The sequence below is a fragment of the Telopea speciosissima genome, chromosome 7 (genome assembly GCF_018873765.1).
Source record: "Telopea speciosissima isolate NSW1024214 ecotype Mountain lineage chromosome 7, Tspe_v1, whole genome shotgun sequence".
Classification (NCBI taxonomy): Eukaryota; Viridiplantae; Streptophyta; class Magnoliopsida; order Proteales; family Proteaceae; genus Telopea; species Telopea speciosissima.
In genome coordinates this window covers 53,170,536-53,232,807 of record NC_057922.1, presented here as the reverse complement: position 1 = coordinate 53,232,807, position 62,272 = coordinate 53,170,536, and the positions used below count along the sequence as shown (strand labels likewise).

Here is a 62,272-nt window from a genome sequence, read left to right as displayed (position 1 = left end):
CCTACATCAGAATCCATTTGGAGTCGCCCGTAGGTGGCTCGTGAAGACTATACGGGTTCCCTTGCTGTCAACCTATATGGCAACCTTACAGCTTTGGAACCATTGTTTCGATTTCTGAGGGATAGATGCATTATCTACCTTAGGCTCCCTCTTATTTTTAGTATTTTCTTTTTCTAGTCTTTTATTTTTCTTTAAATTTTTTTTTATGGGAGACCTCAATTTGGGATAGGTGGTTAATTTAGAATAATGGGAGATACACTTCCAAATAAGACTTTGGGGGAAAGATGGACCTATGCTAAGGCAACCATGATTTTGGAGGAAATGTTTAAACAGGTTAGGGAAGCCAAAAGTAGTGAGAGAGAGAACAATTTTGCACCACCCCAGTACAATTTTGCTCCCCAACCCAACTATGGGCTTTCGAAAAATTTTGATTGGTCACTTCCCCAGACAATCCATGTTATGGAAGGATGCCCTAATCTTTATGGGGGTAACTATGGTGATGAGAATGTGAGTCTTCAATTTCAATACAATTCTTTTGGCACTTACAATCAGGGGTGGAGTGATCATCCCGATTTCTTGTGGGATCAATGGAATAACCAAGCTGGACCACCCAATTTCCAATATCATGGTCAGTTTGGTCCTCCAATGCCCAACCCTCCATTAAATCTTAACGGGCCACCTCTCCTTGAACCATATCACCAACCCCTTGAGTTTCAAAACATGGGTGAGGAGGCCAGACTGAATGAGCTTGAGAAATACATAGACCTTCTCACAACAAGCCAAAATACCATGGAGAAGCAACTCTATCAACTGATAACCATGGTACAAGAGGGGAAAACGGGTACATTACCTAGTCAGCTTGAACCACCCCATCCCCAGTTTAATGATATTGAAAGTCCACCACCCCAGTTTGAGGTTAATGAGAGTCATTCCCAACAAGCTGCTTTTCATGATGATTTATTTGTTGAGATTGAGTCTCCTCAGGAAATTAGTGAAGCGAGATTTGATGAGCTACCTGGGGAAGTCCAACTTTTTTCTAAAATTTCTGATTTTAGTGAGCCTAGTGTTTTTATTGATTTAGAATCAGATTTTCATGATAACATAGAAACCAAGGAAATTCGATCTCCCCCTCTCTCTTTGGAAAACTTAGATAATTGTCATTTTGAGGATTTCATTGTCTCACATGTTGATTTGTCCAAACCTCTTAGATTTGACGATTTTATTGAGGAGGACAATGTTAGTCATGATGCTTTTCATGCATATTTCCATGATCCTTATTTAGCAAACCAAGTTCTGCAAATAGCCGATAGTTGTATTGCTAGGATTGATTTGAGTAAACCTCCAATTTTTGATGATTATTTAGATGAGGTTATTCATAATCCTTTTTATGCTTATTGTGATCCGTTCTTGGTTGATTTTTCAAAGAATGACAGGTATTCTACATTGCAAATGAAAGAAAAGGGAAGGATTTATGGCCTAAGTTTTAGTGCCTTCATTTTCCACTGTCCCATGAGGACAGTTTTTTCTATTGGATATTTCTCGTTGTGTTTAACTTTCATATTATTTCTCGCTTTACTAAAATTCATGGTCGAGTGTTTTCGGTCCAAGCTATTTCTCCATTTATTGGCCATGGATTGAGATTTACTTTGCTACTCTTAGCATTTTTGTAGAGCTCATGACTCTTCATGATCCTCTTTGTTGATTATATCCGGTAAGCCCCTTCATCTCCTCCCTTGTCCTTATTCTTTCTTTTATGCATGCATTGAGGACACTGCATGAATTAAGTGTGGGGGGGATGTTGGGCTTAATTGGTGAATTTTGATTGTGACAATAGTTTGATTTTGTGCATATGTCTCTTTGATTGCAAAACGAGAGAAAGAGGGAATTAGGTGTCCTAGCATGCGAAATAATAAAAAATCCCTTTTCAAGGACGGTAATTGGTTTGTATCCGGTGAGAGGGATTGAATTGGAAAATATAAGCGTTATTTCACTTGATGGCTAGATTCCTCTCTGTGTTTTATGGACCCTTTGATCTTTTGGCTAGTAGTTGAGACCAATTTGTTTGTGGCAAGGCAAGGCATGAAAGTGGAAGTGAATGAAAAAAAGAAAAAGAAAAAAAAAACAAGGAACAGAAAAGAAAGTGGAATTCCTTGGGACTAGACAGGGCACTGTGCCTCATGAAGCAGGGTGACTTGATCAAAATTCCTTGGAAGGAAACTCAAAAAAAAACTCTTGCATCAGTGTCTCAATGTCTTATGGATAAATGCAAAAATCGAAGCTACCAAGTATTTGGGTGTCTGGTGTATGCTCCACCATGTCATTCAGAGAACAGTAGTGGAGTAGAAATAGAGTTTGTGGGTGAGAAAGAAAAAACTTTTGCCTTAATGCCTAAAAAAAAAAAAAAAAAAGTATGGTCAACAATACTCAATGCCTAAGTCTTTGGTTCCATCGATGCTATGGGGGGTTTACTTGAAGGTGAGTAGTGTTCAGAAAATATAAGGAGATCCCTTGAACTTGATGCATACTTGTTACTTGAATTGATGTGGGGTGATAAAATTCAAGTGTGGGAGAACCTTTGGCTCCTTGATCTTTAGTTGAACACTTTTTGGGATTATGTACACTGTCCTACTTATGCTATGATTAAAATTTGCAGCATTCAATTACAATTGAATTTTGGGTGTATATTCACTGCAAACACCCACGAGACACAACTCGTCCACTAGGGGTAACCTAGGGGTTCAAAGGCTTGTTGCACATGCTAAGTGCAACCGTGATTCCTACGAAAGTGAGTTAGGATTTTCTGCATTCTAGATTAGTTTTTCTTTTGCTTTACTTGAGGACAAGTAACGTTCAAGTGTGGGGGAATCTGATGAGCACATTTATGTGTGAAATCTTAGGGCATAAAGCATACATTTTACCATATTGGACAGAGTTACTCGGTGCTTTCTTGTGCTTTTTAGGTTTTAGGTGAATTCTTGTGAAAATGGAGGAGATGATGCTAAGGAAATGTTTTTAAGCTGTTTAGAGGTGTTAATGGCTTGGATGCGTAGCCCATCGAGTCAGCTTCGCAACGGTTCAAACAGCACATGATTCCGAGTTAAAACGAAGAAGTTACGGCCGTTTCCGTAACGAAGCACGAAAATGGTCTATAGGGGTTTATTTGTAATTATTGACAGTCGGCTGGGGACAAAGTGAAGCGAAAGTTCAGATTACAGGGGCCTTAACAGAATTATTAGAAGTTACATTTCTTGTACCCGAAAGATTCCATTTGGAGGGCTCTGGACAGTCCAACTTCAACTTGAGATATCTTGGGCTCCCGAACTCCAAATTGGACGAAATTTGGGTCTATTTTGGGTGATTTTTCGCAAGGAACACAATGGTGAGGCCTATATAAGCACCCCATGCTCCACGTTTTCTGAAGGACAGAGAATGGTTATTTTATTTATTCTTGAAGGAATCCTAGTCATCACCCTTACTCTCTCTCTCCTCCAACTTCTCAAGGGCACTTCGGAATTCTACTTGGGATAGATTTATTTTGAAAGATATTCTCTCACCTATGGAAAGTTGAAAAATCAAAGATGCTTTGATTTTATTGCTTGGAAAAGATATCTACAAAGAAAAGAAAGCACTTGTTAGAATTGGAAGTTTACTTTTAAAATAGAAAGTCTATGTAAACAATCTTCTTCTTCTTCTTTCTATTTTTTTTTTTTCTTAGGATTCAAGGCATTGTAAAAGAGGAAGGAGAAGAGAATATTCTCTTTTCTTAGGGAATATTTCTCCTACACTTCCCTCTTCTCTCTTCTCCTCTTTTCCCCTTATAAATACCCCTTGCCCTCTAGGTTATAAGAAGTTAGTAGTTTTAGTTTAGTTTTTAGTTAGTTTCTAGTTCAATTTTAATTCAGTTTTTTAGTGTAATTTTTATTTCATTCACTTAGTGAAATTTTCTCTTCTTTTCCTATTTTTGGTTTAAGTTCTTAGTTTTGATTTCAAGTTCTTAGTTTTGATTTCATAAGTCTAGTTTAATGGTTGTAATAGTTTTAGTTTAAAGCTTCCTAGTCTAAGTTCCTATGTTGATGACAAGACATGGAGATTTAGAAGAGGGAGCCATGGTGAGTTTATTCAAGTATTCAAGCACATCAAGGTATCTCATTCTCTAAACCCTTAATCTCATTCTCCCTTTCCTCTATCTCTCTCTATCTTCTTCTTCTTCTCCATCTATTTCTTTTATTTTTTTTATATGGTTGTGGTATGTGGATGCACTTTTATTCCCTTATTTCTTTTTATGTGATTATGAAGTGTGGCTGCGTTTTTATTATTCCTTTCAATTCGCTTTAGTTTGATAGGTTAGATGCTCATGCGTATAGGTTAGATGCTCATGCGTTAGGACGCCAATTTAATCCCTTAATTTTGTTAGATGCTTATGAGTTAGGATGCATTAATTTTCATTAGTTTAATTAGTTTAATTTAACATTTTAATTTGGTCCACTTTGCATTACTTTTAAGTTAATTAAATAGAGTGGCGTATATCTCCTCGTGTTCGACCCGTAGCTACGATTGACCCGTACGCTTGCGGTATTATTTTAACTCAAACAAAAACCATTCGATACAAGTACCGAATCAAATTTTTCATGCCACTGTTTTGGAGCTTGTTTGAGTCCATAAAGTGATCTAACCAACTTACATACCTTGTATTCTTGTCCAGGCACAACATAACCTTTAGGTTGCTTAATGTATATTTCTTCCACCAAGTCGCCATTTAGAAACGCTATTTTCACGTCCATTTGGTGTATAACCAAATTATACATAGATGCAACAGCCATCATTACTCGTATAATAGTTATTCTTGCTACTGGAGCAAATGTGTCAAAGTAATCTATATTCTTCTTTTGTCTAAAGCCTTTTACTACTAACCGGGCTTTAAACTTATCTAGTGATCCATCTGGTTTCAATTTCTTTCGAAATATCCACTTAGTGTCCAACACTTTGGAACCTTTAGGTAAGTCAACTAATATCCATGTGTGATTGGCTAAAATAGAATCTAGTTCACTTTTGATGGCCTCTTTCCAAAACACGGCATCTAAAGATGTCACCGCTTCTTTATACGATAAAGGATCATTGTCTAAAAGATAGACAATTCAATCACCATTCGAAAAAGTAGCTTTCTTTTGCCTTTTACTTTTCCGTAATTGACTTGAATCACTAGATATAGGTTCAATATTCTTTGACACTTCTTGGTCAAAAGATGATACACTACTATCAACCTTCCTTTCTAATAGGTTAGACTTAAGAGGAAATACATTCTCAAAGAATTCTGCATCCCTTGACTCAATGATATCATTTTCATCAAACACATCATCTATGGTTTTAATAACCATAAATCGATATGCAGTACTGTGAGCTGCATATCCAACAAAAACACAATCACATGTCTTTGGTCCTAGTTTCCTTTTCTTTGGTTCTGGTATAGCCACTTTGGCTAGACAACCCCATACCCTTAAATGCTTTATGGTAGGTTTTCTTCCATACCATAATTCAAAGGGTAACAATCCGGTTTTCTTGTGCGAAACTCTATTTAAAATATAACATGCCGATAACATGGCATCCCCCCACATGTCTAGGGGTAACCCTGAGCTTATGAGCATTGAATTCATCATTTCCTTCAATGTTCGATTCTTCCTTTCTGCCACCCCATTAGACTCAAGTTGATAAGGGGCGGTGGTCTCATGAATAATACCATGGTCCTCACAAACCGAGAAAGATTAGAGTATTCGAGTACCTCTATCAGTTCTAAGCCTTTTCACTTTCCTCCCTAATTGATTTTCCACCTCTGCCTTATAGGATATAAAAGCATTACTTGCTTCATCCTTGGACTTAAGAAGGTAAACCATGGTAAATCTAGAGTGGTCATCTATGAATGTAACAACATATTTTTTACCTCCTCTAGATTCAAGTGACTTATAGTCACAAAGATCACTATGCACCAAATCAAGAAGGCCACTTTGTCGTTCCATTGACCTATGTGGTCTTTTAGTGAATTTTACCTCCACACATGTGGGGCACTTTATCAATGGTTGCTTAATATGATTGTCTATTAAGCCTTTCTTATGCATATAAGAAATATAAGATGCATTGAAGTGACCTAATCTACCATGCCATAAATCATAATAATCAATAAAGTAAGCAGAAGAAGCACTAGGCTTTTCTTTTATTATCTCAGAAACACTTAGTACAAATAAACCATCTCTAAGATACCCCTTGCCCACAAATACATCATTTTTCAGAACTACAAGCTTGTCAGACTCAAAAAGTAACTTCATTCCTGCCTTGTTGAGAAGCGGCCCTGAAATAAGATTGCGTCTTATTTCTGGCACATACAGCACATTGTCCAAAACAAGTGTCTTTCCTGAAGAGAGCTTCAAAGTAATTTTTCCTTTGCCGATAACCTTGGTTGACTGAGAGTTGCCCATATAGACCTTATCATCTAAAATAGAATAACTCAAAAAAGAGTTTCGGTCCCCACAGATGTGCCTCGTAGCACCTGTGTCTATTATCCAGTCATTTGGTTTTTCAACCAAAAATACTTCGGTTATCATTGCTGCAAAGACTTCCTCTTCAGCAAGATTGACTTTTGCCTTATCTGGCAAAACCTTCTTCTTGTTCCTGCAGTCTTTCTTGAAGTGACCCGGCTTGCCGCACATGAAGCAATTTTCTTTCTTCCTCTTTGAGTTTGAACTTTTCTGAACAGGATTGCCTTTCCTCTTAAGATTTGGTTTCTTCTCTGTTTCCACCAGATGGGCATTGGATCGAATGTATCCAATGGGCTTTTCACCTTTGTCTTTAATGCGGTTCCGTTCCTCTATTTTGATGCGAACTACCACCTGATCAAAAGACCAGTCCTTCCTCTTGTGTTTCATAGTAGTTTTGAAATCCTTCCAAGAGTCAGGTAGTTTATCAATTAAAGAACTCGTGACTAACGAGATCTGGTAAAATCATGTTCTCTTTAGCCAAATTTCCAACCATAACCTGGAATCTGTCTACTTGAGAAGAGATGGTTTCACCTTCATCATCCGGAAGTTCGAGAAAATTTGACACCACATACTTCTTTAAGCCAACATCTTCCAGTATATTTGTTGACCAAAGCATTCCAAATCATGTAGGCATGATCAAAGGAATTGTAAACATTATACAATTCATTCGATAGAGCATTCAGAATCCTGTTCTTGCATTGAAAGTCTGCTTCGATCCAAGCAAGCCTCTTCATATTGAGATCAATATCCTCACTGTCCGGAGGCTTGGGATCAGTCAATGCAAACGCCACCCCTATTTGCGTTAATGCAAATAGCATCATCTACTTCCACCGTTTAAAATTACGCCGGTGAGCTGTGCTATCTTATCAAACTCGAGACTATTCTCGGTTTCTCCATACTCGGTTGTATGGTAGCAGTAGTATTTTGGGCAGCGGCAGCAGTAGGTGGAAGGTCCACAGTAGCAGTAGTATCCACAGTATTATTCCCAGCCATAGTCTTACATAGAAATATAAGCCAAATAAGGTCTAAATCCTTAAGATTGTTATACTAGGCATATACTGTAAGACAAAGCAGATATACAGAAATAGAGAAATACCTGTTATCGCACACCAGTTGCAGAGTGAAACGAACCAGAAAGGAAGAAGCATGGACAATCGAGTTGAGTCGTATCTGAAAGATACTTTCCTTAAGGATTTAGATGCCCCCTCTTCTGCAACGGGGTTGACCTTGCACCTTACCCTCCAAGATAAATACAACTCCTAAACGTATAGGTTGCAGAACCTAATACGAATACCAAGGATACCAAACGGCTATACAACCCTCTTATTACTTAAACGAAAATACAGTATCTGTCTCTGGAACGGACTGTTGCAGGGACAATACTGGAGTACCCTTTCATGAAGGGATACATCCGTATGAATACAGGTGATATACGTACAGGGGTGTAACCCTTACATGGGAGGTGTGACCGTATGTATATCTCCACGTACAGGGAGGGGGTGTAACTATTCATATATATGAACGAATAAACAAGTGTGGTTCAACCGTATAGATGAACCACGGGTGAACCAAATCGAGTTTTAAACAAAACATTAAAACTCCTATAAGGTTTTGTCCACACCCACACCCCGACCCGGCCCGGCTCGGCTAGACGTGCGCGCGCACGATTCAAAAGCACCCCAAGGACCCCCCACACACTAAAGAGTAGGGTGTCTTCCTCTCCAAAAGGCTCACACCTTAAGGAAACAATCCTATATATATACCCCTCAAGTAACTCTCCCACAACCAATGTGGGACTATTCTTGAGCTCAATTCTAGCCTCTTGCACACAAGAGAGTACAATCAATTTCAAACAAAATAGAGGAGGGAAACAAAAAAGGAGGGAATGAAACAAAACACAATTTTGAAACTTTGACACACACTTGAAAAAGTGCTTTTTGAAACAAGTTCTTTGACCCAAAGTGCTTTTATAAAATAATAATACAACAGTTGGAGTTGCTTGGATTTGCTCCCAATTTCCCTGTTGGATTGAGCTTAACATTCTTGCCCCTCTTCTGTCGTTCTATTGTTGATTTCTCTAGTTTCACCGTTGTTTTTCTTCCTTAAATTCTCTTCTTTATGAAAACTGTGTTAAATTGGTTTTTTATCTGGTTATATTTTGTTTCTAAAAGGCATGGAGACGGTGTTGAAGAAATACCAGCAAAAGTTTAGGAAAATTAGGGACGAAATAAATCGATGGGATGAGCTTCAATCCCGTTTGCTTTCTCAGTTCAGAAACGCTTCTGCAATAATCGAGAGATTGCAGGTACTTCATAGTGGAGATAGATATTTCTCTTTAGTTTGAGATTTTGACCCTTTGGGATTCTTAGGTACAACATTCTCTTCTGATCAAAAAAAAAAAAAAAACTAAGAAAGAAATAATAGAGTTCAGGGAACAAAGGAATGGCGGGGAAATTGGCAGGAAGGGTATGGGGTTAGGAGGCGGAAAATGGGGTGAGTGTGGGATTTTGGGGCGAGTTAGCACGGCTAGGTGCGGCGGAGTTGCAGATGCGTTCGGAGAAACCAACGGTGCTCCGTTGCCTTCCACAAAGAAGATGGAGAAGAAGGGTGTGGGTCCCATTTGTTTTTAAAACAAATTTTAAAAAGTAACAATTAGAAACCGTGAGGGAAAGGGTAATTTTGTCATTATAAAAATGTTAACAGCAACTTAATTGCAAAAGACTAACGGATTGGACTTAGTTGAAATAAAATCATAACATAAGGGCAGTCTTTGATATTTTTGCAAAGTATGGGGTGTCGGTGACTTATTGAATACTTATAGGGGGTGTCCGTGAAATTTGCCTAAATTTATTTAACTGACTGACATCATCGCTTAACAGCATAAAACTAATGATAGGCACTAATTTGTCATATTGGATTCTAATATAAGAGGTGATTTGAGTTTTGTTTGAAAATCAGATGGTGACTTGTAATTTATAATAGACTGAGGCTACACGAATTGTACTATACTAAGATTTGAATATCTGTTAACCCTTTGAAACTATCTAAATATTGAACGGATGGTGGTACTGATACACACTAAATCCATCTTCTTTCTTACCCATTAGAAAGTTTGTTGACTTTGAAACTAATGGAGGTATAGAGTTGTGCATCAATCGACCTCAAAGGACATTGTAAGATAGTCAATCTTATATGGCGGGTCTTAGATCCTAATAATCTAGGTGACGATACTAACATTCAATTCATCTCTCTCTTTTCCTCCAAAAAGAAATGAGATGGAGAACATGGGATTCCCATTCATGTCCCCAAACCTCAAAACTGCTTTACCTTTCCTAGAAGGATCGCCCTTCTCCCTCACAGGCGCAGGACTCCATCGACCATGGGGAGGATCAGAAGCATCACTCTCACTACTCGCCCTAGAATTATGCCCGAAATACAACAATCTCGTTGCTGCTCACACCAGAGAATGAAGAACACAAAACGTGGGGATGAAGAAACAAAACGAACATCTAACACAAAGGCATCCCTATATACGTTTCCACTTTGCTTTCGCCTACAAAATCCAATGGTGCGGTTCTTTGAAGATCAACGGCTAGCATTATCAATCCTCCAAATAGCGACACAAGCCAACAAATTCATGCCACGTAGGACAGAGTGGACAATTCGTAAACCTTCTCCTTTAAAAGAAATGAAGTCTATTGCCCCTATTCACAGCCGCCAAATACTCCATCAGCCGGAATTTACACACGTGGAATCATCATAAAACTTCTCTGCCGATTCATCTGAATGCATACCAAACACAACCTTAATTAACATGGTCACTCAATTCACCCACACTTTGAAGCTAGAAGGGGATTGTACCGATCAGTGTATTTGATCAATGTTTGGAAGATCAGGGATCCATTCTGAATGGTAGATGAGATTTCATTCTTCCCCACACCATTACCTAATGACCGGCTCAAGACCCTCTGGAAGGAGCTTCCTTTTCCAAGAAAGGAATGGTTTCCCACGACAAGCATGCAGGAACCTACTCCCAATAAAGGAAATTAAAACACGAAAGAAAAAAAAAAACTAAAACAAACAAAAGAAATTCAGAAATCAAATTAAAAAGATTCCAACTCATTTCCACTAAATTATTTGTATTTAGATATTGTACTTTGTTTTTGGTAAACTGAACATGGCCTCAATAAATATAAAGCAAGACAAAACAAAAAGAAACAATGCCAGAGCAAAAAATTAAGTTCACTAGCTTCAATTACAACTTTGTTGTTAGAATCCTACATTGATATTCCGAGGAGGGAATGAAGAACTACACCCTTGTGGGGGGAAAAATAGGAGGGTAATAAACTGCCTCATGAGAGTACAATTTTAAGGATTAAAGCATTGACTACATCCTTCAGCTGCCCACATCTTGTTGACCTCATCATTGTACAATGGGGAAAATCTTGGAACTCAAAAAAGGAAAATACTCTGAGATTAACCAAGAATTGCTTTGATCTTGGTCTTCTGGTCTTCATTTAGTGAAGTAGGGAACAAAACCTCGAACGTAACATATAAATCCCCCTTTTTTGAACTAAAATGCAATGGCATCCCTTCACCCTTGAACTTTCTCACTTCTTTGGGTTTTGTAATTCCCTGCAAGTATTAATCCCAAGTTAATCCCCCAAGTAATGAGTGTTTAAATAATACAAGCAGCGTCTAAGGTTCGATAAAGCACAATATTAAAACCTCACCTTTGAACTGATGTCTACAAGATGTTCATCCAGGTGTTTGATGGACTTATCAAAACCAACAAGTGCTTGTACCTGGAGAAAATGATAGCAATCAATCAGTTAAAATACGCCCTAGTTCAGAAGATAACAACAGAGGGGAGGAAGAAGGTTAAACATTTAGAATTAGATATACACAGATAATGTCCACTTATAAACTGATTGAACAACTTGAACTCTGCAAAGTATGGACCATTATCAATGCTTTAAATCACAGGCCACAGAGGTCAAATTTGCCAGCCAATGCAATCATCATCTGGCTGGCAAAGTGTTGACATAACATCATCAGCCTACTATCACTTATGAAGCTGAAATGCTAAAAAAAGGGAATAGTGCTTAATATGTTAGCTCTTTTCAGGTCACACATCCACTTTGGTTAGGCACAAGCAGAAGTCTAAAATAAAAGAAAATTTAGAAGGAAAAAAAGCCTAAAGAGTGAATCAAGAACAAGAAACTGAAGAAGAGATAGTTACCAATGTTATGGTAACAGTTGTGTGCAGGTCATTGCCTTCCCTTCTGAAATTTTCATGTGGTGCAGTACGAATACGGACCTGCTCAGAAGGAAGATGATTGTTATCCTAGATCCATAATTTGAACCACGATATAAGCAGCAAGAAGCACATAGAAGGAACAAACCTTGAGATCTCCAGCTTCTCCATCTATTATAGGCTCACCATCCTCATAAAACACGACCTCCTGTACGAAGCCGTGACCATGTAACATTTAGAAACCAAACATATAACCATGCAAGAGATGTGTTTCAGAATAAACTCTTTAACTCCTGCTCAGATGTAGGCTTTGATATGTGAGGCACAAGCCCAAACCAGCAACAAAAGGTGAGAAAGTACAACAACAGAAAGCTGGCAACTCCAACTAATCAGAGGGCATACTAGTGCAACAGACAATATATTGTAACTTCTGAGTGGAAAAGATCAAAACTAATATGCAGAAAGGAGGCAGCACTCCAGCTCATAATATACAAGGCAGTGGAAGAAATCAGAGATTTCAGTTCGAAAATAATTGCAAATAAACCATAGTTGTCACGGAGTCAGCATCTAGGTGACCCAAGGCGTTGGAGGGGGCCTGGATGCAAGGTGACAAAAAGGCACTTGGACACCTTGAAAACTATGAAATAAACTAGAGAAAAACCCACAACACAAGCTGATGGCTAAAACTCAACTTATATTCAAGAAATCCTTTTAGTTAGATAGAGGCATAGAGCTTTCACAAATTTTTAAAACCTTAAATATGCTAAGATTAATGTAAAACAAAGAAGGGGGGGGGGGAGACTCGTATCTTTATCATATCTATTTAAACCAGCCCACACCGGTACCTAAAACCAGTCAACTCCCCATTAGGTCGTCATTTGTGGGTCAGACACTACTTGAGAAATATGTTACAACCTGGATGAAAATAAAATACCAAATTTTAGTTTAAGATGAACAAATAGGGCAAACTTAAGTGAGTTGGTCATTCCTACATACCATCAATAAGAAAATGTGAAAATAACAAATACCAAAATTTGGTTCACACAATTAGAGTTTTTCTTGTGTTTTGAAGGAAAAGGAAGTTCTCAAACTGAAAAGAGATAATATATCTTTTTCCATTTCCCATCGTCCCCTTTATGCTATTTCTTGTTCTTTTTATTTTATAAAAAAGTAGATGAATATGGAAAAACCTACTCCAGGCCCCCAAAGGGAAAAGTAGTTTCAGATGAACAAATAGGGCAAACAATTAGAGAATGAAAATAGGCAGTAAAAAATTACTAATGTAGATGCCAGTTCAACTAAGAACCAACACTACAGCCGGATCAATGTACTGATATTCTCAGGCCTTCATGTAACAATCGAATATCAATTCTAGTGGCTGATTCAGTCTTTCGAATGCTCTTCAGCAGATCAGTAACTTTCATGGCAGAACTCTCACTGAAATCGATTGAAATAGAAGATAGAAGAAGGATAATTTGGATTGAGCCTCTCACCATAGGTATCTCACCATATACCGCTGCATCTCACAGCCAATTGAGTCTCACAGAATAAAATAAAGGCTCAAGCCAATATTTCATTAATCAAATTTGTGTACAAGGCTGTAGTCCCTTACAAACTTATATAGAAGACTCAAACACTAAAAAGGAAAGGCCTAACTAAATCCTTAACTAATAAGGTAACATAAATTGACTAGGAAACTAAACTAATGAAAGAAACTGACTCATAACAGGACTAACTAAACTAATGAAGCAAATCCCCTTTTCCTACTTTCTACCCATATTTTAGGCTCATTAAATTGGCCAATTACAAAGCAAACTTATGGGATCAAAAGCCCAACCCCAACATAACCCAACCCAAAGCTTATTCTCAATAAAATAAGCCTATTAGGTGACTTATCTGTGCATCAATTAGTCACCATAAATCCATAATGCCATGGTCTCACAAAACTCTCTCCCCCCCCCCCCCCCAACGCCAATCCCACATGGGCAAACCTTTGGTGGGTCTTGAGACTTACTAGTGGGGAAGGGAAATAATGCAGATCGATTGAAGAATATTATAATCTGGTGAGTAAATATGAGCAAGATCTGAATCTTGATACAATGGACCAGATTTAAAAGAAAAATTATCAGATCTCAATAGGTATTCATTCCACAGAAATCGATTAAGAAAGAAAGGACAGCTTGCAAGTGAGAGAAAATAGGGGATATGGTCCAATGGGTGGGAGAGAGATAAAAAAGTGAGGGAAAAAGAGATTAAATCCCTCCTATAAAATAGGATCTAATTGATAGAAGGGAGAGAAGAAAAGAAAGGAGAAAACTTCCTACTGTGGGGGATGAGAAAGAGATAAATAAGACGAGAAACAAGAAGAGAAGGAATAGCAAGAGAGTAACTGCGGGGTGAGAAGGAGAGAGAAATCTCTTACCCTTGAGAGAGAAAGAGAGAGAGGGAGAAAGAGACTAAACCACACAAGGCAATTACCAAACAAAACTATTCTAATCCAAGAAACTAATCGTTTGGGGGGTGGCTATATATATATATATATATATATAGAGAGAGAGAGAGAGAGAGAGAGAGATAAACCACTACAGACTCTTAACTTTTCTAATAGCTTTAAAGTTTAAACTAACTTAATAGACTCCAACTACAAAAAATAAATAAATAAACTAAACTACTGAAAGAAGACTCCAAACATCCTACGACCAGCTAAAAAACACTCCAATAAATGGGACCCACACAAGCTTATCCCTATATTTAATCCCGTGTACAAAAACCCCAAATATTGGCTCCATAAAGAAGCCTGTTAAATTAGAGAACCCAAAAATAAAAAAATTCCAAAGCCAATAAAAAACCCATCCATGGCCCAAAATAAAGTCTTCTTAGGCCCAATTGAACAATCTCAACTGCATCAAGAAACACCTAGAATAGAAACATCTTTGGGGGTGTGGACTGGACCAATGACAATTGGCATCAGCCATTGGGGATGTTTGTTTGGGGAGTACTGCAGTGTGGATCTCACGCAGGGAGTGGGTCTCCCATGGCAAGGGTGCCAAGAGTTGAGCGGGGGAGCGATAAAGGTCTCGCAAAACTTCTCCCAATCCTACATAGGACAGTCTTTGGGGGTCTTGCGGCTTATAAGTGGAGAACGGAAACCCCTCCAATGGGTGCATCTTTTGGGGTGTGGACTAGACCCATGACAATAAGTGAGTACCTGACAAGCACGAAAGAGCTAGGCTAAGGGAAACAATACCCAACACGGCCTATTAATTATGTGCTCAGGCTGGGTATTTTTGTGTTTGGGCCAGTTTCAGCTCACATGAAATTGATGCGAAGAGATCATTTTCGTTTTGAACCCGCCAAACCCAAAACTGACCTATATGACCCATTTATTACAATTTTATAACTTCTTATTTTTAGGATCTGGTGTGACACTGTTAAGGGAATTGACTAACAGATGGATGATGTGGAGGGACCTTCTATTTCAATTTTTTAATTCCTCTTTAACTCTACTGCCTCTGTGGGACTATTTGCTGTGGCATGTCAGGATTGGTCCATCAGCTAATCCCCTGAGGGAGGACCATAGGCTTTCAAAACTCATAAAGAGTATCCAAAGCATCAAGAAATCACAAATCGGGCAGAAGGGCAGAGGGGCAGAGAGGAACATATCAAAATTAATCATTATCTCAACACCAAAATCAAATAAGAATGAACTGAAGATTCAGGCTGCAAAATAACTTTTTTTTACTGAATTTCTTTATCATAAATAAAGGAATATGTGTTTGACTATAATATAAATAAATAAAGGTATCTGCTTCAAATAATGCTTACTTGCCCATCTTGCATCCCCTTTTCAATATCAACGGTGATGAAGTACCCCTCTCTTTCATATTTCACATTTGGGCATTGCTCACAGACCTGAAAGAGATGAACAACTAATGTTAATAGTGAAACTCTAGATTAAGGCTGTTGGTGAAAGGAAATGAAGGCAAAAATGAAAATTTGACCTATAGACCAAAAAACTAAAAAGTATGAGGATCAATATGTTCTTTCCAAGCAAGTTTGTGTTTGGTGTTGTTATCTCCCACATTTGAATGGAGCAGAATCTTCATAGATGGAGCTCCAACTCTTCTTCTCTTGATATGATTTGGAAAGCCATCTATTTGACATTAGCTCCAAGCTCCACATGTTACCTCATAGTTCTCTTATTGATTCCCTAAGGAACAGGCATATTGTTGTCTCCTGGGGCTTATCTGTCTCTCTTTTCCAGCCTCCTGCCCCTTGGTTCTCCCTAGGGCTTTAAGCTTTGTATCTTCCACCCCCCCCCCCTTTTTTCGGGATTTTGGTAATGAATTATTTATTCACCCCCCAAAAAAAATGTTCTTTCCAACATACATTCTGAACAAGAGAAGTAGATTGCAATACAGACAAACACGAGAGACATTAAAGATAAGAATCGTGAAGCATGATCTACCTAACAGGAGCAACCTTGCACAAACATTTCTTCTCTAAGCGTATCAAAAGTGGGATTACCTGCTCTGTCATCTGCTGAAACATTCCTGGGCCAATTTGCTTGTGATAGACCTCGTTTCGGCAGTTACAGCGCCTCTTACCAGGGGCTGGCTTTAAAACATTTTTCTCCCTCCATACCTGATAATTGCACAAAATAAATCACATAAATGTAGAAAAAAAACTATCCAACTTATTGCATGAGTATTAGTTGTAGAAAAGCAACAAATTAAAGCTACATATGTAACACTTCTGAAGCACACAGAAGCATTCCAGGTGCAGAACGAAACCATCATGCACTAGTACCAGTTGGTAGAATGCAAAATAGGAGAGTTTTAGCCCAAGTGTTTGCTACAGTGGAAATGATAGACAGTGACCGAAGTATCAGTAAAACCATGCAAACAGTGATGCACCAGGAAACCAGATTTCACACCTAAACGGAGCTAGCTTTATGAGTCTTAACCCTTCCTTTATGCGCTTCTTTATTACCCAACAAATGTATCTCAACTAATAAAATTTGTACAAGGTAATGGTAAGACTTCAGGTTTTAGAGAATCATACTGGATCCATTTAAGTGATTATAAAACAACACCCACAATCAAGTACATGCGATGCAGGATGTATCAAAGTGATCAAAAAACAGTACCCAAAATGAAGTGCATGCAATGCAGGATGTATCAATTCCTGCAGGAAATGAGCTAAAGGGATATAAGGTCAGAGATAAACTTGGTTTTTTGATACGGTTCAAAGTTCTAAAGGACATTCTAGAAGCAAGCCCAGTGATGCAGCACCAAGCGGGAAGAAGAAGTCCTGAAGTTAGGGAGCCATAGCTTAGGTTTACATTCTAGTATTTCCATTCCATACTTAGTTTATTTTTCTGTTATTTAATTGAACCGGTTCAAATTGGTTGCATCCAATTGGTTCAATTGGGTCAATTAAAGTTAATTAGCTAACTTTTTTTAATTTAAGTTATTAGGGGTAGATAGGTCATTTTACTGTTTTAAATTATTAGCTTTGATTTTTATTCCTTCCCTTCCACAATTTAGCAAGGAAGAGATTAGAATGTATTAGGATTTGGCTGTCAGCCTATTTTATAAATATTCAAATCATGGGAGGCTCCCCCATAAGTTTATGAAATTAAAAAATTGATTGCTGCCGATTGTTGCTGCTGCTGCTCCTTGGAGTATTTTGCCTTGTGGTTCTATCAAGGAAGAAGGGCAGGTGGATCTCCTGTGACTCCTTGCGCCGTGACGCCCGGGAGGATCCTTATCTGAAGGTGGTTCTATCCTTCACCCAGTCGAAGCTTGCTGCCAGTGGAATCTCCAGTAAGTTTGACACCCAAATTATTCTTCTAATCCTCTAATCCTTTCCCCCAATCGATCCCCTTTATTTTTTGTTTGAATCTCATAAACCCTAACTCATCTAGAACCTGTCCAGCATCAGTCCCCCCATCAGAATCCTCTCATCTTTTGACCACAGCTTCTCCTTAACACCCCCTACACTCGACCCAAGCTGCTGCCCCTTCTCATCATTCAAACCCTAATTCCCCTCATTCACACATAACCCAAAGAAACCCTAAAATTCAGGAAAATTCAATCCCAAGCCTAGCCCAAAACTCCCATTAGAAACCCTAAATTCAACCTAAGTTCTAAAACCCAAAACCCAAAACCCTAACCCTAAAATTCCAGAATTTAAATTTTTGTTTAAACCTATTTAAAACCTATACCATTAGCTTCCTTTAGACCTGCCCATCATTTTCATATATTACATTCAACCTTCATCCTAGTTTTAACCCTAGTTTTGCCCTAAACAGCCCCAAAACTGCCAATCGGCTATTAGGTTGCATGGTCCTGATTATCTGGCTCCTAGTGGGTCTTCTACCTATCTAGGACTACATTACCCAGGATCTAAGCAAATTCCATAGAGAAGAAGAGAGAATGTAAGAAGAATAGATGGACAGAAATGTAAATGTGTCACCTAATTGCAGTAGAACCAAAATTAGAAGAAGAGCAATCGGCCGGGAGGTGAGCCTTCATGAGTCACCACATATGCTAAACACAGCAGCACAAACTCAAATTCTATAAATCAAATAAACCTGGGAATTTGGGCACTCATCAGAGAAGAGAAGCCGGTACCATAGTGAAAGTCGGAAGAAGGAAATTCTGTAAGCTAGGCGGCTCTATCGGGTAAGGCGCTTGATGAGAGAACACCAACTCCAAGTAAAGCAGTAAGAAAACTGTTCTTTGCAGTAGGGATAGTCAGTAAGCGAGGCAGGTAAACGGTTCCGAGAGGGGCTACGCAAGTTTTATGGTCCAGGAGTAAGCAAAAGACTCGTTTATAATAAGCTGATAATTTGGAGAGTGATTAACAAAACAGAAATCTAATCTGGCTAGTAAGTATCAGAATCTGACTCAAACTCTTGACACTTACTGTCAAGAGTTTGAGTTTTATGTGTCACCCTGTGTAATATCCCCAAAAAAGACTGAAATAACTCCGAACACGTATAAAGCCAGAACAAAGGAAACAACTGTGTCTGAGTGAGATCTTTAAAGAGGTTGTAGACCTACACCTACTTAACATCTTCACTCAATTTTCAGAGAACCAAGTACCAAACGGCAGAGCACAGAAGATAAATAATCAGTTGGCTTGGCTTTCTAATGATTAAGAATTTGAGCTCTCCCTGGATCCTTATGATTTTTCTACTAAGGCCGTTATCGCAGCTTCAAGGAGAATTGCAGTCCATTTATAATGACTGGTGCAATTGCTTTTTAGGCTAATTTTCTGTTTCGACTTCTGGCCAGACCATGGCCACCTTCATCTTTATCGATATACAAATTAACTCAACATTCAACAAAACCTTATCCCAGCTAAATGGGGATGATTATATGAATCATTTCACTCTGATTGTAGGAATCTATTAAGAAGGGAAACTGTAGTAAAACATGGGAGAAAAATCACTGATTTGTTAAGGGAGATTCTGGAGTGATTGGATGATTGATACCTTGAGGCTACTTCAACTCATTATGGAATCCCACTTTTCAACGAATTCAAGGAAAACATCTCTAATTCGATTGGATGCTTAGGTCAGAATATTCTATTCCAAATGAACTAGTCAGAGAGGGTGACTCAGACACCTATGTCTATTTGGAAATAAACTACCATTTAAGGTTTCTCCGTGGCAGCTAAGTTTGTGTTGTATGGTTCAGTTGGAATCGATATCCTTGTACATTCTTGTTAAACAAAGAGAGCCTTAGCAAGCGGTAAGCATCAACCCTTTCTATGGGGTATTTAATCTAGTTCTATGGTTATGTTGACTTTTTTCACATGGAGGGAATAGCTTACAAATTAGCATTATTTTCTATTGACCCCAAATTTCTCCCCTTTCCTTTTGTTTTAAGGGTAGATGACACTTGGGATACCCAATGTTTGCAAAAAATGCATCTAAATTTCATGTTTTGGGTACCACCAGTGTTATTATGTTTGAGATACCTCACATTTCAATAATAATACATTTGAGGTTCCTTATTTTTCATAATTCCAATTCTACCCCTCCATACCCACTCCCTCCCTTGCTCTCCTCCCATTCCCTTCCCTCTATTCCATGTTGCGTCGAGGTGCGGTATTAAAGAAAACAAGATGATGGAGTCTGAGGAAATTAAAATGGGGGGACAGATGTGGATTGAAGAACAAAGGAGAGGGGCAAATGGTTTCACGTCGTGGGGTGGCAGAGGTGCAGACAGCCCGCGGTAGCTGATGAGGTGGATGTTAGGGTCGGAGGGGGAGTTACAGACGGCTCGTCAGAGGTGAGGAGGAAGCGCAAATCACAGTAGGAAGCACGGAGAAAGCAGTGTTGGCAGGTGGGGAGGTGAGTTGCAGTATTCAAGCGCTGGAGGAGAAGAGGAGGGGTGGGGGTGGTCATGCTGGGAAGAGGGGGGGGGTGGGCTGTTCTGGGCGGGGGCTGGGCAAGGGAGGGTGGGACGGGGTTGAAGGTGAGGAGGCCTCTGGTATTGACCTATCTCTGTGAGTTTCTCTTCCAAGATCTTATTTGTATCGAACCCTACTCCATCTATCCACTTCTCCTCAAACCTCTTTTGCTCTGCTGACATCTTCTCAGCCTAGGGCCAAACAAGACTCTATCAAATCCTCCTTTACTCATCCAGCGCAAGAATACCTTCTTCTGCGGATTCGTTGAAATTAGGATTGGAGAAATTTGATGGAGGAAGAACCTTCAGTCTGCTTCACCCACGAAGGACTTCAATACATTAATTTGGCAAATGCATCACTGTCAAAGAATAGAGATTGGGCAGAGTCGATACAGCACTATGATCAGTGGTACTGGGAGTTATCCAAGGCACAGCTGAGGTTGGGTGTCAGCAAATTGAGCTTTTATCTATCTGATGGGAATAAGATTACTTGGAGTTGTTTGAGTGTATGTTTCAGTTGCAGCGAGTAGAAAAGGAAAAGGAAAATGATGCCAATAAGTCACCTAAAGGCTCATTTCTAATGAAATTGCCTTGGGTTGGGTTTTGAAGGTGTTGGGTCTTTGATCCCATGGGTTTCTTTGTAATGGGCCACTATGATGGGCTTAAAAATGGGTAGAAAGTACGAAAATAAGATTTACTTCATTAGTTTAGTTGGAGTCCTGTTTTGAGTCAGTTTCTTTTATTATTTTAGTTTCCTAGTCAGTTTATGTTAATTTATTAGTTAGGATTGGGTTAGGCCTTTCCTTTTAAGTGTTTGAGTCTGTTTTAGAGTTACTTTCAGCCTGGATTGTTTTTGCACCTGAAACACAAATCCTCATCAGTTGGGGCTGAGGTTTGGGGGTATAAAAGGACCAACCAAAAGGGTCCTTCGGTCAGGATATCTCCTGATTCTGCGTTCAATGTTTTGAGTTATTCCAAATCTCCAATTTCAGCCTGTATTCAGTTTCAGACCTGAAGATCTTCAAATTATTTCAAATCTGACCATTCGATTTGAATTTAATTTTGGGCAATGATTGGATATACTGGGATTGAAATTCAGTTCAAGTTTGAGGTTAATCTGACTTGTGGATATGATTTAATTTGTAATCTCCTCTCTGCTGCAGATTAGTTTCAGATTTGAAACTTCTTTAATACTCCCAATCCTATCGTTAGATCTCTCTCATCTTCTGAAAGATATCAATACTCCTTGTTTGTGACTGTTTGCCCAAGTTTGACCTTCATAGTTATGCAGCCCTTCTCTAATAGGGCACTCTTGGGGGGTAGATCAAATAGAATTCTCTTCATCTTTTCGTTCTTGCGGCTCGAACAGATAGTTCACTCCCACCGTTGTTAAAGCAAGCCTTTTCATCCTTCCGGTAGCCGGGCTAGTCAGGTAGGAAAAAAACCTAAGGTTCTGAAAGAAATTGCCAACAAGCTCTTTAAGACGAATAACTCTTTCAGTTTCGGGCACAGGAAAAGGGAGATTGGACTGTCATGTTGTGATCCTGTTGTGAGGCTAGGTCTGGTGGGTAGTTGTAGATCTGGTCGTACTTTAGAAAAAGAAAAAGATTTTTCTTGGAAGTGTTCGATCAGATCGCTTTCCTGGTTTATTGGGAAAAGGGAGTGCAGGGGTGGGGTTGCAGGGGAGAGCAGGGACGAAGGGAGTGGGGTGGGGTCAAGTGGCAGAGAGGGTGGGGCAAGGTTGCAAGGGAGGGAGGGGGTGAGGGAGAGAGTGTTGCAAGAGGTGGTGCTGGCGGCACAGCGGTGGTGTAAAATTATGATGGTGTATTACTGAAAATATAAAAATAGGTACCTCAAACATGATTTCACAAATGTTAGGTACCCCAAGTGTCATTTACTCATTTTTAAATAGATATTTTCCCTTCCCTGCAAATTCTAATAATTACGAAGTTGGGTTTACCAAAAAGGAACACTTATATATAAATAAAAGCAAACATAAATTTGTGTTAAAGTCTACCAGAGTTAGTTTATGTTTAGTTAAGTCTCTCTGTTGCTACAATTTGCATGCTTGAAACAACACTTTAAAACATAACCATATACGTTCTGAATCCTATCGTGGCTCTAGGACTCTCTCCTTATAACTGCGCTAAAGACTGGTTTAGATTCTCTTTGCTACAATTTGCACGCTTGTAACACTTTAAAAGATAAACATATACCTTTTGAATTATATTGATGCATGATTTAGGGGTTCCATCCAGCAGTAATTAAGATGCTAGGTTTGTGTGACAGTACAAGGGACATTAGAGGGCTGGCTCAGTAAAAAATATAGGTGGTACCTTCAGTGAACCTCCCATGTACAGATCTTCCAATGTTGCATCCAGTTCAACTATTACATCATCTCCTTTGACAATTTTCTCTTCTTCTTCTTCTACTGGACCTCCACCAAAGAAGCTACAAGGCAAATCAATCTTGTCAGGAAAAGGCAAAATTTGTTGTCCGCACTTTAGAAGCATATAGAAACAACACTATGACTAAAAACAAAGGAAAGCTGAAAAAAGAAACACAAATTCATACTTGGAAAGAAATAAACAATATTACAACAAGTTTGTAACATCTATTGTGATAGCTACATTTTCAAGGTATATAGTAAATAAATCAGTGAATATCTTTTCATCACTTATAAATGTGAAACAGACTGGCATCCATATGGTCTTTATTGATTTAGAAAAAGCTTATGATAGGGTTCCTAGAAATTTAATTTGGCAAGTCTAAAAAAGAACAATGTTTCAAGTAAATATGTACATTATTATAATGATATGGTGACTAGCATAAGAACTGTGAGGGCACAGGGTAGTGAATACCCAATTTCAGTCGGAATACACCAAGGTTCAGCTCTAAGCCCGTATTTGTTTGTACTAATCATGGATGATTGACTAGAGACATTCAAGAACAGATCTTTTGGTGTATATTGTTTTGATGGATGAAACAAACGTTGGGATAAATGGACAGTAGAATTTATGGAGATCAACCTCGGAATCAAAAAGTTTTAAGATGAGTAGAACAAAAACAGAGTATATGATGTGGAACTTTAGTAACAATAGGACTAGGACTAGGGTGGCTGATGATAGGGAGTTACTACAAAATGATAACTTTAGAAACCTACGATCAATCATGACCAATGAAGGAGAAATAAAGGATGATATCATACAAAGAATTAGAATAGGTGGATGAAATAGAGGGGTGCATCCATACTCCAGAGTGTTGTGTGATTGAAGTATCCCTTCAAAACTCAAAGGGAAATTCTATAGAACAATTATACGACTAGCAATGACGTATGGGGCTGAATTTTGGGCAGTAAATAAAAAACATTTAAACAAATTTAATGTGGTGAAAAGAGGATGTTGCGGTGAATGAGTTGCAAGACTAACAAATATAATAGAGGTAGGCCTAAAATAACCATAGAAGCAGTGAGGAAAGACATGTATAGCTTAGGACTGGAACCTTGTATGGCTTTGTATAGAGCTGATTCAAGAAATTGGATCCATGTAGTCAACCCCATTTAGTTGGGATAAGGGTGAGATGAGTTGAGTTTGAGACTGGCATTCATACAGTCCTGTTATTTAGTAAGTGTAAATCTGAATTTTAATGTACCTGGTCAAATGATCCCAGAACAGGGGGAAAAATCCAGGAAAGCACTCGTCTTAATCTATAATTAGTACATCACTGTTATTACTTGGGCTTATTTTTTCTAATTAGTGAACTAGTTTTCACTTCTAGTGTGCATAGCAAAGTATTGCCAGAACGCCAGTTCTATTTTCCTAAGGACTAGAAATTGCTGAATCAACTGCTCCTCCAGAATGGTTGGTAATACCACTTAAGACGGACAGACCGTCCACCCAGGGCCACTACCAACTTCTACTAAGGCTGGGCTTAATAGGAGCAAGAGACTTGGTGGATTGCACTGATTCTGAGCATTATAAAAAAATAAACATAACATATGGAAGTTTGAAAATTATCTTTGCACTAAACAGACAGTGATAACTATCAAAATTTAACTTTTATTGCAATGATACAAAATATCAAAATTGTTTTCCTAACTTAGCTATAGATGTACAACAATAACTCAGCCTCATCCCAACTAACTGGGGTTGGCTACATAGATCCTTGCCTCCGAATCAGCTCTATTCGAGGTCATACTTGATACAAGGCCTAAGCTATGTATGTCTTTCCTCACCAATTTTCCTAGGGTCATTTAGGTTTGTCGCTGACTCTTTTAGTTCCTTCCAATCTGAACCAAATCACTCCTCAGTACTGGAGGCTGGAGCATCCAAAGGTCTCTGTTGAACATGGTAATGCCACCTCAAACGACTTTCTCGTATCTTATCATGTATCGAAGCTACTCCCAAATCAGCTCTAATAATGATAATTCCTCACTTTATCCTTCCTAATTTTGCCACACATCCATCTTAATATCCTCATCTCCGCTACACTGAGTTTATCTACATGATGCTTCTTAACTACCCAACATTCCGCACCATACATTATAGCCGGTTGTATGACTGTCTTATAAATTTTCCTTTTTAAAGGAATGCATTGATCACACAACATTCCAGACACACCTCTCCACTTCAGCCATCCTATTCTAATTCTTTGTCAAACATCATCCTCTAACTTAGCTAAAGATGTAATTAATTAAAATTGGGATGAAAATATAACATAGGTTTTGTTATATTCAATCTATTCTCAGCTTAATTCAGTTCACATTCCACTGTTATATAAGTTCAATAGTTTCATAAAATTGACTAGCTGGCAAAGGGTGTCCACTTACCTGCTGAAGATATCCTGCATATTCATTCCTCCACCCCTGCCGCCTCCTGCTGCATGCTGCCTCAGGCCCTCTTCACCATGCCTATCGTAGATATTCCTTTTCTCACGATCTGATAGCACTTCGTACGCTAATAGCAGAACAACCAACGTAAATAAATGCAGCACTACAAATGAAAATGGAAACAGAACATTGTTCGATGTAGCAGCATCCGCCATTCATATCCTACCATTATTAATCTCTGCAAATCTCTTGTTGGCCTCCTCATTTCCCTGATTCTTATCAGGATGATACTTTAATGCAAGCTTCCGATAAGCTCGTTTGATCTGCTCGTCCGAGGCGCCTTTCTGGACTTGCAGAATATCATAATAGCTTTTCCTACAACATTTAACCAATGAACAGTTTTAAATTTTAAAATCGAAGAAAGAAAGAGATAGAACGAAGATCACAAATTGTATTATCAACAAACAAACTGATAAAAGTCCGTTCCTACCCTCCGAGAACAGAAAGCACAAATGATAGAACGCAAAAGAACAAAAGCAATTTCGTTCTTTGATACGCCATTAAGACTCAAGTACAGAAATCAGGAGAGATTTAAATCTCTCCCAGAGAGCCTAGGGCTCACAGTCAGATCTATAGGTTAATGCCAAGGAGAAAGATAGATTTGCCAATGATGTAGAATTCTAGCAACGATTTGTTTACACTAAAAGCAGTTCTTCGAAACAATAACGATTTAGACACAGAGGGATCAGTTGCAGTTCCTGATTCTTCCTTAACGACGATCCTGGAAACCGGCACGATACGGATTTATAAGACACAGGCGTCGTCGTCGACTTTACGACTTGACTTTCTCGTGGCGACGTGTTCTCTTTCAATACTTACCAATGAATGAGTAGCAAACGGTTTTTTATCCAATAGAAGCATGACACGTGTATTGCATTTCTTTTCTTTCTCCCTTGTGTATCTGACCTGTGATTTTATGACACGTGGCATATTAATATTATTTCTGAGTGTCCCGACTCTTTGTTCATGTCATGTACACGGATCGGATTCGATATTTGCATCCGCATTCGATTAGTTTTCGGACGAATCCGGATAATCCTAAATGGATACGGACATGGATATGGATCGGATATTTTATCCGTTTACATGTAAATATAGATTTTCAGATAGTTATAGCCTATCCGTATCCGCATCTGCATCCGTTTAGCTTTCGAACGGATTCAAATATTGCTAAACGGATGTGGACACGGATACGAAAATGGATTTCGGCTATTCATTTACACCCCTACAAGTAACCCGTGAACGAGACATTCATAAGTGGTGTCAAACCGTTGGTCCGGCTTCATTTGGCTTTATGTATGAACTAGTCCAAATTGAAGACGTTGGTTTGAGGTAAGGGCGTTGATTGGTTCGGTTACGATTAATCGGTTTGATTTCGATTTGGTACAAGATATAAGATAAAAATAAGGGTACAATACACGTAGCCCCCTAAGCTTCTGATTAGTCCATGTACCACCCCTCAATATTCCACGTACCATCCCTTAAAGCCATTTAAGTCCAAAATGCTAAAAAATGACCAAACTACCCTATCTTCTATCTTTTCTAAAATTTGAAAAGACCTAATTGCCCTGACTTATTTTCTAAAATTTGAAAAGTCCAAAATGCCCTCATCTTCCCCAAATCATCATCTTCTTTTACAATGTAGATACCCACCACCACCACCGCCGCCACCCACAATTAACACCATGACCACCGTGAAGCCCCACCTACAGCCCCACCTCCAACTCCTCCACCCTTACCAATTTCACCACCGAGTCTCCCTCCCTTGCCTATTCTTCCACCAACACCGCCGTCCTTACCATTGAAATTCAGGCAGCCATTAAACCTGAATTTTGAGTTTAAAAACCAAAATCCAGAAATGCAAAGCAAGTAGAAGCAGTACCTATTCTCCTTAGGAAAAACAAGAAAACACACGATCAGATCTCATCTTCCTGATTCCCAGGTTCTTTGCCCCTCTCTATAAGAATCGAAACTAGGGTTTTCTAACCCTCCATGAAGTCTGTGAATAGGTGAATCACTGAAGCGGCTGCCTCATCTCTCTCGCGCCAGAGCTCAAGTAAATTGCAGATCTCCTTTTTACGCTTCTGGTTTCGTCTTGCTAATTAAAGTTCTCTTTTTTTCCCCCATTTAAAGTTTGCTTGGTTTCTTTAAATTTGGATTATCACAAAGCTGGGTAACAATCTTCTAATCACAAGATCTATGATGCACATCACATAATTCTGTTATTGTTTTCATGTTAATAGATAAATATGGACTCACAACCCTCTGTATGTTATAGGAATAGTGTGTTAATATTCTGTAGATATCTTTCTAGGTGTTTAAGATTCTCCGATTTCTCAAGAGCAACTGTTGGATTTGCTGTGCTGATAGAAACCATTATTTCTTAACATTGTTTGCCCTTGAATATCTGTCATTTATATTTGATTTTTATTTCGGTGGGTGTGTGAAATGAAAACTATTGTAATTGCTTTTCTTGATGTCGCCTTCCATCAGTTGCAGAGAGAAAGAGAGAGAGAGAGAGAGAGAGAGAGTGGATGGAGGGAAGAGAGAATGATGGAGGAAGTGAGGGGTAAAGAGAGAGAGAGAGGTGGTGCTACCTGCATATCTGTTCTAAAGCGGTGGTGGTGGTGGGTATCTACATGGTAAAAGAAGATGATGATTTGGAGAAGATAAGGGTATTAGCGGTGGTGGTGGTGGGTATCTACATGGTAAAAGAAGATGATGATTTGAGGAAGATAAGGGTATTTTGGTCTTTTCAAATTTTAGCAAATAGGTCAAGGCAATTAGGTCTTTTCAAATTTTAGAAAAGATAGAAAAAGGGTAGTTTGGTCATTTTATAACATTTTGGACTTAAATGGCTTTAGAGGGTAAAGTAGAGGTGGTATGTGGAATATTGAGAGATAGTACGTGGACTTATTAGAAGCTTAAGGGGGCACGAGGAATATTGGGTGCAGTACAGGGGGTTACGTGTATTTTACTGTAAAAATAATTGAATCGTTTATTAAATGGTTCCAATATTTCATATTAAAATCACTTAATAAATGGTTCCAATTAAACAATTATAAGACGATTCCAGATAACGATTTTATCGGTTTCTAGTTTCGATTTGTTGATTATTTGAGTTACCAATTTCAATCTAACTGGGAATAATCTTTTTTTTTGTTGAGCTTGAACCATGTCATTAATCTCAAATCGTGACTTAATAAATAAAAATAGCTTAAATTAATTTACTTGGCAGTAAATTCACTACAAAACACTAAGAAGTGTATATAGAATGCTAGGATTAGTTGGTTTTTTAGTCACTTTAATATATAAACTGGTTCAGTAGCATACTAGTTCTAATCAGTTTTATTTAGTTCAAAACCAATGGTTTATTGATTCAAAATCATACCAAATCGTTTAATAAATGGTTTGCTTCTAAAACCAAAATCAAACCGATTAGTAATTGGTTTATCGGTGCTATTTTAAACAATTCGATTTGGTTCCAGATATCTTATCATTATGCTATCCATTTGTTACCGGTTTGTTTTGTTCATCTCATGTATAGAAGTGGAAAAATAATGTAAAAAAATCATTCCTTATTGTGTTTTTCCCTATTTCGGTTGTTTAGTCGATTTGATTTGGTCTTAAATAACCAGTTTGATTGGTTTTGGTTTTATGACGGTTTTTTAAACCCTGAACCAAACATGGTCAATACAGAATCGTTTTGGTTTTTAGTTTATTGGACTGTCCAATCGATTCAACCGATTTTGGCTCCTTTTTGACAACCCTGCAAATCTACCTATACCAACTCTATAATCCATTCACTTACGGCCATATTGCTTCCTTGTGATTAAGGGTGTCAAAATCAAACCGAAAATGTTTATAAAAACTGAACCGAGCTATTTAAATTGAGATCCTGCAACCGTTTAATAATTGTTTTGATTTTAGTTTAAAAATGAGACTATTTAGTTAAATAGTTTAAACCAAACCATTTAAACCAACAATAAACTATTTAAAACTGATTAATATATACATAGTAAGTTAAATCATTCATTGTTAGAATACACAATAAACAAATATAACATTACAATTATTAAAACATTTAAACAGCTATAACATTACAATTATTAAAAGAAACATATAACAATAAACAATTCAATTCAATGTTAAGTTTACGTTTGTTTCAATAATAAAAAATAAAAAAAAAGAAGAAAAATAAACCATTTGAATAATAAATGACAAAAAACCTAATAAAATCGAAACAGTTTAGTAAACGTTTTAGGATTCATTTTTGAAGCCATTTGTTAAATGGTTTGGTTACGGTTTCTACCCATAAGCATGCTGAACCAAACCAAACTAGACCATTTTAATGCCCCTACCTTTGATGCGGTAGTTTTCATGTTTCCATAAAGGCCTTTCAACCATTCGGTATGGTGATAGCTCTCATTCTTCCATTAGGTATTTCAACCATTATATAGGAAATTGAAATCCAATTGCTTTACGCAAATTTCGCGTATTACTATCGGAAATCATCATCCAAACCATACATAACACCTGTAACAAGGGATATAGACTACTTATCTGAACCGTGGACAAATCGAGGTTGATGGCAACAAACACAAGCATAGTAAATGGGGTCATGAATTTGAAAAACCACAAAGAAACTTAAGGAATCAGTGGTCTAAGTCGTGCAAAATGGTCACTCTCCTTACTATAGACACCCCTATGGTGCATACCGGGTTTTTGCTAATAAAACAACCCTTTTTTAAGACTATACCATTAGGGTTGCACTCACCGACTGAGCTACTCAGGTACACCAAGAGTTGTGCTTAATTGATCATAAACGATGAAGAGACAAAGCTAGAAGAAAAACAAAAATGAGATTATCACAAAAAAATGTTAGAGAAATAAACAAGACCTCCACCTATAAATAGAAAAGGAAATTACATCATCTAAGGGTTTTTTTCCAAAATACATGCTTAAACATTATATCTTTTACCAAAGGATATGCTTGTTGACCATTAAAATATGCTTTTCAATAGTGACACTTGTTGGTGAGTTACATAGAGAAGACACAACCCTCTAATAAATTTTTTTATTAAAATAAAACCAATATTTTGAATCATCATTTTAAAAACATTTAAATTACCAACAATTACACAGTATTCTTTCTTGGGCCGAGTCTCTGAACTATATGGGGGGACATACAAGTAACATCTTTGGCTGTTATCGACAAAAGCAGATTGATATCCTCTTTGCATGAATTCTACTTTCCACACCATTTTTCCCCAGCTCTCACATGCATGATGACATTCAAGCAATGTCACTTATTGTTGTCTCGAAGTAGAAAGATTTTTGTTTTTTTGTGGGGTGGGTTCGTTTCGCCTCCCATTCTGTTTGACGTGGCCTAGGTCCCCCACAAAGAACATTTTTCCAATAATTTTCTAGGGCAAGAGTTGTTTATAGGAGCAGGGCATCAACAAAGCGATCATTATTGCATTTTATGGGGGGTAGGGTGGTCATTTCACACCCTTTGATTAGGCATAGGATACATACTCGCCCATGCAGATTTTTTTATTATTTTAACATATGTGTTTACTAATCAGGTCCCGCCTATGAAATGACCCAAACACCCCTGATTTGGCTGGGCTGGGTCCTCCAGCTCCCGCCAGCCACGGCTGGAGTAGAGTCAAATTCGAAGAAATCACCCATGAATCTAAGGTCATTATTGCTCTTCCGAAGGGATTTTCTTACATTAGTTGTTATCAGTATTTGCACATTGTAAAAGGCTCCCATTATTTATTTTCTTTACGGTAGATCTTACAAAATAGTTCTTTTTATGCCAGATAGAGGTCTGCTAAAGGCTTTGTTTCATGTGCTTTACAAACATGCTAGTAGCTTTACTGATGTAAATTGCAGCCAGTTAAAATGATGAAGTTCTTGCAGGTTCTCTTGTAAGTCTCACTAAATTTGTTGATGGTGTTAATAAGAGAACGGAATTTTATCTATATGATTTACCATGCTTCCTTTTGATTCGTTGCAGAAAAATAGGGTTTTCCATATTACTACTCTAGTAAATTCCAAAGCAGGAATCCACTTCAGATTCAGTAAGTACACTGCTTTACTAACCAATGTCGTTCAATTTGCTGGTTTTCCAACTCATGGTTGGTTCACTTGGTTTGGTTGCATTTCAATATTTCATAATTTGGTAAAGTGTTTAGGCAGTGATAAACAGTTGTCTGGATGCTCCAATGTTCTATTCATCTGCAAATTTGGTGCTTTAGGCTCCCGAATAGAAACCTATGCCTTTTCCTCTATAGTTAATGGAATTAACTCTCTCAACACTAGAGTTTAGAGACCACCTTTTCCTCATTCATGGGCTAACAGCAAGGACCAAATAGGTTATTTTTAGATCTACCATCCTAAATTTGGGAAATTTGTAATTGCATTCTTAGATTTCAAACACCCATCAACTCTGAATGAGTACAGTTTTTCGCTTCATCTCATTATGCCTAATTAATGAGTGCTGTTTGCAACTCTGGATTCTCATGCATTCACTTTGTCAAAGAAATATTTAAATTGCTACAAGACTACTTTACCCTCAAAGCATTACCATTTTGAAGCAATTGTTGATTTTCAGTGCCAGACAATGAATGAAGAAATCTTTGCCATTCAAGACAAACTTTCCCTGTTCCCCCTCTCGAGTGGATTAACTAATCTTTTAATTAGATTTTAATTCAAATTTTTTTTTTTTGGGTTTATTCTAATCTATGCTATGAGATTTTATTAACTTATCCAGAAAAGCTTTGTGCAACTCCTTTGTGTGCATGCTGGAGGGGAAAAAAGCTTTTAAGTACTTATTCCACTAAAAATATTTCTTTCTCTGTAGCAGTTACATCTGCATGCTTTTCATTATGTTTTCCCCTATAGCTTGAGTTGAAGTATAGTAATTCATTGGATCTCAGACTAATATTTAAGAGATTAAAAATATAAAAATAACAGGCTGGAAACTGCCACACTTCTGATTATGATAAAAGGGCTTGAAGTACAAGTTCTTTTTAGTCACTACATATTTGATGGTCATGCTTTGATTGCCTTCTCTAATATTCTACATTTTAGCCTAAAGTAAACAGTTTTTCAAGATCGTTGGACTCTGCTTCTGATTAGGTCCTTGTTTTGTTTTCCAGATTCATGTCATCAGTTGATTTTCACACTCATTACTCATATCAGGTGATCATCACTTTATTTATTCAGTGACTTCTAGTTCTTAATTCTTATTTTTTGCTTCTCTTGTTTTGCCTTTATTAATTGAACTATTCTTTAACTAAGGAGAGCCCTGCAATTGTGCTAATAGTTTTAAAGTTTCGCCGTAGTTGATTTGGTATGTAGAAAACACTTGTACTAGAATTTTCTTCTCCTAAGAAAATTGACTATTTGTGTTCCACTCAGTTATAATTTCCTGGATGATTGATGCTAAGGTGTCGTAAATCGGTATTTTGTCCTTTTGTTGTACCTGCAGATGGGGATAGTTATTCATCGGAAAGTGGAACTGTGCAGATCTGCTTTAAAATCTTAATTATCCATAGTGTTTAGGCATGATTTAATTTCATATTTTGTGAGGTTAGTGGAGTGTTAGAGATTAGATTTCATATGAACTGGGGCTTTTGTACTTTAAGCTACACCTTTCCTAATGAGATCCTCTCGTCTCTCCCTTCCCCTAATAATTATGCTATTTGTGCTACAGAATCTCTAAACATATCAATGGTGCCTTTTGAACAAGTTCATATTTCTTAGTGACTAAAAAGAACTTGTACTGTCACTTGTGGCATTTGACCTATTTCTTAGTGTGGTTCTAATGAATTGTTCTCTTCACTACATTTTTTTTTTTTGTTGGGCGGGGGCGGGGGGGAATTACTATTTCCATTTCATACAGATTGACTTCCTATTAGAAACCGTGGATTGATAGCTGGTGTTCTGAAAATTTCTATCTGAAACTATATGGACCTAATAATCTACAGGTAGAGTCTTGTGCCTCTTTTCCCCCTTTGACAAGTGATCTGTATTTTGTGCATTGTTTTTCAGTAATACGTACTGTTTTGCCATCTTTGAGCCATTTATTACCTTGTCACTTTTAGTTCCTCTCACTTCACTTTCTCCTTTTTCGTATTTGTTAAATGGTCTGCTACTCGATTCCCCTTTGCGATATGGACTTTGTTGTGTAGGAGGAATTTCCTATTTTTATTTTAGTGCTTATGGGAAGACAATTTTGAAGTGCTAGTATCCCTCCCCCAATCCCCCTCCCACTCCCCAAAAAAAAAAAAGTTATGGCTCCCAATATTTAGCCTAGGTCTTCCCTTGGTAGTGATTAACTTTCATTTTTCACATTTTAAGTCTTTCTGTTCCTCCCCCTCCAACCCTTTGTCCAAAGTTTTCCTTATATCCTTTTTTGTCCTTATCATTATTGAAATTCTTCACTGTTGTTTTAATCTCTCACAAAATTTAGATCTAAATCTGATCTTAATCTAGGTCTTGAATACTAGGCATTAGTCCTTTGATTTAAGACCCCTATGATTTTGTTTGCATTCTTGTTTCATTAAATTGGAGAAATTGGGATTTGTTGTCTTTTTTATTTCAAAACATTCAATTAGAGAATAAAATAAATCCCATGTCTTTATAATAATGGCATAACAGATGGGATTTTCTCAAATGATTCTACATACATAGCTGACCAAGCAGGGTCTACTTTGTCATCATTTAATGTAATCAACAGTCCTACAGTCCATCAAGAAACATTTTCCTTAGCTTTGCTCATTGAAAGACTGACAAACACTTTAACCAATTCCTACATGATTTTTTTTTAAAATTTATGGTGGGTGGTGGGGTTGAGGGGGTCTGTGGGTGGAGAACATAGCACTTGTGTACTGGTTGATTTCATGTTGTAGAAAATGTTTTGTGCTGCATGCTAGAACTATATGGTGAGTTTTTCTTATTGACTGTATGATTATATTTTTTAGGTCTGTTCTGTTGTTTGGTAGTTTTTCATATTTTTACATAATTATTGAGGTCTCTTCTAAGATCTTACTATCTAAACAATTCAAATTAGCGCATATTTTCATTATTGATGATTTTGGTCAAATTGATTTCTAGAACACTGGGTTCGAATCTTTTATTTTTCTTCAGATTCTAGATATAGGTTAACTCCTGCAGTTGTAGTGAAGCAGGTAATGAAATAAAATTATATTGTGTGTGGATGGTGTGCTCACGGTGACCAAGTTCAGGTCATCTTCTATCTCTCTCTGTTCCCTATCTATATCGTGTGTGTGGGTGTGCTCATGGTGACCAAGTTCAGGTCATCTTCTATCTCTATCTATTCCCTACCTACTCTTTCTCTTCTTCTCTACTTACTGTTCATGAGCACTGTCCATGGCCCCATAACAATTCCTTTTTCTTATTTTTTCCCTATATTTCTTCTATTTCTTTAAAACCTGATCAATGATCAATCCTTATCCTTTTTCCACCACCATTCCATTGGAGTTCAGCCATAAAATTCTAAAATCTTAGGTTGTCCTACATTCACCGATTTGGATCAGGATTGCATGGGAATGTTCCGGGTTCTGATTTGATCTTTGATCCTTGTTTACAAAACAAATGAGGTGGTGGTTCAGCAGTGATTGATGATGTAAATTCCAATTACAATGGGTTAGTGTTTTCTCCTTAGATACTTGGATAAAGTATGTACATAATATAAGCATTATGGGCTGCACATTTCAACTGTGTGGCTTAGCAATTTAACCATTTGGGTGTTAGTTGAAGTTGAGAATAGTGAGAGAGAACAAGAGAAGAGGAGAGAAGAGGAGAGAAGATGAGAGCAAGAGGTAGGAAGAAGAAGAAGATATTAGCCATCTGGTCGCCTGTCCTCCCAAAAGGAGTGCATATGTGGCCATCATCAATCTTTTCTTTAATGAACTGTCAGTCCACCTCAATATGCTCTGTCCGATCATGTTGCATAGGATTGTGGAGCTATACTTATCAAATCCCAACTCTTGGACCAACCTTCTCAACCATAAGAATTGAAACACTCCATGACCTGTAGCCCTAAATTCTGCCTCTGCACTCAATCGAGCCACAACAGGCTGCTTTTTACTCCTCGAGGTTGTTTCCAAGATTTGAACCGACAACCAACAAGTTGCAATAGTGTAACTTAACAGTTGCGCCAGGTTACCACCCATAAATGTGCAATAGCTTGATGTAGACTGTTTGTCAAAGACTGAACCAACCCAATCGACATCAGTGTAGCCTTTATCCTCAATTGGTTATGCCTGGCATATAATTGCCCTTTTCATGATGTGGACTTCAAGTACTTGAGGATGCGATATACAACATCCAAGTGCCCACTCTTGGGCATGCATAAACTGACTCACCACCCCAATTGCATAGGTGATATCTGGGCGAGTCAAAGAGAAAAGTCAGCTGACCCACTTGTCTCTAGTACTTCCCTGCATCAATAAGAGACAAGTCGCAGTCTTATCCCAACTTATGATTTTGCTCCATAGGAGAGTTTGCTAGTTTATAGCCCAATACTCCTGTCTCTTTTAACAATCCAACACAAACTTCCTTTGACAGATATTTATTCCCCTTTTGTGACTGTGACACTTCAATCCCCAAGAAGTATTTCATGGGTCCAAGGTCCTTGATTTCAAATTGTTGAGCTAAGTAGGACTTCAGTCTATTTATCTCGACTCTATTATTTCCAATCACCACAATATCATCCACATAGACAATTAGGGTTATGATAGTACCATTACATCACCGGATAAAAAGAATATGGTCAGCTTGACTTTGGGTGTATCTGGTCTTCAGAATAGCCTGTCTAAACCTCTCAAACCAAGCCTCTATGGATTGTCTGAGGCCATATAAGGTTTTCTTGAGGAGACACACTTTCTCTTCAGCTGAGGGAAACTTGAAGCCTGGTGGAGTGAACATATACACTTCCTCTTCCAAGTCACCATGGAGGAATGCATTATTCATATTCAGTTGATACAATGGCTAGTCTTTATTGGCCACCAATGATAAGAGAACTCTTATCGAATTGTGTTTAGCCGGAGGAGCAAGTATCTCTTAATAGTCAATCCCATATACCTTACTATATCCTTTGGACACCACCACCACCACCACCACCAACAAACTCAGCCTTATCCCAACTTAATGGGGTCGGCTACATGGATCCAAACAAACAAAGTAAAAACAACTGAGATCTAGCTAAAAACGGGAAAGAAAATATGAGAAAAGAGGGATGGGGAAAGAGCAGAGAAGTGACAAATGAAACATGGAAATAACTAGAAAAATTGAAAGATGAAAAATGAAAGATGAAAGATGAAAGATAGTAAGAGGAAAGAGGCACAACTCAGCGTGTTAGGAGAATCTCAGCTAAATGGGGTCTGTTACATGGATCCTTGCCCTCCAATAGGCTTTATCCGAGGTCATACTTGGTACAAGACCTAGACTATGCATGTCTTTCCTCATTACTTGTCCTATTGTCATTTTAAGCCTGCCCCTAGCTCTTTTAGCTCCTTCAATCGGAATCATATCACTCCTCCTTATTGGGGCGTACCTAGGCCTTCGTTGAATATGACCAAACCACCTTAAACGCCTCTCTCAGAGTTTGTCATTGATCGGGGCGACTCCCAAGTCCACTCTAATATGTTCATTCCGTACTTTATCCTTCCTTTTTTTTTTTTCCGCACATCCATTTTAACATCCTCATCTTTGCTACACATAGCTTATCAACATGACACTTCTTAACTGCCCAACATTCTCCCCATAAATCATAACCGGTCGTACAACAGTCCTATAAAACTTTCCTTTATGCTTTAAATGAATACGTCAGTCACACAACACTTTGGACGCACCTCTCCACTTCATCCATCCTTTAGATACCAACCTGGGCCTTATATCTCTTAACAGTGCCATCTGATAGGTATTTGATTGAGTAGACTCATCTACATCCAACCGGAACTCTCCTCTTGGGAAGATCAACCAGCTTCCACGTACAATTCTTCTCAAGTGCCATCATTTCCTCAGACATGGCTTCCTTTTACTTTGGGTCGGTCATGGCCTCGGTGATATTCTTGGGAATGGAAGTGGAGAAAAGAGCAACAAAAAAGACAACAATTGTAGGAGACATAACATCATAGAAAACAAACTTGGCTATAGGATTAGTGTAAGCTCTCTTTCCCTTTCGAATAGTAATGGGAAGATCTAACTGAGAAGGAGGGGAAGGAGTGTTACCTGACTAAGGAAGGTGTATCTCAAGATGTGGATCTAAAGAGGACTCTTGGTAGGTCTTCTTTCCCTTTCTTTTGTACACAAGTAACTCCTCATTGCTAGAACCCACTGAATGATAAACAACATCCACTTCTTTGTGTTTCCCCATATCAAGTAGAAATGGAGGAATAGACAATGGTAGAAGAAAAGGGTGACATCAGTAGCCTTTTCACTCCCATTATTCTCCCCCTGAAGAGGATGCTAATGAGGAACAAAGAAAGGCACAAATTCAAAGAAGGTAGCCCTTGGTAGAGGGGGATACCCAAGAAGAAGGCATTTGAGGGCCTTAGGGTCAAGTTTATACCGAGTAGACATATTAACATGAACATAGCATGCATACCCAAACACCTTGAGGGGAAGAAAGAAAGCAAAAACCTGAGGGGACAGAACTTCCAAAGGGGATTTGGAACTAAGGAGTTTAGTGGGCATACGATTGATTCAGAAGGCAATGATAAGAAGGGCATCAAAACAAAAAGTCTTAAGGACATACATGCCAAATAGCAGACTCCTAGTGACTTCCAATAAATGACGATTTTTCCTTTGAGCTATCCCATTCTGTTGGGGTCTATCAACACAAGCAACAACAACAACAACTCAGTCTTATCCCAACTAAATAAGGTTGGCTACATGGATCTTTGCAAAGACAAAAACAATTAAATATAAAAGTAAAAATGAAATAACACAACAAATGGATAATAACTCAGATTGTGTCAACACAAACATGCTGATGGATAATACCTCAGATTGTGTCAACACAAACATGCTGATGGATAATACCATTATCAGTAAAAGAGTTTTAGAGTCCACCATACATGTACTCCCCCTTTATAAGAACGGATAATAGTTGATAGAAATTTTTGAAGGCATTATAGACATCACTCTTGTGTTTTATAAAAAAAGTCCAGGTGGTTCGGGAACAATCATCAACAAATGAAACAAAATAACAATAGCCAAATAAAGTAGTGGGAGTAGGTCCCCAAACATCAAATGTACAGTATGAAAAGGAACAATAGATCTATTACCATGATAGGGATATGAGGAACGACAATGTTTAGCAAACATAAATGGTTCACACTAAAAAATTTGGGAAGAAGAAAAAGGAAAAAAAAAAAAAAAAACAAGTGTGGCAACTATTTTTTCATAACAACAAAAGAAAGGTGGCTTAAACATTGATGCCAAAGCATAACAGAATCAACAGTACTACTGTCACTACGCCCACACATATAGGACTGAGCTGTGGGCAAAAAAGATGTTACGGGTTCAAGAAGGTAGAGTCCTTTCTCCTCACGTCTACTGCCAATAATCCTTTTCGTCACCAAATCGTGAGAAAGACAATGAGAAGGAAAGAAGATGACACAACAATTTAAGGGTTTAGTTAAATGACTCATAGATAAGTGATTAGTGGCAAAGTTAAGAACATGAAGAACAGAGTCAAGGGAAATAGAGGAGGTAACATGAACTACCTTGCTAGAAATAGAAGAAAGGGACCCATCAACAACTCTAACCTTATCTCTATCAGAGCAAACAGAATAGGAATCATAACATTGAGACATACCAGTCATGTGATCGGCGGCTCTAGAATCTATGACCCAAGAAGTGATAGTGGAAGGAGCTGATGTACTGGCCTGTAGGGCTGAAGCTGAAGAATCTGGAACAGTGGTTGTTGAAGAGGAGCTGCCCAGTTGTGACATAAACTATTGAAATGTTGTAATATCCTCTTGAGTGAGGGAACTGTGGTATGCATGTAGTCCAGATGGATACCCCATAGATTCAGTATCAGTCATCACGGTGTGTGCTCTAGCTCCCCCTCTCTTGCCACCATGTATTCTAAGGGAACGCCCATGAAGCACCCATCACCTCTCTTTAATGTGTTTGGATTTTCCACATGGTCACATCTAAGTTTGTCTTTGTCATCAACCTTGGCCTCTTCCTCCATGACGTCGATCTCTTTGGAAACTAGAGGAAAGAGATCTCTCAAGGAATGGTACAGTTTCCATGGCTACTCTTTGGGTCTCTTCGCTTTGCAAGTAGCTACATATTTCATCCAAAGATGGAAGAGATGATCGGCCCAAAATTTGCACTTGGATTGGCTAGCTCATAGTTCGGGTTCAGTGTTATGTGCAAGATAATCTAAAAATAAAATAAAATAGAGAAATTATAGAGAGAGAAAGAGAAAGAGAGAGAGTATGCTTTACAGACGAAGTAAGGGCGTCTGGTTTGGGTGAGGAAGCCTATCTCATCTCTAAGAGATAAATTAGGGATTCAATCTTGTGCCTTCCATGTCATATTAGCCTATTAAATAGGAAAAGACAAAGAAGTAGTTACAAACTCCTAAAACTTGTCTCACATTTCTCACTCCTCACATATAACTTTTATAATTTTCCTAAATAACTATAGTAATGGATATAACACCTTAGAAATAAAAGGTAATTAAATAATAATTAAATAATACGTAACATTCCTTCTCCCTTAAAAGATTCATTGTCCTCAAGGACAAAGAAATTAAGGAAATAATAATTCCACCAGGATCCTATATCTTAATATGGAAAATCACAATTACTAAAATCAGAATGGTAATCTCATGGTGAGCCAATCTTGTTGTAGAGAATGGAATCTCCTTGAAGGATATCTTCTTCGTCATCTTCATTTTCCTCTTCTTCATCTTCTTCGTTGTCTGCGTTGGGTATACCATTATGGCTACCTTTCTTCCTTCGGTCTCCTTACCTTGCTTGAAGCTGCTTCTATTGCAAGGTCATTGGTTGACGTACTCAATCCAATTCTGGCAAATAACTCAATGAGCTTTTCCATGGTTTAGGTAAGCTTCCCCAAATTTGTTGTTGCCCAACGTGAAGTGAATGCACGACATCTTCTAATTTCTCAACTCTTTTTCTCAAATCTGGCTCTGATACCATTTGCTACGTGCATGGATCTTGGTGGAGAGAAAATAGAAAAACAAATAGAAAATAAGAGAAAAGATGGGAGAGAATATAGAGATTTGGCTTTACGGACGAAGCCGGGCGTCCTGGTGCAATTTGGAGGCTGCCAATCCTCTCTCAAGATAAACTCAAGAATTAAATTAATAATTTTCCAGTTCTCTTTCTACTTCTTCATTCATCAATAAATATATGGATAATCCTAACTACCCACTTCCCCACTCCTACAATTTCTCTCTACAACTCATCCCACTTTTCATAACTACATATAATAACTAACCACAATCCCGTACATACATATAATTAATAATAATTAACCACACCTAAGCAAGAACCGGTACATAACATTCCATCCCCCTAAAATTTGCTCTTGTCCTTAAGACCACTAAATTAAAAATAAAAAATAAAAATAATTCCACCCAGATCCCAAATCTTGTTGCGGTAATTTCCAAGTTGTTTTCGCCGATTGCCAATGTTACGCCCACATACTTGTCGGTCCAACCATGCTTGAAGAACCTGACGAAAATCCCGTATAGATCTGGGATGGTTAATCTCCGAACAAATCTCTTCCAACCACCACTCTTGTTTTAAGCCGTTGAACAGAGGAGGATATATCCATATAGACCCGGGACGGTTGATTTTCTTTGTCGTGCCTAGCTCTGATGCCATTTGTTACACGCAAGATAATCTAAAAATAAAATAAAATAGAGAAATAATAGGAAGAGAAAGAGGAGGAAGAGAGAGAATATGCTTTACAAACGAAGCAAGGGCGTCTGGCTTGGGTGAGGAAGCCTACCTCATCTCTAAGAGATAAATTAGGGATTCAATCTTGTGCCTTCCATTTCATATTAGCCTATTAAATAGGCAAAGCCAAAGAAGTAGTTACAAACTCCTAAAACTTCTTTCACATCTCCCACTCCTCATGTACAACTTCATAACTTCCCTAAATAACTATAGTAATGTATATAACATATTACAAATAAAAGGTAATTAATTAATAAGTAAATAATACGTAACATTCAGCCCCCCAAGTAGGAATCAAAATACGCTCATTTTCAAGTGCATTATAGATCTTTGTTTCATCCTCAGGATTGGACAGCTGGAGATTCTGATAATGATCATACTCCTCTTAGAGAGCAATAAATGTGTTATCATAATTTATGATAGATCTGTCTCCCTGCTTCATTGTGATAACATTTTAAAGGAGTTGGTTAGTCGAGTCACCCACTCGGTCAAAAGTCTTAAGAAACACTATCCCAAATATCTTTTGGCAGTCTTCTTTTTCATAAACCTCCTACCAATCTCAGGTTTCGTAAAAAAAAATCAACCTAGTCATAACAGTTGAGTTCTCGTTCTCCCATTTCTGGTATGTTGGATCATTTGAAAGAGGAGCCTTAATGGTACCAGTAATGTACCCAAATTTCCTCCGACTTCGTGGAGATAACTTCATTGAATGTGGCCTGTTAAAGACTACTCACGATAGGGGGAGTATCCCTATCATGCTGTAGTTGTGAGTCTTTAATTTAGTTTCTATTTTAGTCTTAGAGTTGTATCTAGACTTCATCTCAAATTCCTATTACAAATAGGAGTCTAGAGTTATGTAATCTGATGAGTATAAATAAAGACATTGAGGGGGACTACTAGTATCGACTATTGTTCTCTAGTCAGTCCCCCTTTCCATTCTCTCCCTTAGCTCTCTTCTTCTTCACTGGTTCTGGTTCTCAAGTTCTTAAATTGCTACATGGTATTAGAGAGATGAAGAAGAGAGCTGAGGGAGAGAATGGAAAGGGGATTGACTAGAGAACAACAGTCGATACTAGCAGTCCCCCTCAATGTCTTTATTTATACTCATCAGATTACATAACTCTAGACTCCTATTTGTAATAGGAATATGAGATGATGTCTAAATACAACGCTAAGACTGAAATAGAAACTAAACTAAGACTCACAACTACACCATGATTGGGACACTACCCCTATTGTGAGTAGTCTTTAACATGACTAATCCAAGTAGTTTATGCTATCCAACTTCCCAATGGATATTTGAGTGTTGGGGATTTTAAAATGCAACTGGACTGGGATTGGTACCACTCAAACCACCAACCGAAGCTTCTATAAGTCCACTGACCTTTAACATTCAAGATGTAGCTTCATTCTGTGCCAATTCACAAGACCCAAATAAGGCCACTCACCAACACAATTCAACCAAAAGCAGCACACATAGCATTTCAGATCAAAGAAAGAGCAAAAAACCAAAGCTGGCAGTACCTGTCAGTTAATGGAAGAAAGAGTTGTGCTCCAACAACTCACACCTTCAGCAATCGAGACCATTGGGGGGGGGGGGGGGTTGAAAGGGGACCCTTGGGCGATTCTACCAAGCCTAGCCCCAACTCCAATAAATGTCGGATGAGGGAGAGAGAAGAGTTGAACTCCAAAGCTAGCAGTAACCTAGAAAAATTCCCTTGTTGATTCGAGCTTCATACAGACAAATCTTCACTTGAGGACCTATCTTGGTGCTTCTATATTCTTCATCAAAACTTATATTTATATCATGATCTCTTCAAAGTTTTCACATAGCAGCCCCTTCCTTGGAGCCCCTTTTGTAAACTAAGGTTCCAAAGAGAGGAAAAGGAGGCAGAGAGCTTGTAGCCCTACTCTCAAACGAGAACTGGAGGGCTCTGATACCAAGTTGAAGTTCAGAATAATGAAAGAGAATAAGAGAAGAGGAGAGAAGATGAGAGTGAGAAGTAGGAGAAGAAGAAGAAGAAAGAGAGAGGTTGGCGGTAATGTGTTGTGGGAGAGAATAGACTTCTCTCCCCTACATTGATTCACTTAGCCAAATACAAGAGAAATTCAATACCTACTCCCCATGCTAACATAAGGTAGCTAAGGTAGGTAAAAAGGTAAAAAAGCAAAAACACAATACAACATATTATACCAGTACCCGAAGTACCCTTATTACATGAACTCTAACAGTGTCATGGTCCATGGACCAAGTCAATAGGTTTGGATAAACACTGGGGTCATGAGTGTTACCTAATGCTTCAGGTTAAAAGAGTTCTTAATCTTCCACCTGGAGGGGCATTTATTCAGGCATTCATTCATATGTTCCTTCACTAGCTGGCATTCACCCGCCGACCGGTCTCACTAGCTGACATTCTCATTTGCTTAATGTCTCACTAGCAGACCTTCCCTACTTGAGTGGTCTTCTGGTTCATGCGCTTATTCATGGGCAAAAGCAGTGTTCCTTCATCCAATTTTGGAGCAACATAACCAAGTGAAAAGATCCATCTTCAAGCATTTTCCTTGCTAAATGTCAACTATAGATTAGTGTCAATTGTCAAACAATTACCGGAACCATCTCCCTTGAAACCCTTTCTTCTCCAATAGAATAAAATGATTATACCATGTAGGAAAGGCTCACCATTCTGACCATCTTCGAATAAACTGAAGGTCAAACCAGAAAGTATGAAACTCAACTTCCATAGAATCATAAATAGATAAAGGAAAGATTCTGCCCCTGTTATCTTTGATGCCATGAGATTGCGGGTCAGAGTGTTAAGCATGTGACAGTATAAAAAGGAGGGGAGTTAAAGTACTGCCTTTCCTGAAAATTTGAAGCGAACAAATAAATAGAAGAGGAAATTGTGTTTCATGTGATAAATATTGTTTCTCCCTAATAACAGTGGGACTTGCTCAAGTGGTCATAACTATTAGTTTATCAATGTTTGAAGCTGATTTCATCATAAGCAGTACATTTTTTTTTTAATTTCTTTTCCTGTGATCCATGTTAATTGTTCCTTTAAGCATGGTGTATATTTTGTTGCAAAGTTTGCGTTCTCATGTTACCAGAAGCAATTGCAACTGTTATGGCTCCCACCATAGTTATCAAGGCGGGAAAGCGACCATGGCGTTTTAGAGGGGCAAAATTCAATGCGACACCGCCATGGCGGCAAGGCGCCCGCCATGGCGCCCAAGGCGTCCAAGGCGACCAAGGAGCATGGACGCCATGGCCACGCCTTGATAACTATGGCTCCCACAGATACATCCAGGTAAATTTAAATATCTAAAATATATTATAAAATTGCATTGTATTTTCACAGCATCTTATTCTTATTATGAATATTTATGTACTACACTGCAGCAGGCAGCATGGCATCTTTCATCTTTCAGATCCAGGAGATATATTTGAAATTCATAATCATCAACAATGTGGGTTTCATCCTCATGAAGAGCCCGAGGATGGAAGCCCAATCTATGAGCATTGTTCACATGTTTATATGAACTGATGAACCAAAATATTTCTCATCAATCAAGAAAGGACACATAGCAGCTAGAACCAAGCCCGACACGAGTAATTTGAGAATGTGGGGTAACCGTACCAAATAAGCCGATGGCACAACCGATTGGACCTCTCGGGTCGGGTTAGGGCGCGTGTATGTAAAGATTGTCATGTGGCAATATGAGCCCAAACCAGGAAGGGCGTGGTCATCAACATGGTTACCAAGATCACCAAAGAAGAGCTGATCCCGAAGGTCGGCTCAGATGCTCGACGTATGACCAGAGAAAGCCCAAACAGCTCAAGTTTGACATGGACATTATGGAGCCTAACCCGACCTTACAGGTTGGCCACGAGCCCAACTACGATCCACCATAGGCGACAAGGATCAATTCCCAAGATCGCACAAGGCACTAGGATGAAGACGTTGGGTCGCCTAAAGGTTGCCCTCCCTAATGCTTAACCGACCCTTGTAGGTCGGCTATGGAACTAACCAGGCCGACCTGGTAACCGATCCAACTGATGTCTGATCTCACGCCGAGATATCCGGAACTCCAACTCAACAAGCCTGATTACTTGCCCGACAAGTCAGTGGTCAATGTCGTGTTTTAATGAAGGAAGGGCTCTTCCCAAAGGGGAAGCCTTCTCCCAACAGGAATCCGCATGGGATCTCCTACCATGACTAGAATACTTACTAAATCGGGACTCTCCACAACCGCTTCTCACTCAGCTCCTCAGCTATAAATACCCAGGTACACCCAAGGTAAGGGGGCCGATTCATTCTATTCTCAAGCAACTTGTCTGCTGCGAAGGAATCTGACTTAGGCATCGGAGAATCCCCCCCGGTCAAACCTGGCTCTCCCTTGTCGCTTGTTCTTCTACGCAAGTCATTCTCGGAAGAACGGTCTAACAATTTCCTGCCGCAACAGATTGGTATTGTCTGTGGGAACGACATCAGTAAACTTATAAGAATTCTGATGATGTTTGGAAGTCGATCCGGTTTACCATCACCAAAGACCTCCCACCGTGAGACTGGTCGCCCTCCTCGTCGTGGTGGACGACCGACTCGGGGTCGTCCTCACCAATTAGAACTGTTGCCGAAGCATCAGGCCGACACGGAGGTACAAGATGCCGGCGAGAAGACCGGACTGATTCACCAAAATGACGAGCAGCTCCCACCGCCGCCTCCCATCCCAACGACTCTTCCTCCAGTCATCGATCTGAACACTCTGGCTATCAATGCCTAGATTCACGATTTGCAGCTTCAGGTACTCCAGACCAACGCATTATTCAGAGACTTCCAGAGGCGGGCTGGTGCGGCGCATCACCTGACGCCAGCTCCACCACCAAGTCTATCGGTGGGTGTCAAGCATTCAGTACGGAGAACAGAAAGCCATGCTGGCTTCACCCAGCCACAATAGATCGTTCCCCCACCGGTCCCGGATTCTAAACTCGCAGGTTCGCGGAATGAAGTCCCGATTGAGGAAGATATGACGCGAGAAGATCTGATGGAGTACAGGATCAGCGCGATCATAGCTTGCCTGCAGTGTTGAGCCGAAGGCGAGATCGGTGAGATTACAGTCCGCTTGCAGAGGTAAGCCGTATAGGATTGGCGTGATCATAGCCCACCCGCAGAGGCAAGCCGAGGACTTCGGCCTAGAAACAACGGCAGACCGCCCCAACACAGTTCGTCCAGGATCGGTGAGCCAAGTCGAGCGAGGGACGAGCACAATCATTGTTCTGGTTTTCGGAGTGAACAATATGGCCAACCCGATGAGAGAGATGGATCGACAACTAAGAGAGCTTGATGAGAAGCCCAAGAACCTTGACAAGCGCACAAAGCCTGAAGCGCAATAATGATCACCCTACCACATGGCACAGCCGAACATAGTCCCACCAGAATTTGAAGTGTCATGCTCCTTCCCGAGGATCGAACAATTGGAGGCATTAAATGTGGACGATCGCTCCACAAACCGATCAAGTAGCATGCCTAATGTAGTCCTAGGTTGCAAGGAGACCAGCTAGGAGCCAAGGCTTCAGGATCTGCTATGAACAGGGTAGTCTGAGTAGGGTAGAAATAGGTTTTAGGTCAAAATTAAGGGTTAGGGTTTGAGCGTATGGTTATGCTAGGCAGGTGTAAGGGAGTCTATCAGTATTGGTCCAGTGATGGTTTGATGAGTGGAAGTGTAAGAATTTAATTGACAGCTAGTTAGCGTTTTAGGTTTTTGAAAAGATGGAAGTGATGAAATCTAGGGTTTAGAGATGGAATTAGGGCAGGGGGTTCAAGTCGAGTTCTCTAGGGGTAGAGAGTGACACTCGGCCAAGGTTTGAGGGGTAGGTGATGGCTGGATGTTGCTGGAATGAAAATTAGGGTTTTGGGTTTTAATGGGAATTGCTGGAAGTTAGGGTTTTGATGATGGAAAGGGGGAATGGTCAGGATCAAGTGGAGGGGGTGTCTTAAGGGTGTTGTAGTTTAAATTTGAATGGATTCTGATGGAGGATTAGGTCTATGAATGAATTAGGGAGAGCCAGGTTCGACCGGGGGGGGGGGGGGGACTCTCCAATGCCTAAGTAAATTTGTAGATGCAGTGAACAATGGAGGATTAAGTCTGTGAATGAATTTGGTTGTTCGAACCACCCGGGCTTCACACCGCAAGGTGTCGATTGGATCACATACCTATCCCACCTTGCTTCGCTCACACACAAAGCAGTCTTCATAAGAGAAGAGTAGCAACAACTTGCAAACAGAAGTTTTAATTTTCAAAAAGTGGAGAATGAATGAGCCCCACGAATTTCATTAACTTAAATAGGCTTAATAGTCGTACTCCTACTCAACTTAGGAGTCTAAAGAACCTGTTGAATAATGTAACCAGAATACCCTGGGGGTATTCTGAACTTTTTGGGCATTCTATTTTGTGTTTTTATTTCTGTTTTTTCCCCCTTATACGATTCCTATTGGGGATTCCTATTTCTAGTGGGAATTCCTAGTAGGAATAGGATTGGGGGGATTTGTATCTCTTATGTAACTACATTTTATTATAAATAAAGGGCTGGGGTGATCGATCAGATCATTCAAGCTATTCTCAATTCTAGAATTCTAGTTTTGAACATGGCATCAGAGCTAGGGTTTTGAGCCTTTCTCGATTTTCAAAAAAAAAAAAAAAAATCCCCTTCCCCCCTTCCATCGATTCCCTCTTCTTCTCCCTTCTTCGATCTTTTCTCTCTCTCTTCTTTCTCTTTCTTTGGTCCCCTAAACCCTTCTAGGGCAGCACCTATGAGGTGATCCAAGAATGGTTCGAGTGCTGCCCTCTATCCTACCTCAATTTAAAACCCTAAATCAGATCGATAGCTGCTGCCATTGTTCATCTCTGCGATTTGGGACTGCTTCAACTCTTGTGGAAATTGATCTCATAACAGTGGGAGATCGATTGTTTTTTTGTTGGAGCATCATTACAGGCCTATCGACAACAACTATCATATCTGCATTCAATTTGGTTGAAGACCTCAAAGCTGCAGCCTACTTCCTCTCTTATCGATCTCAACTGTCAGGGTTTTTCAAAACTCTGACACCTTATTGATTTGGCTATTATAGGCTGCTGTTTGGGAAGTTTTTTTGAGGGATTATTCCCTGATTCAATTACTGCAATCGACACTGTTTCAACACCAAAGTACTGCTGTTTTTTGAAGATCAGAATTCTGCCCAATTCAAGATCGATTTCTGCAGTTTTTTGGAAAATCAGTTTTTTTTGCAATCTGCATTGCTGCCTTATATCTTATGGGTGACTCAGAGGTTACCTCGGCTGCTTCTGGAGGAGATCAGACCAGGAATGATTTCCTGCCCTATGCTGCTGCCATCAAACTTGATGGTACCAATTATCTGATTTGGGCCAGATCATTATCCCTGACTGTTGCTGGCAGGGGACTCACTGGCAACCTTACTGGTACCACCAAGCAACCCATTGAAGAAGGGGCTGCCCGCACTAAATGGGCTACCAATGATGCAATGGTGATGTCTTTTGTTCTGAATTCCATGACCACTGACCTCTCTAGTCAGTACCTTCTCCTTGACACTGCCACTCAGATATGGACTGCTGTCAAGGGTACTTATGGTCGTTCAGGGAATGCTGCTCAGGTTTATGAGATCAGGAAGACTCTTCAAAACACTACTCAGAAGGAGATGACAGTCACTAAGTACTATGCTACCCTCAAGTGCCTATGGCAACAATTGGATCACTATGCTCGATTCCAGCCTACCACTGCTGCAGATATTATTGCCTACCATACCTTTGTGGATCAGTTTCGGGTATATGATTTTCTTGCTGGACTTAATAATGATTATGACCCTATTCGGGTATAGGTTCTTGGTCGAGTTCCTTTTCCCACTTTGGAGGAAACCTTTTCATATATACACAGTGAAGAGACAAGGAGGGTTGCTATGATGATTACTCCTAAGGTCGCCAGATCAGCTTTACAGACTACTACTGACACTTCTGTTGATAATGTTGTTGCTACTGCTACTACTAAAGAGCCTGTGAAGTGTGATCATTGTCACAAACCATTTCACACTAAGGCTTAGTGTTGGAAACTTCATGGAAGCCTGCTGATTTTGAGAGCAAACGTGGTCGTGCTAAATCTAAAAACAAGGCCAATCACACTGAAAGTGTAACTTCAGCTCCCACTATTGACATCGGTTTCTCCCAGGACGAACTTCATGCTCTCTGCCGTCTGTTGAACACATCTGTTGCCCCCACTACATCTGCTGCCAATTCAGGTTCCTGCTTTGCCTGTACAGGTATTTCCTTTGGTGGTCATTGTGCATCAGTAGTTTCCACTCCTTGGATTATAGATTCTGGAGCTACTGATCACATGACAGGTTCCTCCAGCCTTTTTAACACATATTTTCCTGCTTCTGGTAAGGACAAAGTGAAAATTGCTGATGGGTCCCTCTCCTCCATATCAAGGAAAGGATCCATTGGCTGTTCCCCTTCTCTGACTTTATCTTCGGTGTTACATATACCCAAGTTCACCACTAATCTTCTCTCCATTAGCAGTATCACCAAATCCTTAAACTGTAAAGTGACTTTCTTTCCTACTCATTGTGTTTTTCAGGAACTGGACTCGGGGAAGACGATTGGATCGGGTAAAGTGCATGGCGGATTGTACCTGCTTGATGGAGACCTTGCATCAACACAGGCTTTACCTTCTCGGCTTTGTTCCCCAACATCTTTCTCTTCTGAATTACACATATGGCACTCTAGACTAGGACATCCACCTTTAGGTACTTTATCTACTTTATTTCCAGCATTAGGTAATTCTTGTCATAAAGAAGACTTCTTTTGTGAGCCTTGTGTCTTGGCCAAACAGACACGTTCAACTTATCCCATTTCCAATAAAAGATCAGCTTCTTTATTTCATATTATTCATTCTGATGTGTGGGGTCCTAGTAGGAAAATTTCACTTTCGGGGCATCGGTGGTATGTTACTTTTATTGACTGCTATTCTAGGTTTACTTGGGTCTATCTTATGCATAATAAGAGTGAGGTTTCCTCATGTTTTCAACACTTTCACCAGATGGTTAAAACTCAATTTCATACCACTATTCAAATTTTACGGAGTGATAATGGACGCGAGTATATGGAAGGTCAGTTCCAAAAATACCTGACTGCCCATGGGATCCTCCATCAAACCAGCTGTGTTGATACTCCAGCCCAAAATGCTGTGGCTGAGAGGAAGAACAGCCACCTCTTGGAGGTCGCTCGTGCACTCTTGTTTGCCCGGAACGTCCCTTCCGTTTATTGGGGGGATGCTGTCCTCACTGCAGCCTATTTGATTAATAGGCTGCCCTAATAGGCTGCCCAGTAGGGTCCTTAACTCTAGACCCCCTGTTGAGCTATTACTTGGCTCTTCCTCATTTGTTGTTCCACCCAAAGTGTTTGGCTGCGTCTGCTATGCCAGGGATACCAGGTCCCCGGGCAAACTTGATCCACGGAGTCTTAGGTGCATTTTCTTGGGATACTCAGCTACACAGAAGGGGTATAAGTGCTATCATCCCCCATCCCGCCGGACTTTTGTCAGCATGGATGTCGTGTTTCATGAGAGTGTCTCCTACTATGTGTCCCCACATCTTTAGGGGGAGAGTGTAAGTGAAGATGTGTTGACTGTAGACTCTCCACCTCCACTCTAGCCTATTTATCTTAAGTCTGTTCAACCCACTTCTAGTCCTCCCCTTGAATCAGGGGGAGAGATTGTTCAGCCTACTTCTAGTCCTCCCCCCGAGTCAGGGGGAGAGGTTCTTGTACAGGGGGAGCAGCCCACTCCAGCCCAAACTCCTGTCCAGAGGACTATTGTTGAATTTCAGAAGAGGATTGATGCTAGCAATATGAAGACCTATGGAAGGAAACATAAGCAGGTTCAATCAACCGTTGCTCCAGTACCCATCCAATTGCCAAACCTGGATCCAGGACCTGCCTCTCCACCCGGTAATATTTCTTCTCTTGAGTTACCTATTGCCCTTCGCAAAGGTATCAGGACTTGCACTCAGCATCCTATATCTCATGTTGTTTCTTATGACTCCCTTTCCCCATCATTTCGTGCTTTTATTTCTTCCCTTTCTTCTGTTCGTGTTCCTAATACTTGGCAGGAAGCTCTATCAGATGGAAAGTGGAAGGCAGCCATGATGGAAGAAATGGAGGCTTTGAAGAAAAATAACACATGGGAGCTTGTGGTTCTTCCATCTGGGAAGAAAACCGTTGGATGTAAATGGGTGTTTGTGGTGAAACAGAAGGTGGATGACACCGTGGATAGATACAAGGCACGACTCGTGGCCAAGGGTTTTACTCAGACATACGGCATTGACTACCAGGAGACCTTTGCACCTATTGCAAAGCTGAATACAGTTCGGGTATTGTTGTCATGTGCAGTCAACCTTGGTTGGGATTTACAACAACTAGATGTTAAAAATGCCTTCCTAAATGGGGCACTGGAAGAGGAGGTATACATGGACATTCCACCAGGGTTTTCTTGTGACAGAAATAAAGGAAAAGTGTGTAGGCTGAAGCGTGCATTGTATGGGTTGAAACAGTCACCCCGGCCTTGGTTTGGTCGATTCCACAAGGCCATGATTTCTGTGGGCGATAAGCAGAGTAATGCTGATCACACACTCTTTATCAAGAGGGTTGATGAAAAACTCACTGTTCTTATAGTCTACGTTGATGATATAGTGGTTACTGGCAATGATAGTGATGAGATCAGACAGTTGAAGACCTTCCTTGGCCAGGAATTTGAGATTAAAGATCTAGGTAAATTACGATACTTTCTTGGGATTGAAGTGGCCAGATCTTCAAAAGGCATATTTCTCTCCCAAAGAAAGTATGTCCTAGACTTGTTGGCCGAAACAGGTTTGCTTGGCTGCCACCCTACGGATACTCCTATGGATCCTGCTGTTCGGCTAAAGGAAAATGATGGTGAGCCTGTTGATAAAGGCCGGTACCAAAGACTTGTAGGGAAGTTGATTTACCTTTCACACACTCGTCCAGACATTGCTGTTGCTGTGAGTGTTGTGAGTCAATTTATGCATGATCCCTACACTTCTCATATGGAGGTTGTTCTTCGTATTCTACGCTATTTGAAGTCGGCTCCTGGAAAAGGCATTCTTTTATCTTCACATGGTCACCTACGGATAGAAGGATACACCGATGCTGATTGGGCTGGTTCTGCAGATCGGAAGTCTATTTCTAGATATTGTTCCTTTGTAGGTGGAAATCTTGTCACCTGGCGTAGCAAGAAACAAAATGTAGTTGCTCGTTCTAGTGCCGAAGCTGAATTTCGAACTATGGCACAGGGAATTTGTGAGTTACTTTGGCTTAAAGGACTGCTACAAGATCTGGGTATTCCTATTCGCCTTCCTATGATGTTGTACTGTGATAACAAGGCTGCAATCAGTATAGCGCACAACCCGGTACAGCATGATCGTACCAAGCATGTTGAGGTGGATAGGCATTTTATCAAGGAGAAATTAGAAGGTGGGCAGATTTGTATTCCTTTTGTGACTTCTTCGGATCAACTTGCTGATGTCTTCACCAAGGGACTGCCTGGAAAGTTGTTGCATCCTAATCTAGTCAAGTTGGGCATGATCGACATCTTTGCTCCAACTTGAGGGGGAGTGTTGAATAATGTAACCGGTATTCTGGACTTTTTTGGCATTCTATTTTGTGTTTTTATTTCTGTTTTTTCCCCCTTATACGATTCCTATTGGGGATTCCTAGTTCTAGTGGGAATTCCTAGTAGGAATAGGATTGGGGGGATTTGTATCTCTTATGTAACTAGATTTTATTATAAATAAAGGGCTGGGGTAATCGATCAGATCATTCAAGCTATTCTCAATTCTGGAATTCTAGTTTTGAACAGAACCCCTAGCCGACTTAACTAAACCCACACTCCTTTCTAATTCGTGGGAGTATGGTGTGGACCCAAATAAAAGAAAAAATTACATAATAAATAAAAGGTGACTCAAGTCACGTAAATTGAACCACTAGTTCAACTAGGTTGGGCCGATTTAATTTAAAAACAAAAAAACACTTAAAAAAAACTATGGATCCACCACTAACAATACTAACACTACAACTTGGATAGGAACTTCCTATTCTTCTTCTTCTTGCAGATGTAGTGCTTCAGCTCTGCATCAGTGTCGACCTGTATTGAAGTTATCTGACAAGATAAGCTCATTTGTCGTACTCACCCAGGGATGTAAAGATTGTCATGCGGCAATACGAGCCCAAACCAGGAAGGCGCGGTCATCAACATGGTCACCAAGATCACCAAAGAAGAGCTGACCCTGAAGGTCAGCTCGGATGCTCGACGTATGACCATAGAAAGCCCAAACAGCTCAAGTTTGACATGGACATTATGAAGCCTGACTCGACCTTACAGATTGGCCACTAGACCAACTACGATCCACCATAAGTGGCCTAAAGGTTGCCCTCCCTATGCTTAACCGACCCGGTCGGCTACGGAACTAACCAGGCCGACCTGGTAACCGATCCAACTGCTGCCTGATTTCACGCCGAGATATCCGGAATGCCAACTCAGCAAGCCTGATCACTTGCCTGACAAGGCAGCGGCCAATGCCGTGTTTTAATGAAGGAAGGACTCTTCCCAAAGAGGAAGCCTTTTCCCAAAAGGAATCCACATGGGATCTCCTACCATGACTAGAATACTTACCAAATCGGGACTCTCCACAACCACCTCCCACTCAGCTCCTCAGCTAGAAACAGCCAGGTACACCCAAGGTAAGGGGGCCGATTCATTCTATTTTCAAGGAACTTGTCTGCTGCGAAGGAATCTAACTTAGGCATTGGAGAGCCCCCCCCCCCCTGCGGTCGAACCTGGCTCTCCCCTGTCGCTTGTTCTTCTGTGCAGATCATTCTCAGAAGAACAGTCTGACAATTTCCTGCCGCAACATGAACCTCAGTTTGAAGTTTGATGTTATTGATCTACGGTAAACATGTCATACTTACAGGTTTTCAGCTGTATATAGAAAACATTGCAGTGGCAAGAAACAAACCGTAAATATTTTTTGATTAATACTGTCCCTAAAGTTATTAAGTTCGACAGTTACTGTGATAGAAATTTGATGATGTTTTTCCCATTGGCATTCTACCCAAAGAAAATCTTGGATCGTGTTTTTTTTTTGGGGTTGGGGGGTGGGTTGTTTAACCCTTTGATACTGAAACCATTCAATATAAAGAGTGATTTTTTTTTTTTGGGTCTCAGAGAATCTTGGGGACAAATGTTCCTCCCTACATCTATAAGGGTCATTGTAACCTTAATTACATGTACTAGTTATTTAAACTTTATTTATTCATTCAACATAAACTGGTTATCCTTCAATGGTAGCATTTTTTATGTATACAACTCTAACTCCACTTAATTCATGGTTCTGGCAAATGCAATACAGATGCTCGAATGAGTTAGCTGACCTAACAAAAACACCTTGTTTTCGGAGGATTGTGTGAGATTGACCAATCTGGACCTTACGCAGAATGGAGTGAAGGCTAACAGAGTGATAGTAACAGTAGTTGTTGCTTGACATGGTCAGTGAGTTAGCAAAGTGAAGCTGTTGTTCAAGTAAGCTCTATTCTGGACGCTAGGTAAGCCAACTAGGCTAAACTAGTAGTTTGTAGTTCCCCAACCCAGCCAAGAGTTTGGGTAGGCGTGTAGCTTGTTAGGATCATCTGACTGCATTCTGATCCTTATAAATGCCACCAAGGATGTTGAACTCAGTTGGGTTTATGCACATTTTTACCCTTTATATATTCTTGTTTTTTTTTTAGGAAACCTTTATATCAACTTGTTGAAATTTTATGTTTAGGAGCAAAAATGTGATTCTCTCTCTTTTATTCTTCCTCCCCAATACCCTATCATGAATGGAGATTTTTTCTTCATTCTTCCTCCTCTCTGCAATTTCAGGTAAAGGTTTCACATTTTCAGAGTAGGGTTTCAATACAGTTTCATAATTTTAATGATTTACTGTTTCATAGTTTTAAGATTTCATATTTTTTTTCTGTGATTTCATGGTATTATATGGTGATTTCTGTTTACACAGTGATGCCTACAAAGTTCACCTGACTGGGGTCACTTGTTATTCCTTTAAAAAGATATTTGTTTATAAATTACTTTACCAAGTAATTCACTTTTAAATGTGGGTACCCAAAAATATCCTGTCCAGCACTTGCCCGAGCAGGGGGTGAGGCGGTCTTTTCACACCTCCCTCTGTCCGGTGCTGCACATGCAGCCCGGGCAGAGTGCTGGACAGGAGCCAAGTCCCAGAGTGAGTTGGTGGTCGTCCTAAGAAAGAATATATAGAATTGAAAGCGTATCAATGCAAATGGTGCTGCAATAATTTGGTTTGTTGTTCATCTTCCATTTATGGTTGAGGACGAACCATGCAGCTGGAAATCATTGGAAGTTACAGATTATTTGTTTGTTTAGCCATTAATCATAAATGGCTACACTACACCAACCCTATTTTTTTTGGTCAAGCACACTGACACGACAGCTCAAAAGTGTTAACCAACCTTCCAAGCTGCAGAGTGCAAATAAACACAAACACGCACCCCACCCACCCGATGTGGGACTAAACCCCACTGCGGGAGCAAGCCATATCAGCTGCTACCAACCCTATTGAATTCCTTAAGTATCACTCTTATATATAACGGTGTGAGTTAATGAAGGCCATGTGGGAAGCCCATTTGAGGCTTTCTGGTGTATATGTTGCTCAGATTGCTAGTGAATGAGGCTACATGAATAGGAGAATGTGGCTCACCAAAACAGTCATATTCCAACACTTTCTCCTGTTCATGTAGCCTCATTCACTAGCAATCTGTCTTAATCTTAGACCCAGAGTTATTAATGGCTCTCCCCCCTCCACCCTCCACCCTCCACCCCTTTTGGTAAGCCTTTATTGTATGGAGCGCAGCTCTGAATGAGTGGGCATTGTCAGATAATGCTTAATAGAAATCTTTAAATTCTCTTAACTGAATAGGATGCTTGCGCACAAGAATTGGACAACCAACCCCAAAGTGAATGAAAAAATCAAGGTCCACCCCAACCCCTTTTCTCTTTTTCTTTCCTTTTCACCTCTGCCACCTGAGACTGCTATCACACATGGTCAAGTAAGGGGACGTTGAGCACGTCGACTGCTCAGAGACACTTCTTCTTTTATGAAAAATAAGAATAAGAGTAAAGGCTTGGCATGCTGCCAAGGTGCCCAGCTTGTGTCATTCTCTCTCCCCTTTTAGAAAAAGCCGGCCATCTTGCCCTCATAAGTCCAGCTTGGGATTGGTGTACTTAGGCCGCTAACGTATCGAAAACTGGCGGCATATCCAAATCTCTCCCAAATAATAATTAGATGACAATTCCTATAAAGAAATATGTAACTTTTTTTTTTCCTGGTATGAAAAAGCTTATTTTTTAAAGTGTGAAAATGCAAGGTATCCGAATTACAGAGATCAGATAGCCAAGGAGTGGATAAGGGCCAAGAGGTCCTACACAATGGACATCGCCTTCCTGGCCAAGGAGTCAACTATGCTGTTATTTTTTTGGGGGGAGGGTCTCTGGGTATTTTGAATTTTACAAAGAGAATGTCTGTGGGTCTTCTCTCGCTGCTTTGATCTTGTACAAAGTGAATGTTATGGTATGCATTAACTTGCTTTGTTTTGTCTCAATGAGTTAATTCATATATAAGTGAACTTAAGAAGGAACCAAGAAGCTTTAAAAATTGCAGTTTTCAGTTTTACTACTCTGGTTTACTCGCTTGGTTTTATTTCTGACTTGTATCTACTTCCGACTACTCTATGAAGGAAGGCAATTCCGATATAGTTACAGACTTAGTATAACCAACCGTGGTTACACAGACCAAAACCCTTCTTCTGTAACTCCGTCCAATGCATGCAAAGAGCTAAAACGTAGCAACTCAGAGTAATTGGAGGATGAATATTCACGTTCACCAATTTGACTTTTTAGTGATTATTAATACAAGATTGTAGTTCAGACCTGACCGCTGTGCGTGGTCACACACCACTTCAGGAGTATTCTCGGTACAGTCTGCGTGGAATGCACTCAGAGTAAAGGCCAGCACGCCTGAGGGGACCTGGGCAGTTTGGTCTCACAGCCTGCACCCGCGAGTGTCAATGTTTGGATGTCGTCTAGCTAAGCAGTTCCAGTTAACCATCAAGGTGCCCCCGACACAGCCAATACAGGAAGTAGTATGGAGAAAGCCGCTACCAGAATGGTGGAAAATCATCATTGATGGGTCATCATTGGGGTAACTCAGGGCATTCGGGCGCTGGTGGGGTAATCAGGAATCAACCATGGTACCACAGTAAAATGCTTCGCCATCTATGAGGGGGTAGGAACAAATTATGAAGCGGAATGGCTGCATTCTTTGCAGGTATCAAGGAAGCACGTGAGGTACAGATAGGGAAAGTATGGATCGAGTCGGACTCCGCAGCAGTAGTTAGCTCAGTCTTAGCTGGAAAGATGCCTTGGAGTTTTCTACAACTGTGGTGGTCACTAATTGATTACCTGGATACAATTCAATGGCGGATCACACATTGCTATCGAGAAGGCAACTCGGCTATAGACGCACTGGCAACCCATGCGGCGAAAACAAAAACAATGACAAGGTGGAACAGTACGCCCCAGATCATTGCTAGAGTGATAGGCTAGGAAGCAATGGGTCGCCCGCATTACAGATTCAATTAGGCGTCGGGATGCTCTTGGTTAGAGGTCTTGATGTGAGTTGAGAAGCGTTTTACTTGTATGAACGAGTAGGGCAATCCCTAGCTAGACTATGCAATAGCTTATGACTGTAATTCTGTATCCTAATTTCATTTCATTATAATACATACTTTGCTGATCTTTAGCAAAAAAAAAATACAAGATTGCAGTTGGATTTGAGGTACCATTCTTGGTATGTTGATATAAGTTCTCCAATTATTAATAGGGGACACCTAACTTTTTTTCTTCATTTCTTGACATGGCATTAAAGAATTTGATAGGCTCAGAGCAGGTCTCCTCCATTGCGTTGGTGAATGCTTTGATAAGCTCCAAGTGGAATCTGATAATCTTGAGCTTATAGCCTTCATCAACAATGCTACCAGATCCCCTCCTTCGTCCGTTGCGTCTGTTATTGAGGACATTCAGTTTTTAGCCTCTTGTTTTGAGGAGTGTTCTTTTTTTTCACATTTCTAGAGAGTCCAACCATGTTGCGGACTTTGTGGCCCCAAAAGGCCTTGACTTTGTCGAGTAAGTCAGATTGGCCACCTTCCTCTCCCCTGGCTCCTGGACCTTTGTAACTTGGACACCTCGACTACAACTCGTTCATATCAATAAACTTTCGTTTTGCCAAAAAAAACGAAGAATTTTCTTTTAGAATGTGTATTCTAATATAGGTAAAGTCTTGAGTTTGTCATAGCCAAAAACATGGTCAATTCCCATCTTCTCCTTGTATTGAAATAGCGCATTTTTTCGCCATAATTCTCTCTCTCTTTGATCGGGATCCTCTATGGCACCCTACCCGTAGTGGCCTGTGTGGTCCAGACAGAGTGCTGTGTGCAATGTCCGAGCGCCTTACCCAAGCAAAGGTATGACGGACATTGCATGCAGCGCTCTATCTGGACCGCATAGGCTGCTAAGGGCAGGGCACCGTAGAAGATCTGTATACCTCTCTCTCTCTCTCTCTATCTCATTATAATATTACATATTTAATTAAAAACTTTTATACAATTAATGTCTTTTGTCTTATTTGTACCATGTGTCCAATGACAACAACTCAGACTTTCATGGTGATACCAAGAAGGATTCAACTATCGGGCCAGTCCCATGGTTACCCGGTGACAGAAATATCTGGGGCTGGCACAGATGGACCCAACTACAACCGTATCGAAAGTGCCAAAATAATTATAATTACCAGTAGGCCTGGGCTAGTAGGTCTTGGGCCACTGACCCAAAGAACTTTAAGTAGATACTATAGGGAAAAAATCCTCAACAGTGCCTTGCAGTTCGGCTTGAGCGCTCGATACGTGGAAGATACGACATCCAACGGTATTGAGTTTGAGAAAAAAAAATTGAGTCAATCGAGCTTATACCGTTGGATGAAGCATCTTCCACATGTCGAACTCTCAGGCCTGAACTGCAAGATGAAAGAATTGCAAAGGATTTTAATCCATATTATAGAGGTGCAACTAAGGCTTGGAAAAACCTGATCCCACAAGATTTTTTTTTTTGGAAATGGGTTGGATTTCCATATTGTAGACCATTGAATTTCAAACTGGTTCATGCCTTTGGTTGGGTCCGGTAAGGAGCAACCTGATTTACACGCAAGTATACTTTTAGGGAAAATGGTTTATGTGGGGGAGCATGGTGCCTGTGCCTAGACACAGGAGGGGGTAAAATGATCGCCCTGCCCCCCATGAAATACGAAATGATGCCCCTATTGATGCTTCCGCACACACTCCCATTGGCTCTCATGTGCTCACAGGAACCATGCTCCCCCACAAGAAATACTTCCCTATACTAGTATATTTATAAGGTAAGATATTGTTGCTTGATCACATACCCTTACACCAGTGTGGGGACCAATGAGAATGTGTGAAAGGACATCAACATGGATGAGACTTTGATCTCACTGGGGGCAAGGTGGTAATTTTGTGTGCTATTATGTGTTTTCACCCAAAAAAAAAGGGCCCAGTCTGGTTGAATTAAGCTCGAAAGAGCTGGGCCGGGGATAGTTAACCTACGGATGGGCTGGGTAGATAAATGCTAACAAGTAAAGTCCAGAAGCAACTTATTTGGTATTTTGGGGTCCCCTCCTTGAGAGTGACGCAATTATTATTGCCATGTCCCTCATTGTCTCTTCAGCCATTACTTGCGGACCTTTATCACCTATGGTTCCCTATTCAGTACAGTTCCTACAATTCTCTAATAAGGGGGGCAAAATGACCATTCCACCTCCTGACCGAACACTCTGCCCAGATGGGGTCCACCCCCCGCTTGTTAGAGGATTGTAGGAACCGTACCGGGCAGGGAATCGTTGACGATAAAAATTCCTAGCACGTTTATGCTGCATTTGGCGTGTATTCTTGGAAGGGGCAATCCCTATCAATCCCCTACACTTAAGCTTATATTTACTAAAACTTCCCTACTTTTCTTTAATAGTTTTAAATATAGGTAACTGGTTAACAAGTAAGAAGAAAGGGGTAACTTGAGCATTTTAAAACATCAAGGGAGTAGAGAGGGTAGAAGTTCACTTTATTGGGGGAATCAAAAACAAAGTTAAGGTAGAAGAGTTTTAGTAAATATAGGCTAAGTGTAGGAGAGTGATAGTAATTGCCCCTTCTTAGAATGCATTTTAGGTCGATTACACATTTTAGCTTTCTAAGTTGATTTTTAAAATTATTTTATCATCTCAAAATGCGAAATTGACCTAGAATACATTTCAAGAATGATACCAAACGCATCCTAAAAAAGCCAAATTGAGAAGTTGTAGTGTTGTAACTTTTTTGTTTTGGGAGGAGGGGGGGGGGGGCATTACAAATTTACCTTAAAATTGGTTTTGGTTTACTAAGTTATTCACCCAATATTTTGTTTAATCAAATTACCCAAAATAAAAAAATATGTATTATTGAAATGCCGTAAACATTGCCAGCTCTTCTCTAGCATACCTTTTTACCAAAGCCATAAAAGTATCTGAATGTGTTGTTATTCGTGTGAACAAGTTCGAGGGAGAAAGGGAGAACTACAGCACGAGTGTGGTGCAGCGAGAGATACCTATTCCAAGCCCAAGTCTGCCTTCTACTCATACCCATTCAGAAGGATCATCAGTGAATAACTAAATATTATTTTGCTATTATCCGAATGATTGAGTATGGCCTCATAGATGTTGGGTCTTGAACACATTTTGGAAGCTAATTCGGCTCTGTTTTTTTGCTTCAGAATGTGTTCTGGACTCGAAATCTATTCCCTGAATGCATAATAAATATAACTTAAGTGATGTGCCTTCAATTTGGCAATTGGGCTATGTGTGCTAACCATGGAAGAAGAACTCGACCAAAACCTATCGAAACCACCGAGTTAACTCGGTTTTGTAGGTTTTTGAGACGAGTTAAAGGGTGATTTAAAAAAATTCAGGGTTTCGATTAAAACTCAATGGTTCGACATGTTTCGACCATCTTTCGGTAGTTTCAGTCTAAATACCTAAAAGTGTCACTTATCTCCATCGGAACTTGAGGAAACTTGACTGGAAACTAGGACAGACACTCACTTATACATGCCAGAAATCAGGCCAGACCCTTATTTATAGGGATGTAAATGGATATTCGTAAATCCATATTCGATCCGCATTCGTATCCGTTTAGGAGAATCCGAATCCGTCCGAAACTAATTGGATACGAATATGATAATCCCCCTATCCGACCGATTATTATTCGATTCGTTTAGCAGTCCGACGGTAATAAAATATCTGAAATATAACTCTGTGTTTGTCTATCCTTTTAAGGTACCTTATTGGATTTTATTATCTTATTTTTATAAATTTATAAGTTAAGATAATGTGATTCTTTTTCTAGATTTGCTATTGGTTTATGTATATTGTTTTATGCAATGTGATACATGGAATTACATATCTATTAAAAAATTAAAAGTAAAAAACGTAAAAGAATAAAAGACTAAGAAGTTTATAAGAAAGGGTAGTTACTGAACTCTCAAGTCTCAATCCTAACCCTTATCATAAAAACGGTAAATATGTCAACGGATAGTCAAAAAATCGTATTTGATCCATATTCATATTCATTTAGGAGAACTTGTATTCAAAAAATCACTATCCGGAAATTATCCGAATCCGTTCGAAAATCGATAGGATATTATCCGAATCTGTCCGAATATAATCGGATATGAATATAATAATGCTACTATCTGACCGAATTCGATCCGTTTACATCTCTACTTATTTATGCCCAAGACCTTTATTTATGCCTAATATCATTTAAATAAGCAAATACCCCTTATTTGAATCTAATACAAATAGTTAAAAAATAAAATTCTAAAAGGATAAAAAGTTAACCTCTCAGTTCAAGAACAAAAATTAGATTTTCGACGG

At 39.5% G+C, this 62,272-nt stretch overlaps 1 protein-coding gene across 1 annotated transcript; it reads right to left on the bottom strand.

Moving 5' to 3' along the window:
• Nucleotides 1-10,753: 10,753 nt before the first annotated feature.
• LOC122669478 (dnaJ protein ERDJ3B-like) lies at nucleotides 10,754-25,812 on the bottom strand. Its single transcript, XM_043866248.1, has 10 exons — nucleotides 25,529-25,812; nucleotides 25,265-25,413; nucleotides 25,039-25,165; nucleotides 22,547-22,661; nucleotides 16,312-16,428; nucleotides 15,610-15,696; nucleotides 11,933-11,992; nucleotides 11,770-11,847; nucleotides 11,261-11,332; nucleotides 10,754-11,162 (listed from the first exon to the last, which is right to left on the bottom strand). Exons 1-10 carry the CDS (start codon nucleotides 25,597-25,599, stop codon nucleotides 11,004-11,006), a joined length of 1,035 nt encoding a protein of 344 aa, XP_043722183.1. The 5' UTR covers nucleotides 25,600-25,812; the 3' UTR covers nucleotides 10,754-11,003.
• Nucleotides 25,813-62,272: the final 36,460 nt, after the last annotated feature.

Excerpts from the sequence above, each read along its gene's own strand:
- LOC122669478 (XM_043866248.1), bottom strand. The coding sequence starts at position 25,599 with ATGGCGTATCAAAGAACGAAATTGCTTTTGTTCTTTTGCGTTCTATCA. Across the intron at positions 25,414-25,528 it reads GTGCTTTCTGTTCTCGGAGG|GAAAAGCTATTATGATATTC; the intron begins GTAGGAACGGAC and ends TAAATGTTGTAG. Across the intron at positions 22,662-25,038 it reads ATGCAGGATATCTTCAGCAG|CTTCTTTGGTGGAGGTCCAG; the intron begins GTAAGTGGACAC and ends TTTGCCTTGTAG.